This window comes from Callionymus lyra, chromosome 1, assembly GCF_982586985.1.
Source record: "Callionymus lyra chromosome 1, fCalLyr1.hap1.1, whole genome shotgun sequence".
Taxonomy (NCBI): Eukaryota; Metazoa; Chordata; class Actinopteri; order Syngnathiformes; family Callionymidae; genus Callionymus; species Callionymus lyra.
This window is the reverse complement of record NC_141818.1, coordinates 35,973,247-36,034,194: the sequence shown is the minus strand read 5'-3', so window position 1 is coordinate 36,034,194 and position 60,948 is coordinate 35,973,247. Positions and strand designations below refer to the sequence as shown.

At 38.1% G+C, this 60,948-nt stretch overlaps 4 protein-coding genes across 6 annotated transcripts; 1 reads left to right on the top strand and 3 right to left on the bottom strand.

The window, feature by feature from the left end:
* Positions 1-1,016: 1,016 nt before the first annotated feature.
* LOC148089268 (keratin, type I cytoskeletal 13-like) lies at positions 1,017-3,364 on the top strand. The gene is made up of 8 exons (XM_087805018.1): positions 1,017-1,528; positions 1,654-1,736; positions 1,802-1,958; positions 2,025-2,186; positions 2,255-2,380; positions 2,765-2,985; positions 3,074-3,087; positions 3,164-3,364. The coding sequence occupies exons 1-8, from the start codon at positions 1,076-1,078 to the stop codon at positions 3,205-3,207; spliced, it is 1,260 nt and encodes a 419-aa protein (XP_087661144.1). The 5' UTR covers positions 1,017-1,075; the 3' UTR covers positions 3,208-3,364.
* An 8,213-nt stretch (positions 3,365-11,577) lies between these two features.
* On the bottom strand, positions 11,578-19,254 carry LOC148089267 (stromal membrane-associated protein 1-like). Of its 2 annotated transcripts, none has more exons than XM_087804968.1 (10): positions 18,986-19,254; positions 18,565-18,698; positions 16,672-16,757; positions 15,674-15,749; positions 15,463-15,525; positions 15,306-15,387; positions 14,692-14,819; positions 13,865-14,069; positions 13,461-13,774; positions 11,578-12,184 (listed from the first exon to the last, which is right to left on the bottom strand). In XM_087804968.1, exons 1-10 carry the CDS (start codon positions 19,101-19,103, stop codon positions 12,050-12,052), a joined length of 1,341 nt encoding a protein of 446 aa, XP_087661094.1. In that variant the 5' UTR covers positions 19,104-19,254; the 3' UTR covers positions 11,578-12,049. The 2 variants fall into 2 exon arrangements, with proteins under 2 accessions (XP_087661094.1, XP_087661103.1); XM_087804977.1 differs by having other exon boundaries at positions 15,312-15,387.
* Positions 19,255-19,610: 356 nt separating this feature from the next.
* Positions 19,611-22,158, bottom strand: cenpk (centromere protein K). Of its 2 annotated transcripts, none has more exons than XM_087783414.1 (10): positions 22,120-22,158; positions 21,915-22,004; positions 21,792-21,845; positions 21,480-21,552; positions 21,341-21,387; positions 21,160-21,242; positions 20,989-21,087; positions 20,777-20,909; positions 20,663-20,716; positions 19,611-20,408 (listed from the first exon to the last, which is right to left on the bottom strand). In XM_087783414.1, the coding sequence occupies exons 1-10, from the start codon at positions 22,123-22,125 to the stop codon at positions 20,253-20,255; spliced, it is 795 nt and encodes a 264-aa protein (XP_087639540.1). In that variant the 5' UTR covers positions 22,126-22,158; the 3' UTR covers positions 19,611-20,252. The 2 variants fall into 2 exon arrangements, with proteins under 2 accessions (XP_087639540.1, XP_087639548.1); XM_087783422.1 differs by having other exon boundaries at positions 21,480-21,543.
* Positions 22,159-27,001: 4,843 nt separating this feature from the next.
* Positions 27,002-29,229, bottom strand: lbx1b (ladybird homeobox 1b). The gene is made up of 2 exons (XM_087783401.1): positions 28,439-29,229; positions 27,002-27,511 (listed from the first exon to the last, which is right to left on the bottom strand). Exons 1-2 carry the CDS (start codon positions 28,764-28,766, stop codon positions 27,039-27,041), a joined length of 801 nt encoding a protein of 266 aa, XP_087639527.1. The 5' UTR covers positions 28,767-29,229; the 3' UTR covers positions 27,002-27,038.
* Between the last annotated feature and the right edge of the window lie 31,719 nt (positions 29,230-60,948).

Here is a 60,948-nt window from a genome sequence, read left to right as displayed (position 1 = left end):
ATGTTTACCCTTTTAAATACTTTTTTTTAAGACACTAAAGGCACCAGCTTTGTAGAATATACTTTAGTTTTTAACGTTTATCACTGTCTTTTTCTCCTTCTAAAATATTATTCTGAGATATTCAGATGTTGAAAGGTTTTTTTTTTTTTTTGGAAAATAAGAGAATTTGTAATGGCAGACCACATTCCTCAGAAGTGAAGTCATGGACAAACCCAGTTAATTTGATAGTGACTCCCCCAATATGTCCTCCAGTTGACACCAGATGCTGGACTCTGAGTCCAGCAGAGAGATACAAAGAATATACACACAAATGAAGTTGCACAAACACGAGGTTTTGCACACACTAAATTTTGCACACACCTCTTAAACGAATACATATATTCACAGTGTTAAATCTCTTCTGCAGACGGTATTACACACACACATACACACACAGGATACAGAAGTTGAGGGGATGTTTCGTTTGATATGGTGAACAATGGGGTGCTCACAAAATCCTCAGACGTCATTGATTGTGTCTAACACAATGAAGTTTGTTGTTTAAGGCTACAAAGTCCTCATGTGTCAATCATTAAAGGATCCATTTAATTACCATATAATGCCGTCTGACTGAGCCGGATTAAAATATGATTACTATATTTAAGGCGTGTTTTTGTTCACAGAACACTTCAGTAAGTCTTGTGTTACGTAAACTTTGGAAGTGATATTTGAGCTCTGTTGATGCAAATATTGACTCATGGCGCGATGCTAAACTAAGAGAAGCTTTAAAGCAAGAGAACCCATCGGCCGAGCTAAACACAGTTGAGAACCAACACGAGTGACACAAGCAGTGACAAAATGACTCACTGGAAAGAAAGCAAATTGAAGCCTGCCTGAGAGAGTGCATGACTATTTGACCAAGCCCCACAGCACACTGAGGAGGACTCCCTCCCCCTCTTCCCTCTCCACATCCCTCCTCCCGTCCAGGTCCGCCCCAGGACCGGCACTATATCAGGATCCTGCCTCCTACTACCAAACTCCACTCCTGTTCAGAAAAACGATCCTCCTGCCTTCTCTGCTCTCTGGATCCGCAGCCATGTCTTACTACAGCAACCAGGGCCCAGCCATGATCACCCGGTCCACCAGAAGCTTCACATCAAGCTCGGCTCCCAAGGCCCACAGCGTGTCTGGATATGGCCTGAGGGGGGCCCCTCGTATATCCTCTGCTTCTTACCGCACCGTGTCCTCTGGATATGGTGGTGGTTCTGGCATGGGAAGCGGTAGTAGCCTAAGCTATGGTGGTGGATTCGGCAGCGGCGGGTTCGACCTGTCTGGTGCTGTTGACAAACAAAACATCAGCCAGAACGAGAAGGCAACCATGCAGAACCTGAACAGCCGTCTTGGATCCTACCTGGAGAAGGTGCGCAGTCTGGAAGCGGCCAATAGCAAGCTGGAGATTCAGATCAGAGAGTTCTATGAGCAGAAGGGCCCGGCAGCAGACAGGGACTACAGCAACTACTGGGCCATTATCAACGACCTGAAGGACAAGGTATGTTAACTAAATTTTCTACTTGCTGTTAATTATTATCACAGAAGGTTAGCAGCTTGAACTGAGATGTAATAATTGACCAACCCTGGTGCAGTTTAATAAACTCTTGAAATCTGTAACCTCAGATCAACCAGGCCACCATCAACAACGCAAACATCCTGCTCCAGATTGATAACTCCAAGCTGGCAGCTGACGACTTCAAGACCAAGTAGGCTCAACTTCTCACCTTTGCGAAGAACGTCACTGACAATGTTGCTACTTTTCATCCATCAGATTCGATCATGAGCTTATGATGCGACAGTCTGTCGAGGCCGACATCGCCAACCTGCGCCGCCTCCTGGACCAGACCACTCTCACTAAAGCCGACCTGGAGATGCAGATTGAAGGCCTGCAAGATGAGCTGGCGTACCTGAAGAAGAACCACGCAGAGGTGAGGAGCATCACTCTCAGATGAACTGTATATGTTATTAACTGTGATTGTGTAATTATCGTGCAGGAACTGGCAGCGATGCGCTCACAGCTCACCGGCCAGGTCAACGTTGAGGTTGACGCCGCTCCCCAAACAGACCTTAACAGAGTTCTTGAGGACATCCGTTCTCAGTACGAGTCCATTACAGACAAACACCGCCGTGACCAGGAGGCCTGGTTTAACGACAAGGTAAAAAAAATCATCATCTCCTAAATTCAAAATTCAATATTCTAATGGCGTTTATGATTCCTGTGCAGTCGTCTTCACTGAACAAGGAAGTCGCCATCAGCACAGAGACCATCCAGACGTCCAAGACAGAGATCAATGACCTGCGGCGCACACTGCAAGGCCTGGAAATCGAGCTGCAGTCCCAGCTGAGCATGGTGAGATGAAACTGTCCTTATACGAGCACAAACCTCAAACTCTTATCAGGACAAATAGAGAGCTGCGAAGGCATAGTGTGGGGGAGGTACAGATAAGAGAGGACGGGAGGATTTCACAGTCATCTGTTTAAATCATGGGAGACTTAAAGGAGCAAGATGGAATGTTGAGCTGGAACTGCGGAAACAATGTTGCCCAGCTGCACACGATCAGTCAGCAGAAAGATCAAGAAAACAGATGCACCAACTGTTGCTTGGATGGACTGTAGCTGAAGCTGCTATAGAAGTATTTTGTTCCTGCCAGAGGTGAAAGGTTAACAAGTAAATGTTTTGATGCTGAAAGTTCTCGGGAGGTTAATCCCCTGTTTCTTTGGTGTCCACCAACAGAAAGGTGCACTCGAGAACACACTGGCAGAAACAGAGGGCCGCTACAGTGCCATGCTCGCCGGCTACCAGAACACAATCAACATGCTGGAACAAGAACTGGCCAACGTGCGCGCTAGCATTGATCAGCAAGGCCAGGACTACAGGATGCTGCTGGACATCAAGACCAGACTGGAACAGGAGATCGCCACCTACAGGAGTCTGCTGGAAACAGAGGAGTCCAGGTATACCCACGTTCAAATGCTTCTTTCAAACCGAGTCATGCCTTGTATTCACTTTTGTTTCCCTTCTCCTTTCTGACCTCGCCTTTAGACCCTACCCCTCAGGTATGTGATGCTCCTCCACGTGCTCTAGTTATCACCACAGTGCAGGACATGAACGCTTCTCCCTTCACGCCAACAGGAGGCTCTAAGACCACCGTCACCACTGTGCGCTCATCCAGCTAAGAGGTGCTACTGGCAGGACAAGCTGTTCTCACACCCTCAGACACTAAAAGAAAGGCTGTTACAGTGAAACACAAAAGAAACAAATCTAAAGTTTGACATGATGCCTGTGTGTGTGCGGACACTGTCTGAAAAATAAAAACTGCTGGTGAAACTTAAAGTTGTGTTTTTGTGACTCTCTTAAGAATAAAAGTGATTCCGTTTCCATGAGGTCACTGTGTTTATGCAGTTTCCAAGGCAATCGCTAACATTCCTGGAGGTGGGATACGGGGGGTTGGGAAACATGTCTTACATAAGGGCGTGTTTTTTTTTTCTCCAGGAAAAGGTTGAACAATGGTGTGCAAGTCCAGTGTGGAAAGATTGAAGGGTTAAGAGGAAAAGGAAGGTTTGGGGGTGGGGGGGTGGGGGCACACAGGACATGTCACTTCATAGCGATAACACCTTTAAGAAATGTAATGACCAAAAGTTTGGCCAGACATCAGGCACACCCATAAGGTTGACTAATCCTTGCTCTGGAGAGTTTTTTTCACAGCTGCCTTCACTAGAAGAAGAAACCAGAACACACGGACCAACACGACGCAACATGGGAACAAAGAGAACGTTGTTCTGTATCACTGCTGCACGTTTGAAACACATTATGCCTCTTGAGTGATGGTAAACAACAAGAGTGGCCTCACTCCGTGTGTGGGTGTGTGAGTAAAGAATGAAGGGAGTTTTTACTGAAATAGTAGCGTCGTGAAAATGCTTAACTGCTCCATATTTGGTCTCATTCGGTGCACCTCACCCTCCTATAATGATAGCTTTGGAGAACTGGTTCCTAAGCTTCCCTGCGGATCAACCAAACAACCTAACAAAGGCCGAGATCCCACCACTACCTCACCTCCTCTCAAATGTTAGCACTCTGGGAAGCTCTTTCAATAACTGACTGATCCAGGAAACACTGGGACGCAACTGGTGTGGATACGACTGATGAGGCTTTTTATTTCTTTAAATATCATCACTCAAAAATCAACAATTATCTATGTTCTTTGCAAGACTGTTCACATTATTGTTCTGCATCTTTTTACATTTCTTAATCCTCCATCTTGTGTTTCTTTACACGGGTTGTTGGGCAAGGGGCCAAATGGTTCCTTGAGACTGAGAAGAATTGTTTTGTTTTTTAAAGTTACAACTTTCTGTTGCTTTATTTAAACAATCCAACTTTTTATTTTTATTTCACGACTATTCTATTCTATTATACTAGTGACTATTTTAATTGACATTTTACTGAAGACTTTCCTTTGGTGTTTATAATCCTCATCATAATTATTATTATTATTGAATTTTTGGGTTATATTATATCATTATTTTACTTACACATAAACCATTTCATGTTTTTATACATACATATATTTCAAGGAATGTAAACCATTATACATCTGTTCGTTTCTGCATGAATCAATGTTTTCTGCATGTGTATTTATTTATTTTATGTACATATTTCCCAAAGGAGATCTCCAGAGGAATTAATAAAGTCTATCTAATCTACTTTTTTTAATTAGATTTCCTAATTTTTGCTAATGGAATCAAAAAACATTAACATTTGATTGTTTCTGATTGCAGTCGAGTGACTTCCGTCCCTAGTACCTTTAGCAGGTTGTTTTCTTCAGGTAAAAAGAAAAGACGAAACAATTGTGGACACATTTTTTTTTAGATTATTTTAAAATAATTTAATCTACATTATATTAAATTTGCTCTTCAAAGAAAGTGTGATTATCATTTATTTTTTGTTGTATGAGGCACATTGGAAGGTTTACACATCTGCAGCTTTTCTTTTTTATAAACTATGATCATAAAATATAAACAAGCAAACTCTAATTTAAAATGTTGTGAGGCTATAAATAAAAAGACAGTTGGCAGCTGAGGCTACAACGCCACAGAACTGGCAACAGTTCTGCTTTTTTTGTTAAGTTTCCTGGTTCTGGAAACGAGCCACTTGAAGAGACGCCTGAGGCTAGAACTCAAATTAAAAGCAACTTGCAGCCTTTCACAAAGCAGTAATGAGACTAAATCAAAACATGACATTTTTATGGCATGTGCACACTCATGGTGTCTAAATTCATCACTGTCAATCATGTTGTTAGTTAAAGCCGTGAGAGCTCTTTCTGAAAACTTAATCCTCGTACAAGTGGAGAGATGACATTTAAAAGCACTTGTTAAACCTGTGTCTGATGGCCCTGTGATTGACATCTGCTATTTATTTTTCTAGTTCATAATGTATGTCTTATAGTCAACCTACGGAGTCGAGGTGCGTTTACACCAAACGCGAAACAGGTTGCGCGACATGCCCCGTACGTTTTTTGGGTGTCATCCAATGAAAGTAGAGGTGGTTAGGATCAAAAGTTAGATGGATGTCAAAATGGCATCGAAAGAGGCAGCTTTGTATCCCTTTTGAATTATTTGGATGTAGAAGAAAAACTAAATATTTGGACAACACCATCTCCTGGTCGAATAGAAACCTTCATAGATGATAAGTTAACAGGCCGAAGATCCATTTTTCAACTTAATTTTACAAATCCCATCATCCCATATTGAAAGGCGAGTTTGTCACACGTCTACATTGACTGTACATGCAAACCAGTCGCTTTGAACACATCAGGTTTGGTCCGAACGCACCGTACTTTACCATATTCAAAGCAAATACATTGACTTGCCTGTCCCCGTTCGGCTTCTGACACAGTCCTGTCAAAGCTGAGTGTGTATCTGCTCGATGACTTGTTCATTTTCCATGACGTGATCTTAACAAGGGAGTGAGAAGTCTTCCTCGAGAGATCGTCACATTCCCTGAATCTATCTTTGACCGGCCTTCATGGTGCATCGCTGTGATGGACTAAACGTTGGTCTCGGTCCATGTTTAAAAATGAATGGAAAACAGTGTAAATGAGGAGCTAAGGATCTAAAAGTCTATACATGGTCATGTTTTAAAAATGAAAAATGAAACTGCCACTATTTTCTTTCCTAGACTAGGCCACATTCAGAACACTGACCTCCATGTTTGGTGTCAAAATACACCAACTAGTTTTTCACCCTGTTGTTGACATTTGCAATATTAGCTTGTTGGAAACTGCGGAAACAGTCAAGTGGCGTTCACAAAAATAATCCAGTTAGAGCCAAACTTGTGTCGTGACTACTTTTCCAGTTCGAGTTAGATATAGATATAAACATAGATATAGATATAGACAGTTCTACCCCCCCCCCCCCCCCCAAAAAAAACAAACAAACAAATAGAATTCTTAGCAACAAAAAAAATCCTCAAATATCAGAAAGTTTATCAAGGCTCTGAAGGAGTCACCATTCACTCGTGAGGCTTCTTACAATACCCAATAAAATATATGCTTAAAAGGTCAAGATAACACCAAAACAAACACAAGAGTCTCAGAGAATCAAGGAAAAGCCTGCACGAATAAAAATGTCTTAAGATGTTTCATGAAGGAGTCAGTAGATCATCAAACACAGAGGGAGAGGAAGATCGTTCCAAAGCTTAGGAGCAACAGCCTGGAAGGATTTCTCTCCTCCGGTCCTGAACCATGTTCTAGGAACCATAAGTAGATTCTGATCCACAGACCTCAGAGCCCGAGCTGGGGTGTAAAGGTGGATCAGATCACTGATGTAAGGAGGAGCCTGACCATGAATAGCTCTGAAAGTAAGAACCAGAATTTTAAAATAAACTTAAAAGACACTGGCAGCCAGTAAAGAGAGTTAAGGATCGGAGAAATGTGAGTTCTTCTACTAGAGCGGGTAAGAATTCTTGCTGCAGAGTTTTGTATTAACTGCAGGCGAGACAGCTCCTTCTTGTTAAGACATGAAAACAAACTGTTGCAATAGTCCAGACGGGAAGACACAAACGCATGGATTATAAGATCCAGATCGTGCTGTGACACCATTTTTAGAGATTAGAGATTTTTCTCACTTGAAGGAAACAGTTTCTGGTCAGTTTTCTGCAGTGATGAACTAGAGACATGTCTTTCCTTCTGTCGTGACTAAAGTGGCAACATTTTAGTCAAATCTTTCACCTGCGTACTTGATAAGGAATTAGCAAACTAAAAATTGAAATCATTTGGTTCTGTTCCGTAACACCATCTGGATTCAGGAAGCTTTTGAATGACAGTTATTTGTAAGGCTTCTAACTAATGCTGCTCCACCCAGAACAAACAAACAAAAACCAACAGAAAGCTTGACTGTATTGAACACAAGTCTCTGTGTGACCACCCTGTTTAGTGATCAAGTCACTAAAATTACTGTGCTTTCAACGTTGAAGATTATTAGTCTTTTTTTCCATGAGGCAACACAATTTCTGAAATATTAATGTTGGTTTAGTTGAGTCATGCTGTGTTTTTTCAAGTAATATGAGATTCTTGGGGGTGGTATGTGTTGTCCCAGTGCTTCTATTGTTAGTAGATTATTCTATTATATTAAGTTGAATCAAACAGTTGACAAAATAAATTATTGAAATAACCAGGAGAATGCCAGATAATTAAAAGCTCTGCTGGCAACAGATTAGTCCAGCGCTGATATCAGCAGGAATGTTGATGTCTTGGAGGTCAAAAACCGCCTGAAGAGAGGGGGCATTCTCTGGGGAACATTCAGCCTCTATGTTGGAGCAGTGTTATGTTTGACACACACTGAGAGGAATGCCGAACCTCTTTGCTAAAGGGCTTGGTCGAAGGACGGCATTGAACTTTACTGAGGAGTGTAAAACACATTTGATTTGAAGGAAACACAGACCAATCTTTTAAGATATGGAATCCAGTCTTGTCTTTTGTGGAGAAAAATATTTGTGGGAGGTCGTTCAGAAATGTACTGCTCAAGATAAGAGTTATAAAAAAGTTCGTCTTCACAGTTCAGCAGGGGCCCCCCGCTGTTGAGTCCACTCTGGTCACGGACTGAACTGGTTCAACAGGATTAGGAACCCCACCCTCTCACAATAACAGAGAGAACTTGCAGACCAGGTCAGGCAGCCTCGGGCAGAGCATCTGCTGAACAAACAATACTTCTGCCGCCTTCAAGATCATAAGAACAATGATGCAGCCTCTCATGGGTTTGGTCTGCCTGACGGTCGGGGTCCAGATGTTGAGAACATTTGCTTGTTCAAGCCAAAAGGGAGGAAAACGATCACAACCACTCAGAGGCAGCGTGAAGCACATTTTCCTGCTCCTGACTGTAAACACAAAGATGACTGTGATTTTCCAAAAAGGTTTGTGCCCATGTGCTTATATAACACCAAATAAAGAGCACAATACAGTAGCGTTTTGTATCCAATGCCAATGCTCAGTTGTGTCGGCTCCAAGACTAGATGAAGAAAAGGGCCAACATGTTCTTTGAAAAGTGAAACTGGATATAAATCCTTCGACTTTAAGAACAGGCTCGGGAAGGCAGTGCAGCTGGTTTCTATTACGGAACTGAATTATGCACAAACTCGTTTAGAAACTATATTTGCATTTGCATTGCATCTGTTTATTATGATGAGAGTTCCTCTGACAAGTATTGTTACCCTGAAGGTATTAAAAAAGAGATGCGGAATCTAGCTGAGTACATTCCCGATGAGATGACGGCGCAGGGCAGAGTATTTTGGTTTAAGGATGGTTTAAGGAGCGTGCGGCACAGCCAGGTTGCATGAGGCACAGACACATAGCGTAAGGTACAGACAGGTAGTGTGTGGCACAGACAGGTAGTTTGCAAAGATGGTTAGAGTGAGGCACGGAGATGTAGCATGAGGCACCGACAGGTGTCATGAGTCACAGACAGGTAGCGTGAGGCATCAAGAGGTAGCGTGCGGCACAGACAGGTAGTTTGCAAAGACAGGTTGCGTGAGGCACAGAAAGGTAGTGTGTGGCACTGACAGTTTGCAAAGACAGGTAGTGTGAGGCACAGACAGGTAGCGTAAGGCACACACAAGTAGTGTGTGGCACAGACAGGTAGTTTGCAAAGACAGGTAGCGTGTGGCACAGAAAGATAGTGTGTGGCACAAGACAGTTTGCACAGACAGGTAGCGTAAGGCACACACAAGTAGTGTGTGGCACAGACAGGTAGTTTGCAAAGACAGGTAGCGTGAGGCACAGAGAGGTAGTGTGTGGCACAGACAATTAGTTTGCAAAGACAGGTAGTGTGAGGCACAGAAAGGTAGTGTGTGGCACAGACAATTAGTTTGCAAAGTCAAGTATTGTGAGGCACGGACAGGTAGTGTGTGGCACAGACAATTAGTTTGCAAAGACAGGTAGTGTGAGGCACAGAAAGGTAGTGTGTGGCACAGACAATTAGTTTGCAAAGACAAGTAGTGTGAGGCACGGACAGGTAGCGTGAGGCACAGACAGGTAGCGTGAGGCACAGACAGGTAGCATAAGGCACTACAGACAAGTAGTGTGTGGCACAGACAGCTAGTTTGCAAAGACAGGTAGTGTGAGGCACGGACAGGTGGCGTGAGGCACAGACAGGTAGTTTGCAAAGACAGGTAGTGTGAGGCACGGACAGGTGGCGTGAGGCACAGGCAGGTAGCGTAAGGCACAGACAAGTAGTGTGTGGCACAGACAGGTAGTTTGCAAAGCCAGGTAGCATGAGGCAAATATGGCAACTGCACGGCATAGTTTTCTGATGACCAGCGCTTCCTGTGGTTCCTTCCGCTTGTGCTTTCTGCAGTGGACCTTGGGCTAACCACTCAGTTCATTGCCCCAACCATCTTTTGATGTGTTGCCCATGTGGTTGCAGCTTGGGGTTGGAGGTTGGCGCTGGTGCTCCTGTGTATTGACCTCAGAAATAAAGGTCACATGATACCCGGTTACTGACAACAGATGACTTTCCAGCACATGACTAGATTATAATTTAGTAAAAATGAAAGTAAAATCTCATGAAACAAGTCCTTAAATATTGTGCAACCTTGCCTATTTCTAGAAAATAGTACAAGCTGTACTTTACAATAATTTAAAAACCAGTTAACTTGACATAATTTAACACACATTGCTAGGTATTTATCTTGTATTGGAATTATCATCAGAGACACACAAAGATGATTTTTATTAACTTTACAAACAAATCATGTCACTACATTCAATGATGTACACTAATATAGCTGTGTTAGCCCAAGGGTGTGTATTAGCATCAGCCAAACACACGCAAGCAAATTAACTTTAAGTTTGTTTAAATAGAGGAGATCAATTCTTCAGTCACATGAGCACAGTCAGAAGGCATGATTGAGAAAACTTTCAAATAAAGTGTAGACCTGGTTTGCATAAGTTCTAACAACTTACTTTAAAGTTAAGCGTATTGATTTTTTGAGACACATTTTGACTTTTTTGTTTTGTATTCAGAGGAGCTTGAATCCGTTAACAAGCTTGTTTGAGTCACCCAAACATCACATGCCTCACTCGTCTACACGAAGCGTGTCATGAGCTCGATATTAATCGTTAATATTCGCCATCATACTTGAACCTCCATGCCTTTTCGAACAACAAACATACAACAAAAACGCAAAAAAATGTCTTTTCAACCATTGATCAGAAGAAAGCGAGTGTGAAGATGATGCTGGTTGGATTAAAAAAAAGTTATTTAAAGTGCAGACAAGCCACAGAAGAAATTAAACGACATTCTATGGATCCCTTAGTCCGCAGGTTGGCTTTGGAAATCTAGTTTAAAGTTTTACAAATTATTATTATATAACTTTTTTTCTATTATGTGGTGAAAGTCAGTTTCAATGATAAAGGTTTCAATACTACTATATAATATATAATATATATATATATATATTTAATATTATTTTGCGGAATAAGTTTTACTTACAGTTCCAGTTTATTTTTTAGAAGAATGTCTCATAAAAATGTAATATTATACGTTTCTTTATTCGCTATAGTGGCTCTATAGTAACTAATTCCAGGTTACTGTGACGAATTTAGAGGAATAAGGATCGAGTCAGAATTCATGATCGACTGCTAAAAAATAAAAATAAAAAAAGACAACTCCCTTTTCTAATGACTAAAGCAACACTGCCATCTAGTGTTATTCTGAGCCCATAGAAAATTTAACTTGAGACTAGAAAAACGCAGTTTTGATTAAGTAAACTCTTGTGATCAACGACATTATGCTGCCACCTTCCGGTCAATCTTGATAACTGCCGTTAATATCATATTTTTCGGTCGCTGGTTCGATTTCATCTACATGAAGCTTCCCTGTTGTAGTAAAGAATGCTTTTTATACTGAAAAACAAAACAAAGTATTTAACTTTATTCTTCTTAGGACAAATCTCATTGAATAAATTGACAATTTTTTTTAATGTTTCATAAAAAGAGCAGTCGTACACATTTGATCCAAGGCAAATCCAACTCAAGATTAAACAGAGAAGCAGAGTAAGATTATTTAATATCACTTTATTAGAGGAACCACAGGGACTTTAAAAGAAGGTTATACAGCGCTGTACATCTGGGAGCAGAACACTTGATTGTCATGTTCCCTCCATTTAAATACATTTTATTTTTAAATGTTCTACAACTTTATAATGATACAGTGGTACAATAAAAGCTTGTGTAACTGGTCCTGCAGCTTTCCCCCCTCCCCCGATATGTCAATCTTGTTGGGACTTTTAACTCCTTGTAATCTTTCCAAAAAAGGAAAATAAAAGTTGGGGGAAAAAGTTCTTTGACTCCCAAGTCACTCACAGGTTAGAGAAGAAGAGAGAGACAGAAAAGGGGGAAACATACAATTGTCATGGTCTGAAGGCTGATCCTTGACGAAGATGGACACCAGTCTGTTGTCGAGTGCCGAGCAGCACGGGATATATGTATAATGCACTTTCTGCTTCGTCCACTAGAGTTCCGAGGCTTTACTTCCACAGCTGTGTGCTCAACGTCTGACCAGATCCTGGAGCTGCCCAGCCGCCCATGGCTGCCGGAGGCTGAGCGTACGCCATCTGACCGCCTGCTCCGTTCAGAGCCAGCCCTGACATCTGCTGGTTCATCTGAGGTGAGAGAGAAACATCACTTAGCACATTTCAAATAATAAAAACTGGACAGGGCAGAGAAATGGAGGGTCTGAACAGACATTCGAGAGTGCGGCACTGACATTCAACCGCGTGGCACCGACTTCTGAGAGTGCGGCACCGACATTCGACAGCGTGGCACCGACTTCTGAGAGTGCGGCACCGAGGCACCGACTTCTGAGAGTGCGGCACCGACATTCGACAGCGTGGCACCGACTTCTGAGAGTGCGGCACCGACATTCGACAGCGTGGCACCGACTTCTGAGAGTGCGGCACCGACATTCGACAGCGTGGCACCGACTTCTGAGAGTGCGGCACCGACATTCGACAGCGTGGCACCGACTTCTGAGAGTGCGGCACCGACATTCGACAGCGTGGCACCGACTTCTGAGAGTGCGGCACCGACATTCGACAGCGTGGCACCGACTTCTGAGAGTGCGGCACCGACATTCGACAGCGTGGCACCGACTTCTGAGAGTGCGGCACCGACATTCGACAGCGTGGCACCGACTTCTGAGAGTGCGGCACCAACATTCGACAGTGGGGCACGGACATCTGAGAGTGCGGCAGCGACATTCGACAGTTGGTCACCGACATCTGAGAGTGCGGCACCGACATTCGACAGTTGGTCACCGACATCTGAGAGTGCGGCACCAACATTCGACAGTGGGGCACGGACATCTGAGAGTGCGGCACAGACATTCGGGCACCGACATCCGACAGAGAGGCACGGACATCTGAGAGTGCGGCACCGACATTCGGGCACCGACATCCGACAGTGCGGCACCGACATCTGAGAGTGCGGCACCGACATCTGAGGGCGCGGCACCGACATCTAAGAGTGTGGCACCGACATAGTGGCACCGAAATTCGAGAGAATGGCACCGATGCCTGTGGGCATCAGGGAGTGTGTGGCGCAGATGACAAGCAGCATAGACGTCGAAAAGCTGCAGACACTTTGAAGGAGCGACAGTCTTGTAGTCGGCGTAACAGCAGCCAACAGTCTTCAATCAGCAGCTGGTAAGAGTTGCTCGAGTTACAGAATCATGTCGAGCACACACAGGACACATTGAGAGTTCCACAGAGAAATTGACCCCACAGTCATAAGTTACAAAAGTAGAAGTCTGGGTTTAGTTAAAAGTCTGATCTCAAGTACCTTGACTTTATTTATTTTCATCGTTCAAATGCCCACCGTGCTTGAACCTTCCTGACCTTCAGGAAGCTCTTTGAGAATTGTAGCGGGTGATTGACATACCTGACCCATGTTCCACTGAGGTTGCTGCCCCGGCTGAATGGCATACATTCCTTGAGCAGGCACCATGCCAGAGGGCATAGCGCCCCCCTGAGGCGCCATCATTCTCGGGGCCATTCCCATCATGCCGCCAGCGGGTGCATTTCCCATGAAGCCGTTGGGCATCGTCATTCCGACCATCATTCCTGGACTCGGCCCCATCATGGCACCCATGACCGTTGTAGGGGGCATAGCTGTGCCCATGCCCGGGAAGGCCTGGTAACCAGCTGCTGCCTGGACTGGAAACTGCATCTGAGCTGGTCCCATAAACATGCCGGCTGAAGAGAGAAACCCAAAACGGCGGGTATAGAATTTGAAAGAAAATCGCTGACGGGCTTGATTTTGCGAATCGGTGTTCAAGATCTTACCAGCTGGAGCCTGCTGTGACATGCTGCTGGTCCCATATAGTGAGAGGATGGAGTCCTTTGACATCGGCTTCTTTGCGCTGTCGTCGGTCTTCGCTGCACTGCTGGCTTCACTGAACAAGTCTAGTTCTCCAGACCCTGATGCTGAACTGACAGGTGCTGCTGCTGGAGCCGAGGCTTGTGCACTTGCTGAATTACTGGAACTCACCTGACATGGACGAGAAAGGAAAGAGCGTCAATAGATGGTCATTTATAATCACTAAAAACACCAAGGTTAAAAAACAGGGAGGAAATTAGAAGTTTGGATATTGCTGAATAAGTGCATGACACCATAACATTCATGATTCTGTTCTGTTTTTTGTTGTGAAAGATAACATTTGAATAAAAGTAAAAAATTCTAAAGTCGTAAAACCTCAACAAACCCAGTTGACCTCGGTATAACTATAACATTTTTAAATTTTAAAGCAACATTTAGACATTTTCTCTGCTTTATTTGTTTCGATAGTTGTTATTTTAGTGTCACAGACCGTGTTTCCAGATGAAAAAACTTTTCTGCACACATGGAAAAAATAAAAATGGTGAAACATAAAGCTCCGTCCTAACACTAGGGGGAGCCAGAATCCATATTTTCAATCTAACATATTGCGGCTTTTTTGGTTTTCGTCATGTTTAATCAGGATTTGCATCTTCATTATACGTAGAATGTTCATAAGGTATGTTCATGTTTAGCACTTATAATAAAAAAAGAAATTGGGACAATAAGGCCTTAAAAATGGTGCATGTTGTACAAAAAATACGGCAACCCGTCTAAAAAATAAAGCCTTGTTTACCTGAGGGAACTGAGTTGCTGGTGTGGATGAAGGAAGTGGGTTTGAAACCATTGGTCCGAATATATCCAGGTCATTGTTGCTCTGACTTGTGCTCATGCTACCATTGTTGTTCGACGCTGCTGGTACATCTGGAACGACAGCAAAAGTGTGAAGAACACATAAGGGTGTTGAACAAAACTGAAAATAATAAGAGTAGACGGTAAAGTGGCTACATTTTTCTTATCTGTAAAAGGAATGATTCATGCTTTAATATGAATTACAATAAAGATGTACCAATTTATTCTCACAGCAGGGTTGATGCAAAATAAAAACACTATTAAAGGAAGGGTAGGCATTTCCAAAAAAAAGTTCTTATTGCTTAAATTCTCCTTCACATTTCAGTGCTGCCAATTCAAAGTGATATGTCAATCAGTCATTTTCCCCGCCCTCTCCCTGCACTTTAAAGGGGCCATAAGAAAAGTTCCATAAACCCTGTAAAGGTTTGGTGGTGTGTTTTTGGTGCCATGGGTGGGTGTGGAACTTTTGAATTAAAAATGAATCCGTCTCAACGTTATGAAGAACATCTACCCCACCTTTAAATAGCTCTAATGCATTTGAATGACGAGTGCGTTGACACTCACCAAGTCCTAGTAGGTTAACAGAAGGTTCTGTGGTCTTTGCTGGGCTTATTTTTGGGACTGGCCTCGACTCCTCATTCTTGGAAAAAGACAAACCAAACACGTTCTTTTCATCAAATCCAACCATGACCTCCTGAGGATGCGAGCGTGATACCTTAGTGTAAGATGAAACCTTGCTCCCCCGATCAGACTCCTTCTCCTTCTTATTGTCTTTAGGCTGGGAAGACAAAGAATGAAGAGTGAACAGCAGGTAAACACAAATTCTCCGAAACTGGTTTTCTATAGAGTTGTGCAATTCATTTAAATAAACAAGCTCGAATGACGGCAAACAGTTTCCAAAGTACACAGCGATCGACATAACTTACACTTGCGCCGTTTGTCATGTTCTTGCTGTAGTATTTCTTCTTCTCGTATTTATCCCTGATGAAGAATTCCACAGCTCTGAGGTCTGAGTTAAAGGACCCAACGTGGATGATTGCGTCACTTTTTAACCTCTAAATATCATAGACTCTTTTCATTTACAAGATGCTGAATGAGACTTGTTGGTGAGCTTGTTCCATATAGATATTTACAGATGCATGGATACTTTATGGAATCTTTAATGTCAGGACGGTATTTATTTGGAAATATAAGAATTCTATTTCTGACCTAATAGTTTATTTTCTGGGGCATAAATGTAGAAATGCTAAAGACAAATAAAGTTATATTTTTCAATTTCAAAAGACCAAAAAACTGACAAAAAGTTAAAAAAAAAGATTTCCAATTACTTCAATCGTAAACAGCTTTTCAAGTTTGGCAATTCTAACAGAACTAGATCAAAACAGAGCATCAAATGCAACACTGAATTTAGTGTAAATATATAACTACAGGCCTTTTAAAATGTATGATTATGAAATATCTTTTGATATGTGACTGAGCGGTTTGTAGAATTAGCCTGTGACTTTGTTAGCGTTGCCGTGGCTAATTTCACGTAGCAACAGTAGCATGTGTGGACTTATGACCAGTCTTTATCTGGTGTTTGTTTTTATTGCGCCCCTTTCAACACCCACAGAAACACCAGTTCTACAAGCTCTAGACAAGCTGCGAACAGAAAATACAAAAAGATAGCAGATATCTTTGCAGATCAACACATGAAAGGATTAGGATTTAAAATAACCTGTATTACTGTTGATATGTCATTATTAGTGTTTTGTATTATACTTAAAAGATTACCTGAAGAACAAGTGATGTCAAAGTTTTTAGACATACCCACGGGAAATGCAGCTAGATTGATTGATAACAGCAGCAGCGTAATATATACGAACCCTTGAGCAATGATATTCAGACGTTTTAGGAATTAAAAACAGGTGATCATGAAGGATACTGGTCTGTTTGAGGTCTTCTGAAGCTCTCTGGAAGGTTGGCTTCATAAAGTTTTCTGGCTCTGGTGTTGCCCATGTCCTGTACGCTCTGAGGAAACAAACGCACACAAAAATAGTAAAAGTCAACAAACTACTCAAGCTTTGACAACAGAAATATTTTTGTGCAAAACTTCTTTGCAATCGGATATCAATTCTTCGTATTTTTGGACATTTCTCTTGTTGTAGTAAATCATCTTGACCTATATTCGTTAAAAATTCTGGATTTATTTACAGGCCAAGTCCGGACGGGGCCAGATCTATTGTGCAAGTGAAAACTTAACACGACACCATCTATGTGCACACATACAAGGGCGGGGAAATATATAGATATCATTGGCGGAAACAATCAAGTTTCGTGAATGTTCTAGCAGCGCCTGAGCCCACCTGGTTATTCTTACACTTACAATAATTAAGATTTTTTTTTTTTTTGAAGGGATTACTATTTACCAATAGTTTTAGTGACCACTTAATTCTTAACTATACATTTAATTTAAATACAATAAGGTAGAACAGTCGTCAATACATAAAGAAGTGTGTATTGTGTAAAGTACAGTGGTTGATGTAAAGAGTGCATCCAATTATGTTCTGTGTTTAAATTTCAAGTTAATCCGCAGTTTAAATAAATAATCCATTCGTTACGATGCGGACAAAGATAATGAGCTTTGTTGTTACTCACTGGGGCTTAATACAATATACATGAATATGCAGTATCGTTAGCAGTAAACAAAATCGCCTTGGAAGGTGAACCGCTGAGGCACAACTGTAGATGTTTTATATGCAGTGAAATTGCTCTTATTATTAAAGAATTAAACAAATACATAGATAAATACATTGCTTTTGTTTTAGGCCAACATAGATATGAAAAATTATTATATAAGTTCCGAAGAAAGTCCCTTGTGGACCGACGAAATCTATCTTTAACTCAACTTAAGTTGTGCCTTCAGCACCACCTTTGACAATACTGTATCTAACTGCCCCCTTGCTTTAAAAGAAACAACCAACAACTATGTTTAAAAAGCAATTTTTAATACACGTGCAATAGATCTGATTGGCCAAACAGGAAGTGCTGAAGGTCAGGTGAACGTGAAGCACACCTGGCTGATCTTGCAAGCACAATCATGGCGTTGTCTTTAGTTTGTTGTCGTTGTTGTCGTGTATATGAATGCATAGTCAAATTTAGCTATGAAACATTTTTTAATGTAATGAAAAAGACATAAAAAGCTGCAAAGTATAGCATAGTCAGTAGCCCCGGCTCATTTTGAAAGCCGGCTTAATTCTGTATTTACAGCAGAACTGGTTCAACTTTTGGCCTCTTACTTTGCACAGCATTAGTCAGACAACTTATGGTTCTGCAGCCAACAAAGCTCTTCACCTCAACTAAAAGATAAATAATACAATATCCTTCCTCAAGGTTAGATCTTATGTGTCAAAGAGCTGAGTCATTTTATGCGGACCCTCAGAGGCTTGTCTCAAATCAAAGTGGATTAAATATGTACCATGTCTTTAATAGGACAGACAATTTGTACGGCAACAATGACATAAATAATTCGAATAAGAGTAAAAAATAATGTCTTCGATAAGGGAGTAGAGAGAAAAAACACAGTGATGATTGATACATCAAGATACATGGCAATTGAACTATTACTTCCTGTCGCATTACCTACAATTTGAGATTGTATTTGAGTTTAACACCCTTAATACAGATGACACATTTATTTAATAACCCTTAAATGTTGTATTGTAAAACGTGACCCTGAATTTGTTATGTTATTAAATCATTTCTTCCTCTTTTGAAAAACACAATTTAAAGTAACATATTTATGTCAAAAAATGAAGGGATGGCTTCGGGGAAGTACCTGGATTTGTTCTGAGGTCCACTGATCCAGGTTGACAGACTTGACCCTGGATATGTGGACCCCCAGGTTCCTGTGGATGCCAGCACACCGGATGCAAATAAATACTCCCAGATTCCAGGATGCCCATCTTGGACCTGCACAAAAACACACAACAGAAGACATCTTTTGGTGAGTCAGTGTCGGCAGGTGTGGTTTTCTGTATGTGACACCATAGGCTCGGGGAACCAGGTGAACGAGGCGACAGGAAACGAGACTCCTCTCGAGGGTTTAGAGAAGTTAGCTTCGCTAGTTAGCCACTTAGTTTAGCTCCAAGATGTCAGCTGACTGGATCGAACCCTCACAGTTAGCTTCACACGTCGCTGCTCTGACGTAACGAATCGAGGCGTAAAAGTATTAAAAAAAGGAAGTAGAAATGTAACACCTTTCGCCTCGCAGTCGGCGCAGTACTTGTTGTCGTCTTCTCGCAGCATTTTGGACAGGATGGCCTGGTGCTGCTCGTTCAGCTTCTGAGCCTTTTCTCTCTCCGAGCGGGTCGTCATGTCGGCGCCGTGAGCTGCTCTTCTCTGGTCCTAGAACTTGTTTGTCTTATCCGTCGATGGTCGTGCCGGATTTGGCATAAAATAACATATCAATCGGGCAAGAAGCCTCCGAGAGCGATGAGGGGGAGATAAAAAAAACCCGGAACCGGAATCTCGACTCCGCCCACTGGACAGACGAGTAGTGACGCGGCGGACAGACCGGATTGGAGAACCGCTCTGACGTCATATGACGCGCAACACTTTTCTGAATCAAGTTTTGAGTCATTTTTTTCTCGCAACATCTATGAGCAACAAATTGAGTGAAGATGTTGCAACGGTCCGCCCAAATAACTGGAAATCCTTTTTTTTTGCCATTTTAATTTTTTTAATTCAACTTTACTGTCAAATGTATTAAAACCCAAATGGGCGCAAAATGTTACCAAACGGTCTCCCGACACCTTTATTCTTAATCATTGTTAATCAAAGTAAGTAAGTAATTTCTATTTATATAGCGCTTTTCCAGACCAGGGTCACAAAGCTCTTAAACAATCAAAACAATATTCAATAAAGTATATACTTTTAAGGTCAAGATAAAACTGATAACACAACAGGAGTTCCAGAAAATCAAGGATAAGCCTGAACAAATAAAAACGTCTTAAGATGTTTCTTAAAGGAGTCAGTAGATCCATCAAGCGCAAAGAGAGAGGAAGATCGTTCCAAAGCTTAGGAGCAACAGCCTGAAAGGATTTTTTCTCCTGTAGAATTAAAAAAAAAAACTGAAACGATTAATATAAAATTTGAGCCAGAATTCCAAGGTGTCCCTTGAGCAATTTCAAAAGTATAAAAAACAAAACAACATCCAACAAAGATTTCCCAGTGGGTCTCACCCCTGTATTAACCTGCCATGCATCATTGAACATGCAGAAATACACATTAAATCATTTAAATAAATATGTTGTTTTGCTAAATAGTATCCGAAACATAGAAATTCTGCGATGCAACACCTGCCAAAGGAATCTGCTCTCACTGGTTTAATGCAATAGTTAGTGATAGCTATTTTATGAACTTATCACATTTATGAATAGATGAAATAACGGAGAACTTTACAAAAGGTTTTTTTTTAACTTGTAATGAAAAGACACAATGACAAACAAAGAAAAAAACTACACTTCAGTAAAAGCTTTCCAAGCGAATCTTGAGGTTGTTCTCCTGGTGTCGGACAGCTATTCCGTGACGGAGCAGCATCTCCACGTACGGCGGCCAGAATGTTGAATCCAAAGTGACATAGGGGTCGTGTGGCGTGTTCTGGAACTTGTTGATCAACAGCTGTAAAGAAAGAAACAAAAAATAAGGTTGGAAGGACAAAAAAGTATTCATGAACGTCATTGTGTTTAGCAAGATAAGAAAAAAGGAAGGCGTGAAGGAAAGATCGTGAAGCTGAAAATCCAATTTCAATTACTTCTATCCAGAATCAGTTAAAAAACAATGGCAACATATTTTTCACACACACAAGTCTGGTGCACAAAGAAATGATGGATTAGACGTCACCAGTCATGATCATCATTGTTTATCACATGTACCTGCAGAATATCATCAAGGGATATCAAGTCCTCTTCTTCTTCTTCTGCTGCCATCTGCAAGAACAAATCAAGTTACCTTGAAGTCAGTATTATGGAGTAAAGGGAGATGAGCACCTTCTTCTTCTTGGAGCTGGATTCACTCTGAGGAAGGGGGACATGGTTCCTCAGAACTTCTCCAAGACAGTCCAACAACTGCTTTTGGTAGTCAGTCATCTTCTTTATTTTGTCCCGCATGTCCCGCATTAAACTAACAAAAAGGGGTTAAAACAATTAAGAAAGGTAGGAGAGGAATATCTTTTGTATCATTACAGAAGATTCTGTCTGACCTGTGCACCGACTGTTTCTCTCTCTCCATTTGAAGTCGACTAAAGTGATCAGTGACTGCTTCCACGACCTGTTTCTTCTCATTCAGCCATTTGCTTTCCCTTAAAACAAAAGGAAATTCAGGTAAAACATTTATTCAAAGCGTAAATCTACCCCATCGTACCAAAACCTACACTTCTTTAGTTTCTGTCAATTTGTCTCGCTTGGCTTCACAACAAGCCGCCACCATCTCGAGGTCGGAACACAGTTTCAACATCTGTTGTAAAAATCAATAAATAAATACCACACTTGAGGGATCAATAATATTCTCATCACACTTTATGTCTTATTTCATGACGTTGTATGACGACTAACCTCTTCTTTTCCTGCTTTGAGTAGCACTTCTGGGTTTGTTGCCAACACTGAAAGGGTCCAAACAATTACGATGCAAGTAAATTATACGCCTATTTATTATGAGAGGAAAACAAGTCTCGAACGTGTTTAAAAGACTCACATTTCGGCTCCTCTTTCATCCACTTGTTCATTTCAGCCTCTGTTGCCATCAGTCTGTTGACTGACTGCAAAGACTTGAATTAAACATTTTGAACAAATTGAGACACAATTATTGCTATGTTACCACCAGTGTTAAAGGCAATGACTACATTCAATTTGTAAATAAATAATGCTACGTTGTACTTTTGCTTCAAAAAGACTTGGTTCTTGTTGTTTTTTTAAATTGATGAATTCAATAATTGAATGTTAACTTTACATAACCACCATACAAATTAATGCTTTCTTCATTAAATACATAAAAAAAGCTTCTTACCGATTCACGAGGAGTATCCCAGTCCGCCTCGGTGAGTATGATCTCATTCTGGAGCTGGAACAGACAACAAATTACACAAACAAATCATGAACAGATACATAAATAAATGGGGGAAAATATTACCTTTTCTAACTCTGCAAACTGACGCTCGCACTGACCTAGAAGCTCCATCTGAGCAGCCTCTGATAGCGGCTCAGTCTCCCCGTCCTCAGCCTGCAGACACAGACGTTAAGAGGGACACATTAATAAAAGATGGAGGTTTAAAAAAAGGTAAGTTGTCAGTATTCACGTTGTAAATTGTTAGTGATTCAGACAAACTCGGCCTCACCATCATCGCAGCAGTGAAACGACAACAACTCGCTTTCAAAATAGCGCCAACACGTTACGTCACTTCCTGTTTCGGGTATAGTGTTGAAGAGCACTACTGTTGCGCTGAACTGCGCAGCGAGGAACCAAAAATATTATAAAAAATAAATGAAAATAATAATTGAAAAAAAGCAAAAGATATCCAATATGTTTTTCTTTTTTGTTTTAAGGCAAAAAACGATAAACTCAATACGATTTAAAAAAAAATCCAAAACAACAATTGTTTACTTGTCCAAAGAACTATCCTTATGCTTTCATCCCCAAAAAGGTTGCTCTATTTAAATTAACTTATATCCATAGACTTAACATATATATAATTAATTGTCAATAAACTACTACGATATCTATGTTTATTTTATTAATCGTGTATATGGAACAATATGAGACAAGGTATGTTTTATTTCTGTCTTCTTCTTTAATATTTAAAGTGTTTTTTTGAAATTATAATGCGTTTTTTTATTCGTGGCGTGAGATTGGTAAAGAATCTCAGTCGTTACCCATAATACATACAAACTGCAGTTCTCAGAATCACCAGCAGAGTCTGCTGTTTCCCACCAATGTATGTAGTGAGACTCCGGCGACTCAGCTTTTGGTTTTAAAGGAGGATGGAAGCTGAAAAAATGGTATTTAATATTTGAAATTATAATTAAATAAATAGTACTAAAATCAATAAGGAATTAAACAATAATAATACTTGAACCTAGTAACCACAGTAATAATAATACTACTGTTACTAATGTTGTTGTTTCCATCCACTATTAGAGCAAATTTGTGGTTTTCCATGAAAATCTGGAGACATCCATTTCCAGCCATATACATTAAATATGATTGAATAATCCAGCAGCAACTCTTGTTTACCTTTAATTCCCTTCCTTGCTCTTCTGTTGCCCTGTAATCAGGTTGATCTATTATTTAGTGCTAGAAAAAATATAATAATTAGCAATTAAATCCAAATAGTCAGACAGCCTCTCGCTGAGAGTGTGATTTTAATCTAGTGGACTTGTAGCTGCAACTGTCTGAGACAATATATTTAGTGGTGTTATATTTCCTCTTCTATGTTTTCACCCCCTCAACATCTCTAAATCACACAGCCCTGATTATTTGAATGATCAACTAGAATTTGATTAATATGCAAATTTCCAGACAAACTGTTCCATTTGAGCCTTCAGCGCAGCCTAATTAATCAACAGTTAAAGGAAATTAATACATACATCAATTCTGTCAGGAACATGCTTAGTTCAATCGCCCGTAAAATTGAAGTTTGAAGTATTAACTGGCTCCACAGGAAGGTTATGATTAAAACTCTTCTATTCGGCTCCATTTAGATATATGGAGTCATTTAACTGCAGGCAAATATAGAGTCACTCACATAGCTCTTTATATTCATTACGTAACGTCGTAAATAGAAAAGAAGAAGGAAAATAAAATCAGTTAGGAACAGATTTTTTTTTTAAAGTCCAAAACAAGACGCCGAATCATCGATTAATTTAATTTATAGGTACACTTTTTTTTTTTAGATTTTTTTTATGAATAAGAATATAAAACTGGAGCGTTGTTTTCCCTGGATCAGTGTGTGGCTCATGGATTTGCACCTGAGACCTCCCCTCACCGATCAAAGTACAGCAGAATAACACGGTGGAGAGGAGCGTATGGGGAGGAGATGACACACAGAGGGGGACCCGTCCATTGTTTCAGTTGGGACTCATGCATCAAACTTCAATTTTCCGGACGATTGAAGTAGTGATTTTTTCCCCCATCTTGAAGTGAAATACTGAAATACACTTAAGACCTCCAGATTAATTACCATCGAGGGCTCCCTCAGTCTGGAGTATTAGTTATCAGTGGGCAGCTCGACCGGCGCTCGTAAAATAAACAAGTGAAATCCATAAAGGTATCCTGCCTTAACACTCCCCTTTATATGCGACACACACACTCACTCCGCACACACACCAACAAACAATGTTCCACAAGTACAATATCGAATCGTATGTATTTAATGATTTCATTTGATTTTATTTGTTTACATGTCATCATGGCGTTTATTTTTAGACGTGTCTGTCATCTAAATATTATAAACAGAAAGTATTATCTCTTAATCAGAATTTAATTTTTCACGATTTATTTTTAGTTTTCCTTGTTTTTTTTTTTTTTATTAAGAATTGTTATTTGTATAATTAGTTAATATAACATTCAGTTTTAAACCAAACTGTAAATAGTATTATAGTAAAAATAGTAAATTATTGTTTAATTTCTCAATAAATTAATATTACCAATAGAAATAATAATAATAATATCTGAGAATAATAAAACCGTTTTTTCTACATATTTTAATATGAATATAAATGCTATTAAAATGGGTCATGAATAGATACTAAAAACAAAACAAAAAGATCGACTTGATCCGTCCAGTAAGTTGTACATTTTTATTAAACGTTATTGCGGTATGTGCATTCTATTATTTTTGTTGTTTCGATGTCGCTTATAATATTTCACATCAATGGAATACAAATGCATCTGAAAAGATCCATCTCAAATTTCTTGAAGACCACACATCACGAACGACTTGTCAAAGAAAAACGTAAATATCCTGTTTTTCTTTCCCGAATCTTTGTCCAAATGAACTGACTTTTGAGTTTCGTGGCGACATAAGTTAACTTAAAAAAACAACAACTTGCTAACAGTATGTGGAAGTCTTGTCGTGTTTATTTGAAATAATAATAACGAGGATTTCTGCTCGAGTGTCACAACAACCCGGAGCTAATTGAAAACCGCCTTGAGGTCTTAACTGCGTTGCCATCTTTTTACTCAACTTTCTCCGGGATAAAGGATGAAAGCGACATAAAAGAAGCAACACAACAAGACAGCTCCACTTATCATCCCTGCGAACAAAGAAGGTTAAACGGGACTTGGAGGCTTTTCAGTTCCTGTTCTGGACACTCTTTTTCTCACATCACCATGTTTTCAGCTTCATTAAACTCTTTAAAGACAAAAGACCCTGAGAGGGGAAAAAAAGGGGGTCCGATGAGAAGAAAACCAACAAAAGGACTCCCTAACCAGACTTCTGGCATAAATGTCACAGTCCAAACTCTTTATGGGCTCGCCTACTTAACATTAAAAACCCCTCCAACAAAAATCCATTTCTTGTTCAGAGAAGGTTTCTTGGACAAAAGTCAAGCATATTATTCCAGCGCTAAAAAGCGGAGGGAGACAAGCGAGTCACAAAAAAGGGGCAGTTTCATTGTAATTCATTGACTTGTTCAAAACGCCAGGCCAAGAAAAGATCTGGACATTAATAGCCGCAGATGCCCTCATGAAGGGAGAGTCTATGTTGCCATTATGGGCTTTGTTCGCGCTCACTTAAACTGTTTCAAGGGAGGGTTAACTCAATCCATCAATACGTCTCAAATTGTGAGGAAATTTCCAAAACCATATGGCCTCCAAACGTTTGCGTCCTTTTTATGCGGTGGGTCACACTTGTCTCAGTATTGGACCCCGCGGGGGTTCGGCCCTGTTTCTTTGTGACTCTTCCCATCAGGCATCGCTGCTCATTTGTCCGCACTTTTCATGCTTTGCGCACGAAATTACGAGCCAGTCCCGCAGAACAAAACAGCCCCTTATAAAGGCACAGAGAACTGGCCCAAAACTCTGGGTTTTTGTGCCATCCTCGCCTGTTTTTTCTTCTTCCCCGGGACCAGATTTGTGTTTCTCACATAAATTTTTGCCAAGAATGGAGAAACACGTCTGAGGGTCAAGAAGGCACGATACGCATTTGTGGGGGGCGGCGTGAAGGGGGGATGTGAAGTTTCCAACCACAATATGTTGCGAGTAATTCTCGTAGAGAAGGAGACAAAGAGTCAAATACTTTTGGGATTATAATAATAAATAGCGGGAGAGACCACAGCGTGTGTTACAGTGCTGAGCTGCAGGTGCATCACACACACACACACACACAGGCAGAAACACACACACGTTAAAAAAAATTACCGATTTAACCTCCTGGCACAAATAAAAAAAAAACGTCATCGTTTTTATTATTATTGTTTAATTTATTTGTAATATTGTAAACCCTGGTCACTGGATTTTATTCGTCCCTTTATTATTTATTATTACTATAATGAACAAGAAAAATCTCCACAACCACACACTGGGAAAATAGAAAAATCTAAAGGATGCGACAGCTCCGTTGCTATAGAAACACGGCCATCTCTACCTGCAACGTAAACGCGTCTATTTTTATAATTCAAATTTGCAAACCAGAACTTTTCAGAAAGCATTTTTTTTATTCCCATTATATACATTACAGTCTGTGCATTGGTTCTCAAATAATGTCCTGATTTTAGAAAGGCACTTACAGGTGTAGAAAATATAACAAACTGTAAATCTATTATTGTTTCCAAACGATATATCTAAATTATCTAAAAAATAAAATAAAATAAAAAAAATAAAAGAGGAAAGAAATCACCGCAATATTAATGTCGTTACCGTAAAACACCTTCAACATGCGCAGCAGCAAACAAACGATGAAGAGGAGGCAGTGACGAATTTGGCTCAAAGGAAAGGAAATACAATTAAATTAAAATAGAAAAATAAATAATCACAAAGCAAATCATGCACTTTCATGCAGAGACTGGTGTTGGAGTATAGCCAGGTGTGTGTGTGAGTGTGTGTGAGGGAGGGAGAGTGTGTGTGTACAAAAATAAGAATATTGCTTTGATTGAGCGGATGGATAAAGTCAAACTCCACTGCATATTCCTGGTGGTTTGTACATGCTCCACGGATATAAAAGTCAATACATTTTGGTACATGTTCTGATAGTAAGTTACAAGTCCAACATTATCTTTCTTTATAATAAATCGTCTCTCGGTTTCAGTTTGTGCTCCATCAGTCGTCCACGTCGATCTCCTCGTCCTCGTCCTCGGAACACTCCTTGCTCGTCGTGTGGTCGGAGAACGGGGACATGGGTGAGGTCCTGAGCTCCTGCTGACCCCCCCGGGTGCAGGGAGACTCTGGTCGCGGGTGGCCCAGCGTGCCGTTGGCGCATTTCTCCAGATCGGCCAATTTGGCGAGCTTGTCCAGCGGCACCTGACCGACGGCTTTGGCCGACTCCACGTCCGCCTTCATCTCCTCCAGGTCGCGCTTTAGCTTGGCCCTGCGGTTCTGGAACCACGTGATGACCTGAGCGTTCGTCAGGCCCAGCTGCTGCGCGATCTGGTCCCGGTCCGCCGGGGACAGGTACTTCTGGTAGAGGAAGCGCTTCTCCAGCTCGTAGATCTGGTGGTTGGTGAAGGCAGTTCTGGACTTCCGACGCTTCTTCGGGGTCGTTCTCTGGCCGAACAAAGTCATCCCATCCCGGCCTGCGAGAGGAAAGACACACGAATCAGAATAGAATCCAGAAAATATAAATTTATATCCAGCATTATCTATGATTGATTTAGGTTCCCTTCAAATATTGACAGAAAATAATACATTACATTTGCAAACTAACGGTGCAGAATACACTATATTTCACTGATATAAACACTGAATAATCGCCCATTATTTTTATTTGCCAAAAATATAATTTACGATGAAATCTTGTTTTATTTTGACAGCAAGGGTAAATAAGAGTGTTAAAAAATCGTGTGTGTGAACAAAAGAAAAAAAAAGAACAAAAAGGTTTTTTCCTCTCATAAAGTATATTAAATAATTATTCATCTGCAGGTTTCGAAATGTCTTGTGCATATCCGATTTTTAATGGCTCGGTTGTAAAATCTGCAAAACTACTAATACATTTTATACACACATTTGCAATTTTGTGTTTCATATTTATGATATAATGAAATATAAAACGCTATTTTCTTTTTTTATAAATACATTTAACTGCCTCAAAATGCAAGCGATTATCTATACGGGGATTTAAATTAAATATAAAATATTAATTTCAGACTGGATTTAAATTAAATTCATTAAGATTAAAGAAATTATTTATGTGTCACATTCTTTAAATGAATTAATAGTTTTCCATGTTTTCTCCCAGCAAATAAAAATCATTGTGTTGTTGTTTTTATAGAGGAATAGAGGAAACTTCACTGATATATATACAGTTAAAAGAGCTTTCCAAATATTTTAAGTGAAATATAACGTCACCTCTTTGCCAATTCGATTTAAAAAAAAAGGAGAAAATGCTGAATAATTCAGATTACATATGGCACAACACTGCACTGCTCAAAAGCAGACGTCATCTTAAGCTGTAATAGAACGACTGGCTGATGTTTTGGGGCCTCAAGGATCCGCGTGTTTACCTTCGGCCGCCTGCAGCACGCTGACCTCCAGCCCCTTGAACGTCTTGCTGGCCAGCTCCTCCAGCGCGCACAGCGGCGACGTCTGCGTGAGCAGCGGTCTGCTGCTGAGCGGGAGGCCGGACGCCCGGTGCTTCTCCGTGGACGAGATGAGGTGCGCGGTGCCGCAGATGGTGTAACTTCTCTTCACCGACGGCTTGTTGAGGATGTCCTCGATGCTGAAGGGGGTCAGCGGCTTGTTGGAGTTGGCCGGCGGCGGCAGGTGGTCGAGCGGACTTCGCCTCCTGTTCTCCGCCGCGTCGCACTTGGCCACTTCTTTGGATGTCATCATGGTTCGCTCCTTTTTCTTCTTCTTCTATCTTGTCTCTTATAGAAACCGCGTGGAAACGATTCACATACCAGTAAAAGGAAAAAACACTGGAGATGCAGCTTCGATGAAGAAAAAAAAAAATCTCCCCCCTTAAAAAAAAACAGTCCGCAGGAGTGAAGCGCCTCCGTGAAAATGGCGAGATCCAAAAGAGTTGACGATCACTAACAAGTTCTCATTGATCGGGAGCTAATCAATTATTTCCAGTGGCACTTTCGCCCTCTCCCCGTCTCACTCTTTTGACTATGTTGCAGTCCAGTGCGGCTCTTTTTGCGACTGGGGGGGTGTCCCATTAATTAGGACGCATGGCTGGGAGGAGGAGGAGCCCGCCGGAATTATAATGCGTCTTATCATCTTTGCTCTAATTTAGTCGAGAGCCGAGGAGCCACAGTAGGTGCGAGGACTAAACGAGGAGGGAGGAGGGAGGAGAGAGAGGGAGAGAGAGGGAGATCACACGCATATTTAAGCTCTTTTACGCACCGAGCAAACTTCATCTTCAAGCTGCTCAGTTAAGTCCAGAGGAGCGAGTGTGGATCCCGGATGATGAGAGGAAAGGTTCTCTCACTCCATCCCAGTCCAGCATCTCTGGGAGATTCTTTTGTTCGGTTGAAGGTGAAGCGGAGCTGCCGTAGATCAGCTCTGATGGTTCCTCCTGTGGGGCCATAACTCAGCGGCTGCTCTTATATCAACCCACAAAAGACTACCCCAAAAAAAAAAAAAAAAAAAAAAATCCTTCAGGTTCGACGAGGTGATTTAGAAGAGACGACGAGAGCTTTTTTTCTTGACGGATATCTGGTCGTGTAAGAGCGAGGAATATTTGACAGGGATTTTTGCTCCAACCATGTGTTTTTAACGCTTCAATTTGAATTGTTTTTAAATGACAAAATCAGCTTGATTCGATACATTTCGAAATATTAACTTTAGTTCAATGCAGATTAATATTATTTTAAACGAATATTAAAGCTGTTGTCATAAATAATTTAATGAATCGAAAAAAATAAAAATAAAACTGCTGTAATAAATAGAAACAAATATTTGCGTACACGTACTACTCATATTACAAATAAAATTACAATTATTATTATTACTTTTATTATCAATACAGGTGGGTCATTTTAAAGCAGCGGCAACAACAATTACAAAATTAATACAACAATAATTTTGATAATAACAATAATGTTTACCTTTTTTTTGTCTACATTTTAAAATACTATTTATATAAATGCTATTTAAAGAAATAAGGTATACATTGTAAACAAAATAAAAGGGTGGCAAAAAAGCAAAATACAAATATATGTAATATAATATAATATAATATCATAAAATATAATATAATATAATATAATATAATATAATATAATATAATATAATTTTTTGTATCTATTTATTTCATTTTATATACTTATTATATATCGAAATGTTGTCTTAAATGTACTAAAAACGAGGAACACTACAAGATACCATTTTTAAATGTTTTTACGTAATATATATATATATATATATATATATATATATATATATATATATATATATATATATATATATATATATATTTATATATTGTTTTGTGAAGAGCCCTGAATTTAGTTTGGACATGAATGAAATCATTAAATACATATCAAGTTTTACCATCATTAGAATTTCACGATTTTTTGTTTTTACTGATTCTGCAAATACTTTAGTCTAATGCGGTTAAATTTGATCATTGTTGTACTTTGAAAGTTATATTTGACATGGGAGTGAGGTCGGCCTTTTTACTGCTTTAATTTGACAAGTTATTTTAAACTTGTCATGAGGGTTGACCACATCAACCAAAGACCCTCAGCCAATTGTTGCTCAGTTAATTCAAATACGACATCAGCATCAACCTGTCACATTCATGCACTTCCAGAACCATTTTCTTTCTCCAAGCAGGTGTTGATTTAGTCGCTCCACTCTGTTAGTGCCACTGCAGGAAGTGTGAGTGACCTCACGCAGGAGACTCTGGCGGCGGCCACCACGATTAGACAGCTGCAGGCGAGGACGTCCACATTGTAGCCATTTTGTGAGACCCAAAAGATGGGTGTCATGTCTGCCCTCTCCCAAAGGCCTGTTACTCCGCATGACACCAGATATAGATACAGAGACGGAGGGAGAGGGCTTTGTATAAATCACAGGTCATTACCAGAGGTCAGTGTCGGAGGTGCACCATTGGATGAAGGCGCAGCAAAGGCGGATCTGATTGGACGAGAGCGGATTTATCTCCTGCTAGGATCTCTGGAGAGGCGGCCATATTTTATCTGGCTCGAGATGTAATAACAGGGTCCTGACAAATCCCTGACGGCCCACCTCGCTGCTGCAGAATCATAATCACTGAAGTGACCTGCTCCCTGTTTTTATCCAGGTCTGGAATATTGTTTTGGTTCTTCCTCTGACCTCTGAGTGTCAGACACATTCATTCTTTTTTTTTTCTAATTTGTTTTTATTTGCATTTGTTGGTTCCTGAACATTTATATCTAACGACACATTTTATTTTTTTGTTTCATTTAAAATGTTGATTATAATTAATGAATCAATTTCGAGCCATGTATTGATATGGATTTATTCTTCTTTACTCGTCTTGAGCCTTTGTTGTTTAAATAAACACAATATTTATTTACTCATTAAACTAAAAAAGAAGATGTTTTCTTTTGAAATTCGAGCACAAATCTATTTTAAATTATAACCAGAATCCATGCACTGATGCTCACATTTATTAGCATTTTGTTAACAACATTTTCAAAATAAAATAAAATAGATGCATTAACAAATGTTTTATCTATTGACCGAGTTACTTCGTTAACTTTTGTAAAAATGAAAATGTGGCACACAAATGTTGTTTTCTTTAGCTGCTGCTGACACATGCTAAGTGAACATACGTGCAGGTCAATTTAGGAAGCTTCATTTTATCTGCATGCAACTTATCCAAAGGTTATTATTTTTAAATAAAAATATTAAAATTAAATAAAAATAGGTATGAATTATCATCAAACTGCTAAAACGGAGGGAAACTCACTTATTATTGAATACATTTTCTGTTGTGATGCTAGTGCTAGCAACCGTTAGCATTTTTTTAAAATATATTTGTCAATCAATGAATCTATTTTATTTTATTTTATTTTATTTTATTTTATTTTATTTTATTTTATTTTATTTTATTGTATTTTATTTTATTTTATTTTATTTTATTTTATTTTATTTTATTTTATTTTATTATCATAATAAATGATTGTTTTTCTTCGAGTCTTACTTTGGGCATTCCGGTTTCTTCTCACAGCCAAAAAACCTACAAAAGTTGATTGACCATTGTTGCTTCTCACCCTGGGTAGCTGGGATCGACCTCTTACTAAAAGTAATTTAAATTTCAAAATGGTCTAAAATGAGTTTGAGCCTGGATAGACATTGAAATGACTTACTTTCTTACTTACATAACATGTTTTTTTTTATCAATTTAATAAACTCACTATATTAATGACAGTCATTTCCAGGACGTAAATGAACAGAGTGCTGGTGGATTAAACTGGGATGGTATGCCAACTGCGAGCAAAAACAGGTGCACCGTCTCCCAAAAAAAACCCAGCCAGACATAAGTTCTCCCCTGGGGGGAACATAATGTAGTCTTGCCTTTAAGAAAAACCTTTTCAAAGAGCTGCAGACCAACAAAACACCGCCCGGACTCAAACTATCTCAACAGTTTTCAGGCAGATCGAGCGCCGAGCCCTTCTGACGACCATAAAATCTGGACCTGAACCGTGCGGTCTGTTCCTCTCTGCCAGTGACAGACGGTGGAACCACCCCCTCATCATCCTGGTGTGGTTTGGGGCCTGTAAACTTGTAGTCTGAACACAAGTATTCCTAATTTACAGGAGCAGCACGTGTGAGGCCAACTCCCAAATATCGTCTGCGCGATTCCAGCATCCTCTCTGATAAATCCAGTTAAAATATATCCCGCAGCATCCCAATGTTCTTCTCATCTGCACTTTGTCATAAAGCACGCTCGGATGCTGAGGGACTGTTATTTGAGATGACCACGGCTCTAAAGCTTATTCACTGCCGGTGCGAATAAAAACTGCCGGAGGAGAACAGAGCAGAATTATGACAGCAATCCTTTTGTTTTTCAGCCCTCTTGGCTTTATTCCACTCTCGCTTCTTTAATTGAGGTGGATTGGTAAGTCGATGTTTGCTTGTGTATATGAGAGCGGAAATCTTTGTGACTTACTTGTGCTGCCAGGATAGACGCGGAAAACAATTCTTTATTAGTTTCCGTGAAGAAAAGTAGAAACATAATAACAGAGTGGTACAGATTTTAAAAGGAGGGATGAGTAGACCTACAGGCTACGTTTATTCATTTCTTTCCTTCTGCTTATTTTAGTTCTACGTGGTCACAGTTTGTTGCAGTCCTCTACTCATTCACACTGTGCCTCAAGCTGGATTCGAACCTACAACCTTCTACTTAAAAAAAAACATCAAAGTGATGCTAGCTAGTCCCAAGAATGCAGGATTGTGTGAGAACTGGACGAGCCAGATGTATTATAGGTTCTCCAAAGCTCAATAGTTCTTCCAAATAAAAAATAAAAAAATAAGAAGAAATCGGGGAGAATTAATTTAAAAAATGTTTTTTTTTTCATTTTTGTCGATGCCTTGGTAAATGAATAAAATCCTTAGTCTAGTGTTTAACTTTGTACATAAAAATGTACATTTAAAGCTCTGCCAAATATATTCAAAGCAGGAGTGGGTAAATAAAAAATTTAATGGATAAGTGTTGAACGTTACCATGACGACTGTGAGGTCGAGCCAAAAGAAAAACAGAGAAAAAAGTATTTATTTTCATTATATTTTGAGGGATATAAACCACTTGAGTTAACACAAAAACAAAGGCAAAGGTGAGAAAAGATAGTTAGAGAACAAACAACTAGAAGAAGAAACTAGTTGTAGACACTAATATACACTAAATAATATATCAATAAGTTTCAATTACTCATCATGTACTACTTGTGGTAAACATATATTCTCCAGAAATAATACTGCCATGTTGATAAATGTGTTTTTTTGTTTTTGGGTTTATAATTCGGTACATATTTGGAACTTTATATGTTCTTTTTAACAGTATTTCCCAATTTATTTGGATTGTGATCAGAAATTGAATTTTATTTCTAAATGAGTCGTACGAACTCATTTGGTAATTCATTTCGTAAAAAACTTCATTTTTACTTGATGTTGTAACCAAGTACTATTTGTGCGCTGCTTAGTTTAATGTGAACAAATTTAAATTTAAATAAATAAATCAAAAATTAAATAAATTAAAATGAGTTGAACAACAAATAAAAGAAAGAAAGAATATCCAACAAACAATAAAACATAAAGCAAAACAATAAAAAGCTAAACAGACCAAAAAAATGTGATTATTAAAAGATTATTATTATTAAAAGACATAATTACAATAAAATGACAAACAGATACTTTCAGAGTTTCCTTAAGTTTTGATTCTCGCTGTCAATCAAACATGTCATGTAGATTCTTACATTTCTATGAAAAATGTTTGCGCTTATTTAGCATTATTAAGCTAACAAGAGTGTATACCTTTTAAATCCAACACAAGAAAAAACCCACAATATTGGTTGTAAATGATCAATAATAATCGATAATAGGATGTCAATCATTGTTTTGTTCTACGTATTTGGATGGATTTTACAGTTCAGAATCTACTTTAGACGGTTATATGTCAATTAGTTCTTGAATGAATCGACGATTAAATAAAGTTATATACACTCTAAGGTGATCCACAAGTTAGTCATTTTTATTTTCTTTTAAAGATAATATTAATTATGAATTCATCTAATCCAGAGTTCGGTTCGAAAAAATACAACAACAACAACAACAACAACAACCTCTTGATGATTTATTTGCCAAAATACATTTTTCCCCAATTTGGCCACATGGGAACCAAAGCTGACAGGTCAGCTGTTCCTTCTGCGAGGAGCGGAATGTTTCTCCCTTTCTTTCTTTCACCCTCTCCCTCGTTTCCTCTGTTTTCATTCACCTCTCTTTTCTTGTTTGCGTCCAACTGTCAGCCCCGCACACACCCGAACAAACGCCGTCTCTGAAGGATGGCCTCTGTCTTTCAATTAGCCCGCGATGGCCCTCTTACAAGGCTGGCGTCTGGCGAGTCGGGCCCGCAGCAGATGCTGCCGTGGATCAGCCGTTCATCTGCAGCCTGCAGACTTTATTGAATCGTCATTAGGGCGGAGCCCAGTATTCATGGCAGGATCTCGCCTTTGTGTGGGAGGGGATGCTGCTGCTCCTCTCGCTCTCTTTTGTAAGAGTTCAGAAGTGAAGATTAGGAGATGATGAATGGCTCCTCGACTGTCAGGTCAGAGATGTTTACAAACACAGTTTTTTAATCTGTTTTATGATTTACTACAAAGAGGATTTCCCCATCAGTTGTACTGCACTAGTAAACACTAGACAAGTATTGTGTGTCTATCTTGACTGAGAAATCTATTTTATTGATTCAATAGTTTTGACCATTTCATAGATTTGTTACCTTTTTGTTTCAACTTTTTTTTTAATATAAATAACAGAACATGTAAATTAGTTGAGGGGAGCTTTATTTTTTTCTTATTCTATTAAATAAATAAAATGAGTTGAACAACAAATAAAAGAAAGAAAGAAGAGCCAACAAAAAACAGAACATGAAGCAAAACAATAGAAAGCTAAACAGACCAAAAAAATGGGATTATTAAAAGATTATTATTATTAAAAGACATAATTAAAATAAAAACACATACAAACAGATACTTTCAGGGTTTCCTTAAGTTTTGATTCTCGCTGTCCATCAAACATGTCATGTAGATTCTTACATTTCTATGAAAAATGTTTGCGCTTATTTAGCATTATTAAGCTAACAAGAGCGTATCACTTTTGAAGTCCAACACGAGCAAAATTCCCCACAATTTTGGTTGTAAATGATCAATAATAATCCAGTTCAGAATCTACTTTAAAAGGTTAAGTGTCAATTAGTTCTTTAATGAATCGACGAGGGGAGCTTTATTTTTTCTTATAAACCCCCCCATTATTAAGTTAAAATCCGTCCATTTTTGTTCTTCATTGTATTTTGGTGAACCATAGACAATTAAGAGAACTCGATCTGCCGCTGAATGTTTTTGATCTGTGGGAGGAAAACCGGAGTTTCCGGAGTAAACCCCTTATTTATCTCTAAATGCGTGCATCATCTCAGCTGTTATGACTGTCCCATAAAGTTTCCCTTTCACTCTTCTCGCTACTCTTCTGTCATAAATGTCCGTCATCCGTTCCTCCCTGCCTGCACTCTCTTCTTCACCTCCGTCGATCTTTTTCCATCACTCAAAAATAAGCTGATCTAGACACAAAACTGTCGTTGTTTCCATCGTGTAATTCGCCTAACCCCTGATTGCTCCTAAACGATCAGGTGCGTCACAGCCTACTGCCATCGGTTTGCGTTTTTTTTTATCTTTTTGTGTTGGAATGTTTAAAAGTTTAGAAAAAGTGAAAGTGAGAAAGAGGTAATGACAAATGACAGGCCTACTTGGTAAGAAGCTAGCAGGCTAACACTGTGTGTCGATGCGTCAAGAAGATAGAATTAAATAGTACGTTATGCATCGTTGAGACTTTCTAAAAAAAAAAAATCAATTACGGCAGCTTAAACAGTTAAAGAAGACACATTATTCTGCAGTCATAGACCATAAAGTGGTTAATGTAGCAGTAAGTTTGGCAGACACTTCCATTTAAACCAACATATCCTGGATTAGCCTAATTTCTATTCATACAAACTTAAAAAACAAAAAACTTATTTAACAAATATTATCACGATAAAGGTTGGGAAGGTGTCCTTCAAAACGTTATGAGAATCTGTAGTTAATGGAAAAGTAAAAACTGATGTCATTATTTATTATGTAGACTTATTTAATTCCAGTTCCTCTTGATCTCTGTTCTTTATCTTATCTTAAACACTGGCATCCTTATTGGTCACCATATCAAACATGAACATTTATCTACTTTGATTTTTGAGCCAACCGTCTGGCGGGCCACCTAAAAGGACTTGGCGGGCCGGGTTTGGCCCCCGGGCCATGGTGGTTTTGAGAAGTAAAACTCTACAAAACTACAGGAATTTATCTTAAAATCTATTTTGTTGTCATATTTTTAATGGGCTATCACTGCTATATATATTTTTTTTTTTGGGATATATATTGATCACTATTAAACCGGGGCGTACATGGAGCAGGAGGAGAAACCGGGGGGGCCCCTGTGATGTGGAGGGGAGCCACGAGCCAGCCTGCTGCGTCGGTGTATGATTTGTCGACTCACAGTATGCTGTTGATGAAGCACCTGGCAACCCTGCGCGCAGGAATATGGTGGCTGCCACGACCAAACCCCGACACACACACAACCATATGCCGCCATTGTCATTCCAATCGGTTTTTGGACAACATTCACTTTAGTCTCTTTTCAGCCAACACTATCAATACAAACCCCATGTGGAGGGGCCCGGGTCAAGAGGGAGGCTCACTACAAAGTGGCTGCTGACACACAGGGGACACACACACACACACACACACTCACATCAACACACACACAGATATATACTGCCCTCTCTGCCGAGATCCTCCTCCTTCTTTTCTCTGGAACCCCCGTAGGCTGCACTGAGGAAATGTGAATTAGCTTTATCAATGCAGGGGTTAACATTGCGCAAAGACGAAGTTGACCTCTCGTTGTATTCTTGGTTTGATGTCTTTCTCAGGGCCAAACGCTTATGAATAAAAATGGCGAGGGGAGAGGTTGACAAAGGGATTTGTCTGACTAATGCCAAAGGAAGGGCCCTGAGGGAGAGCCTGGTTAAACCCAACACCGCTGAATCCCCCCCGCAGTATGATCAATCATGGCGGGGCTCACACGGCGCGCTTATTGTTTTTGCCATAATTGTGTCACGATTGCTTTCATTTGTCTCTAATGAAAAGCATCTGCATCCATCATGCTAATGTAGTGACAACATAAATATTACACATGGTGACCTTCGGCACTTTCTTAAATACAAGACTCTTGGAATGGCTGGAACTTGTGCGAAGATTCAGTAGCTGTGAGAGAATCAGATCATCATGTTTGAATAAGATTCTGTCGTTAGCTTGAAGAGTCGCTGGAATCAGATTATAATGTTTAAATAAGATTCTGTTATTAGCTAGCTTTAAGATTTGTTAGCTAGCTGTAAGAGTCAATAGAGTCAGATCAAAATGTTTAAATAAGATTCTGTTATTAGCTAGCTTTAAGATTTGTTAGCTAGCTGTAAGAGTCAATAGAATCAGATCAAAATGTTTAAATAATATTCTGTTATTGGCTAGCTTTAATACTCAGTTGTTATCTAGCTAGAAGAGTAGCTAGAATCAAATAATAATATTGTTTAAATAATATTCTGTTATTAGCTAGCTTAAAGACTCAGTTGTTAGCTAGCTAGAAGAGTCGCTAGAATAAGATCATAACAATATTTAAATAAGATTATGTTATTAGCTAGCTTAAAGACTCAGTTGTTAGCTAGCTAGAAGAGTTGCTAGAATCAGATCATATCAATATTTAAATAAGATTCTGTTATTAGCTAGCTTTAAGACTCAGTTGTTAGCTAGCTAGAAGAGTTGCTAGAATCAGATCATAACAATATTTAAATAAGATTCTGTTATTAGCTAGCTTTAAGACTCAGTTGTTAGCTAGCTAGAAGAGTCGCTAGAATCAGATCATAACAATATTTAAATAATATTCTGTTAATAGCTAGCTTAAAGACTCAGTTGTTAGTTCGCTAGAAGAGTCGCTATAATCAGATCATGAGAATGTTTAAATGAGATTCGGTTATTAGCTTGAAGATTCGCTGGAATCCGATCATAACAATAAATGTATAAGATTCTGTTGTTAGCTAGATTGAAGAACAGTATTGGGACTAACTCGTTATTAAGTAATGCGTTACAGTAACCATGTTAGTTTTTGTGGTAACAAGTGCTTTAGCTACTTTTCAAAAACGTTTATAGTTAATCAGAAAAGACAATTACTTTTTATAAATTCTATTTGACGACAAGACACAAATGACACTTTTTTGAGTAGTATTTATTGTGAGTCTGATTACTTCACAGTTATTTATTTCATTCATCATTTATTTAAGTTTTAATATAGAGTTTTTCAGTCAAAAAGGAAAAAAAGGTGGCTTTTGTTCAAGTTTACAAGGGGAACTAAATGGGCAAAGGGCGGCCTGTTGAGACCTTCTAAAGATAAGTAAAACTGAGTTACTTTAAAAATAACTAACTGTAACTAAATTTCTATTTTAGGGTAACTTACAGAACACTGTTGAAGAGTCACCAAAATTAAACTCTTTACCACTAGTACTTCTACTACTTTAGATATTGATAAGATTACTACAACAATCATCATCTTCTGCTATTAGCACTACTCTTACTGCTGATGAGTATTTTGTTCTATAAATCAAAATACTATGATTAGAACTACAACTACTAATGTTTTAACGACTACTAGAACTTATATAACTGGTACTATTAGTAGTATATGTTTTAGTCGTAGCAACTGTAGTAGTAGTATTAGTATCACAACTTACACAATAATACAAATACAATTACTACCAATACTACTTTTACTCCTTTTGAGTAAAATAGTATTTTTCTATAACTAATAATACTATGATTGCAACATATGTTTCTACTACTTCTACTGCAATGTATACTACTAGTACTACTATTAGTATAGTAGTATATTGTTGTAGTAGAATTAGTAGTAGTAGCAGCTATAAATAATTATATGACTGCAACTACTATTTCTACTACTACTACTACAACGTATACTACTTGTACTACTACTAGTTGTATTACTACTATTAGTATATGTTGTTGAGTAGAAGTATTAGTAGTAGAAGTAGAAGAAGCAGCTGTAAATAATAAAATTACTGCAACTACTATTTTTACTACTACTACTACTACTACTACAACGTATACTGCTAGTACTTGGAGTAGAAGAAGTTTTAGCAGCAGATGTTGCAGTAGGATGTAATAATAATACTACAACTTACATTTCAAACACCCCTTTTTCACTGTCGCAGAGTTTTTCTGATATTTTTTTTTGCAGCTATTATTCCTATTTCTACTACCACTACTACAACTGCTTATACTACTACTACTTCTACTGCTACTTCTACTAATAATCCTTCCATTATATAAATGGCATTATGTCTGTATCGACTACTTTGATTTGTACTAAAAACTACTTGTACTCCTACTACTGACACAAGTAACTGATTATGAACTATGATTGCAACTACCAAAACAAATACTACAGCTACTTCAGGTTATGCTACTACAAGTATTACAGCTGCTACTATTAGCAAAAATCCTAATACAACTGCTTCTTCTTCAATTACTACCTTTAAAACTACCGCCACAACAACTACAACTGCAAGAGCCTTTGACGGTATTTGTACTATGTCTAAAAGCAACAACGATTCAATGAAAGCGACGAATCTACAGTGATTATTGTAGTAACTTGTGGTAACTATCGAGGAAGTACTGGAAAGACGGACAGACAGCATGAGGCTCAATTAAGAAAGACAAATACCACAAGTCCAGACACACAAACACACTTCACACAATTTGTCTCACTTCACATTAGCAGCGTGCAGATTAATAACAGTCACTCATTTAAGATTCTAAGATATAAGTTATTAATTCATTGAGTTACGGGATGATTGGAGAGATAAACAATATCTGCATATGAGCAGCTACATTATTCATAGAACCTGCATTATGCATGTTCAGACGCTTGTTAAAAACGCTCTTAAACTGAGGGTATATTATTTATCCGGGCTGAAGAGGAGACAAAATAAAGGTATCGACTGTACCTTGAATGATGATCACCTCTGCTGCGGTAACTTCACTAAAAAAAATGCCCTTTAGCATGGAAATGAATTTGTCTGACTCACTTCCCCCCGAATCAGCACTAATTTTACAGCCAATTTCAAACGGGATTTGATCAAATCCTCCATAACAGTCGTGCCAGTAATAACCTCTGGTGATAACATAAACAACTGGAAACCTGGGGCGAGAGGGCCGAGGAAAGGTCCTCAACCTTTCACCTCTTTGTAATTGAAAAACATGTCCGTGCCGCCCGCAACAACGGCCATCGCTCAGTGAAACGACCGCACCGTTGGGGAATTTCAAAAGGCTACAGTGACATTAAACGGACGTCAATAGGCAGAAGTGAGAAGCTCGTTTTGCGCCCGTTCAAAATAAGCCCTTTTAGAACTTTCGGCTACAGAAGTCGTTTTAGCACGGAAACAAATTAAAGACTGCACACTCCCACTCACACACGCATTACATGCTCCACAGGGCCTGAGCCCGTCTTTATGAGTTTATTAAAAGCGTCTTGTTTCATATCATGCTCTCGCAGCAAAGAGCCATATATATCACAGTGTTATTGTAGGTAATTAAGTCCAAAACTTGCAGTGCAACAGCGCCTGTTGTGCATAAGCAAAATTGACCATTTTAATTGCAAAAGAAATATTTGCCATGACTTCAGCGAGCGCAGAAGATAAAACTACTATTTAAATATTGAGAGTGGACGGGGAGCCAGAAGCAATTATGCAGATATTCATCAAGTTAAGAAGCCACTCTAAAGATTACACACATAGAAAAACTTAAAATAAATAAGAAAAATCATGTTTATTTTTCCACTTATACATGCAGCAGATGCTTTTTTTTAAAAACTTATATTTGTTAAAAAAAATGAACCATTTCCTGCTTCAGAGTTATGCTCTTAATCTCTCAATGATGTGTTTTAATTGAGAATTTTAGACGCCTCCTTAATGATTAAATGGAAATATGCAATAAAAAAGTTTGAAAAAAAGGAACATTTTCTGTAATTAAAAAATAGTAATTTGTTTAAATATGCAGTGTTTAAGTGAAAGTGATGCTCCTAGAAAAAACTAAATACATACGATATTATATATAATAAAAATAAACTGGAAAGAGTTTAAATGAAAGTTTATGAATGAAGAAATCAGTCAAAAATGTCAATCATGAATATGGATCATGCAGCGTGCAGGTGGCTAAAGTTGTCCAAAAGGAAAACAAATACACACCGAGAACAACAAAAATGCTTTGAAATAAAAAGGGAGCTTTCTTGATCAGGCGAAAAATGAGGTACTCAAGTGCGGGACAGGAAGACGGACCTTCATAATAAAAGAGACAATTGGATTGACTAATTGTTGGCTCAGCATAATTTTTAATCAAATATTCCTATTCAATTAAATTAGAAAAAAAATTTGATGTAGAATTTTTGGACGAAGTACAAATGATCAGGCACTGAACTTAACCCTTGAGCAGTGAATAAAAACCCAGGAACTAAAATGCACTGCAACAGCTAAAGCTTCATTTTGGAAAAACTTTGTGCATAATTTATTAATATATATATATATATATATATATATACCTTTTTATTGGTCGTCTTGTGAGCCATTCCTTTTGCTTGAAAAATATGAATATATGAAAAAATATTTTTTAATTAAGATTTTTGGGTTTTGTTTACTGATTTTAAATTATTTATTAAAAATAAATGTGTATGAAATTTGATAAAATATAGGTTTCTATACTCTAGCACACACAAACACACAGACATACAGTATATATATATATATATATATAATGTATGTCTGTGTCTTTGTGTGTTCTAGAGTATAGAAACCTATATTTTATCAAATTTCATATATATATATATATATATATATATATAAAGGTATATATATACAGGTATATATATACCTTTTTATTGGTCGTTTTGTGAGCCATTCCTTTTGCTTGAAATTAATGGAAAAAATATTTTTTAATGAATATTTTTGGGTTTTGTTTACTGATTTTAAAATATTTATTAAAAATAAATGGGTATGAAATTTGATAAAATATAGGTATACTATACTGTAGCACACACAAACACACACACATACAGTATATATATATATATATATATATATATATATATATTGCCTCATAGGAAACCCACCATCAGTAGAACGGTAGAACGGCTCTATTATACAACATTAAAGTTTATGAACATATACAAGTGGCACAAGACCACTTTAATCGTTCTGCTGTAGAGTTAACAAACCTTAACTCAAACAAGGTGGACCTGAGAAAGTGATGCATGCCGAGGACTTCTTCAATTTACAACCGTGAAAAGAAGAAACCTCCTCATCCATCCATCAATCTCTGTTGTTGTTTTTTTTTATCTGGGTCTCTTTACTTTCTTCTTGATCTCAGGGCTTTCCGAGTCCTTCCACGTCAACCCCAATAAGCCGTCCCTCCTCCCGAGGAGCAGACGAAGTGTGGCCCGGAGGAGGACGGCTGCCATTCATCCAGATCTGAGCCTGTTCCTGCCGTTTAAACCCGAGCAGCCTCGACTAATGCCCCTGCCTCGCGTCCGTGTCGTGCTGCTTTATAGGCTTTGTTCCAGTCGTCTCCTTTATTTCCCTCCCTATCAATCTTTTTCATATTTTTCACCTCCTTATAGTTCTTCATCCACCCTTTTTTCCCCCCTTTTTTTTTTTCGCCGTACAATTCCCTTCCCTCCTTAGCAATCCCTTTCTTTAAAGGAAGGGGCCCTCGGTTCGAGGAGTGGGTGGCGCTGAGCCGAGGAGGACACACTCCACTTAGATAAATATCCCCATCGCTCTGAGCAGAGCCAGGGAGATTTATTCATCCGCCGAGCTGGCAGAAAATTGACTTGTTTCATGGGGGCAGGCTAGTGACGCATTGCCACGAGAGGCAGGGAGGGAGGGAGGGATAAAGGATGATAAAGGTACATGGAGGGCGAGAGAAGAGAGAGGGATTCAGGGGAGGTAAAAAAAAAAAGCGATAAAGAGAGATGAGAGAGAGCGACGTCCCTCCTCCTTGTACGAGAGGATAAAGCCAGTGGGCTGGTGAAACGGTGATGAGGGAAAATGGTACACTTGACATTTATATAAGAGGATATTGATGAAGCAGAGACAATCGCAGACTCAATCCACTCCTCTTCTTTTTTTTTCCCCCTCCTCCTCCTCCTCTCTTCTCACTCTGGACTGACACCCATCGGTGGCTACCATCCTGGTGGAGGGCCACGACCTCGGCCGCCCGATGGATCACCTTGATCACTCCTTCCTTCACACCTCTCTCTCTCTCCGCTGCATCAACAGTCTTCCGTGCTAACGCAGCAAATACTGCACAGGATAATGCCGCCTCCCCTCGGCTTTTTCCAGAGAGGTGTAGCGCGGAGGTGTGTGTTTTAGCCTTGTTTGTGTGGCTGTGTGCGAGTGAATGTGTTCTGGGAGCGATGGGGCGTGGATGGATTTCTGCTTGTATCAGCACCTGGGCTGCAGTGAGAAGGAGAGAGAGAGAGAGAGAGAGAGGGATGGGGGAACTGGGAGTCTGAAAGTGTGTGTTTGTGTGTGTGTGTGTGTGTGTGTGCGGGGTGGGGGGCGGCGGGATTATAATTTAGTCGCACTAAAGCTCAAGGCTCATGTCAACCTTGGATAGAGACCCCATGATGGTAATTTGAAATGGGAATTAAGACACCAATCAATGGTTATGCTTATGCTGAATCAGTGGTTTATTAGCAGACGAGCAGTCAATCACCTCAACGTGTGTGTGTGTGTGTGTGTGTGTGTGTTTGAGTGTGTGTGTGTGTGTGTGTGTGTGTGATGAAGACGTCAAACATTTACCTCTAAGGCCTTTAAGTAGCATCAATGCCTGACCAAAAAAAAACAACAATTGTTGAAGCAAATCTTTGCATTTTATTGGTTTTGTAATTGAATAAATCATTTTGAAACTGTAAATAAAATATTTTATTTGTAATTAACAGCTCGCATGGGTGAGAACAAAGAGAGCAAATACACAAAGATTATAAACACAAATAAACACCTCCATTTGCTTGTTAAGAGAAAAAAAAAAGATATTCATAGCATTGTTCACGCTCATCTTCTTCAATAAAAAATGATTTTTAAAACTCAAGTTTGTCAATAGTATTTAGTACAAATTCAATCGAAAGTCATTGGTCGAAAATTGTTTATGTTTTCCAGAAAGTATAATTACCATGTTTTCCATACAGAAAGGTATAATTATTGCCGAGGACGGAAGACGAAGGCGGTTGCCAGGGATCGTAGACTTGTTTCTTGTTGCTGTCGCTCTGATCTGGTTCAGTGAGAAAGTAAGTCGTTTTTATTTGTAAGTGCCTTTTCACAGGCCAGGGTCACAAAGTACAAGGAGGAGCTGTATAGTGTCAAAAATATTTAGCTTGTACTTTTGCAAATTTGGCTTTTATTCAGTAAAAAGAAATACTGTATGGTTAGAACATACAAGAAAATGAACCAGCAGTCCAAAGACAAAATATAGTTAATACCCTTGAATGAATGAATGAACCTATTAATTTCAAACTTTGTCAAACAAAAAGATTGTAAATTATTTGAACATACAAAATAATAAAACAGAGCAGAATAATAAAAACATAACAAAACCCTTGAGTTCGAAAAAGGAGTAGGAGTTAATTTCTTACCCCTTTAAAAAAATGTTTTTGTTTGTGGCACATTGCCACATATTATTACACATATCTATACAATAAATACATATATATTAATATATAAACACTAAAACATAATGTTTTAAGTATGATAAGCATATGGTAAATAGGTATGAATACACTTGATATACATAATATACGTTACTGTCATAGTTGGATCTTACATGTCCTCTTCCAAATACGTGTTTATATAAATGTTTTACCTAATTTTAAACACATTTATATTTTACTTTGTTTTATTTCTGTCTCCAGACTGTTTCACAAAGTCACTCCACAGCTCAATTTGAACATGATTTTCATATTTAATCGAGCCTGAGGCTTCTTAAAGTTAAGTTCTCCCCTTAGATTATATCTCCCCTCCCTTTCAATGAACATTTCCAGTTTGTTTCTTGGCAATTGATTATTTCTTGCTTTGTACATTATTTATATTTGACCAGATCTGTACATTTTAACATGTGTGATTTTATGAAAATCAGGGTTGTGTGATCTTGCTAATTGTTTTAATTGTGATAATAATAGTGAATAATGCAGATTATGCCTTGATTTTAAGTCAAGAATATGTTTGATTTTTCCACAGAATTGCAGTGCTCTATGACAGGTTTGCATGTATGTAATTCACATGTGGTTTCCAGCAAATCCTAGAGTCCCAGGAATTTAATTTGATGTACTCTTTCTATTGTAGTGTTTTTTCTATTATCTGTTTCATTACAATCCTTTTTTCTGCATCCTGGACAGCATGACCTATGTTTTGTTTAAATTCAATGATAATTTGTTTTTGTCCTTTATTTCTGTTATGATCGTCTCTAAAGTCTGCTGCACATTTTCAGAAAATAGTACGTTAGTGTCGTCTGCAAACAGAATACATTTGAATATACAATACAATATGAATAGCTTTGGACCCAATATTGACCCCTGTGGTACTCCACATGTAATGTTCGTCAGCTCAGATATTGATCACACTATCTTATTGAATAAAATATTGCTATCAATGGTATCAAATTATTTTTTTAGGTCCACAAATAATCCAATAGCTAATTATCTATTGTCTATACAATTTCCTCCATTAATTCTATTAGCGCCAATGATGTCTGTTCTCAATCTGTGAGAAGTTTATATTTCTTTATGAATTTTTCCATCCGACTGCGAAAAGTTTTTCAAGTCTTTTGCATTGTATTTTGCTTTTTTGCATGTCCTAGATTAGCAAAAAGGCTAAGCTAGCAGCTTTTAATTTAAATGTAGCCTCTGCCTCTTTTTCTACATATTTATTAAGAAATATGCTTCTCTTAATGAAAGAAAAGCTTCATTTATGTACATAAAATTTTTTGTTTTGTTTGTTTTCATTGATGTAAATACACTGTTGCGATAAAGACCATATGCTAAGTCTAAGTCCAGATCTACTTTTATACACATCTGTATTTTAAAAGAGGATTCAATGTGGACTTTTTTATCGATATATTTGTCAAACGTTTCCATTTGAATTCATCAATGACAAAGTCAAGTCAAATGAATGAAAGAGTTGCCGGTGAAACTTCACAGTCGAGGGGGTGAAAATTAGCCAAAACCTGGAAACCTCATGTTCCTCCACCGCAGGTTAACGACAGACTTTGAGCAGATTGATCATCTTGGGAGTCGAGTTGCCGACTTTTGACACGGCCCGACCCCGATCCCGGCGGTGCAACGTCACGGCGGATTTTACAAAGCGACAACTTTTGAGATGAAATGATCACATAACGGCTCTCTTCCCGCCCGAGAAGTACCGCGGCTGAGTTATGTGACATGTGTTCGTCATCCGTCAGGGACGAACAGGCCAGTAAATATGTCGCCGGTTAAGCGTTTGTTCTGTCACTTCCGGAGAAAATGTTTGATATTCAAGGAATGAAAAAAGATCTTCATTGCTTACATTCAAGATAGAAGTTTACATTATTTAAGAAAAAGCTACAAAACATGACTGAACAGGAAAGTTTGGTTGTTTTTTAATATTTTTAAAATATTTTTTAATTGAATTGTGTCAGTGAAAACCATTAAATCAGTGCAGACCTCCACCAAGCAGCTGCATTTCATTCATCCTTCACCTAATGTTAATACCCTGCATTTATTCTGTATTCTTTACAATAGATAACTTTTTTAAGCTTTTGAAAAACCGTTCATATCCTTGATACACATTTTACAAACACGCTCAATGAGACAGAAAGTGGCTGCTTATTTTAATATCTGAGGTCAACCAACCTGGAGGATTTGGTGGAAACACAAAAAACTGATTATACAGAACCATTAATAAAACTATACATGTAACAGGAAAAACTACTCGAGAGAATATTTGTAATCAGTCTTGGATAATTGTTGAATATATTGTGCAACATGAGACGCTAATCTCATAGTTTTGGAATTAAAAACATTGGAATCAATTGAACCAAAAACTGCTATTTTTCAAAAAATAATTGTTGAAATTTAATTCAGTGGTCATTATAAGGGATGGGTATAGATTTTGTTGCATTGTTTTGGTTTGATTTCCCTGGATTAAATCAAATATTTACGCAAAATTAGCAAAGCGTGCTCACACTCAGACTTCAATGCAGTCTGTTACGATGGAAACAATCCTCTCTGTTTACATCGAGGACAAATTTCTTCAGGGACGCAGGGAATTGTTGGTTAGAGGGTCAAACAAACGGTCTTATAGTGTTTATACCAACCCAAAAAATACCAACAGACGGAGGGAAAATATACAGCACTGTCCATTTTTGTTATGAGAACGACAAACTCGCACCTCGAGGGACCAGGAGTTATCGTTTAGGTTTAATTTGAAAGTGGTTCTCATTCAACTGTGCGATTACTTAACTCTTGTGTTATCTCAGGGTCAAGGTGACCTGGATGCTTGAAAACAAATGTGTTTGTGATACCCCTTGTGTTGTCTCTGGGTCAAGGTAACAACACACAACTGTTTCCAGGCCTCTGGGTCACCTTGACCCCGGGATAACACAAGGATAAATCGGCCAAAAACTTGAAAAATGTGACCACATTTGTATTGGTTAAGATTTGTGTTACTTACTGTGTTTCTGTATAGTAGTGATGAAGTGTCACGAAGGCTTATCTTTACTTTCAGAGCCAGACTTTACTGTATATTATTGAGTTTTGAGCAACTATTGTAATGAATCACATTATTTTTTAGGCCGTCTGTGCCTCAAACACAGCTCAGGGAATGTCGACACTGCTGCGTCTTATAAAGCGTCTTTGCATTGATCAACTTAATTATTTTAATTATTAGACTTGCATGAAACTATCAAGTTAACAGAAATATTTATTTTAGTAAATGAAGAGAAAAAGAAATCTGGGTTGTTGTTGCAAACATCCTAGTTTTCCTGAGACAAAAAAAGAAAATATTTGAAAGAAAAGCAGTAACTAGGATGAAAAAAGAAAATATTTGAAAGAAAGGTAGTAACTAGGATGAAAAAAAAAGTAAATATTTGAAAGAAAGGTAGTTACTAGGATGAACAAATAGAATATATTTGAAAGAAAAGTAATAACTAGGATGAAAAAAAAGAAAAGTATTAACTAGGATGAAAAAAAGAAAATATTTGAAAAGAAAAGTATTTACTAGGATGAAAAAAAGAAAATATTTGAAAGAAAAGTAGTAACTATGATGAAAAAAAAGTAAATATTTGAAAGAAAAGTATTTACTAGGATGAAAAAAAGAAAATATTTGAAAGAAAAGTAGTAACTATGATGAAAAAAAAGTAAATATTTGGAAGAAAAGTATTTACTAGGATGAAAAAAAGAAAATATTTGAAAAGAAAAGTATTTACTAGGATGAAAAAAAGAAAATATTTGAAAAGAAAAGTATTTACTAGGATGAAAAAAAGAAAATATTTGAAAGAAAAGTATTCACTAGGATGAAAAAAAGAAAATATTTGAAAGAAAAGTAGTAACTATGATGAAAAAAAAGTAAATATTTGGAAGAAAAGTATTTACTAGGATGAAAAAAAGAAAATATTTGAAAAGAAAAGTATTTACTAGGATGAAAAAAAGAAAATATTTGAAAAGAAAAGTATTTACTAGGATGAAAAAAAGAAAATATTTGAAAGAAAAGTATTCACTAGGATGAAAAAAAGAAAATATTTAAAAAAAGAAAAGTATTTACTAGGATGAAAAAAAGAAAATATTAAAAAAAAGAAAAGTAGTAACTAGGATGAAAAAAAGAAAATATTTGAAAAGGAAAGTATTTACTAGGATGAAAAAAAGAAAATATTTAAAAAAAGAAAAGTATTTACTAGGATGAAAAAAAGAAAATATTAAAAAAAAGAAAAGTAGTAACTAGGATGAAAAAAAGAAAATATTTGAAAAGGAAAGTATTTACTAGGATGAAAAAAAGAAAATATTTGAAAAGAAAAGTAGTAACTAGGATGAAAAAAAAGAAAATATTTGAAAGAAAAGTAGTAACTAGGATGAAAAAAAAAAGAAAATATTTGAAAGAAAAGTAGTAACTAGGATGAAAAAAAAAAGAAAATATTTGAAAGAAAAGTAGTAATTAGGATGAAAAAAAGAGAAAATATTTGAAACAAAAGTAGTAACTACGACAAGAAAAAAATATTTGAAACAAAAGTAGTAACTAGGATGAAAAAAAGGAAAATATTTGAAGTAAAAGGTAGTAACTTCATAAGGTTGTTGACAGTTCAAAACATAAACAACACAACTGATCGCATCGTTGAACCTCCGATATCGTTGTGTCTCGACCGTGTCTCTGTGTGAAAAACCAAAATGCGAGCGTTTGTAATGGTTGCCTCACACTTGGCGAATGTGAGTGGCAGCCGGGCCGCAGAGCCGGCGTGACCGCTTCCCTCTGGACTGTAACTCAATCAGAGGTCCAGGCGTGACACCGTAACCTTGTGTGGCAGGAAGCGTCCGAGCTCCAGCGCTGGACTAATGCCTCCACTAACGGCCGTGACCACGGCGGGCTCATACCCCCCGACCAACAAAGCCACTCTGCTGCCTGTTCATTACCAATGAGAGATAAGCCCGCTGTTGACGTGATCCACCACAAAATGTGTTCCAGGGCCCACAAGTTCACAGGTTACCGGCTCTCAGGTTGCAGGTTCATCAGTGGAATTAATGATGCATCAGTGGCAGCTGGATTAAGAGAGTATCTGCTTTCTGCGCAGGCATGTTTCAGCACAAACCCCCGTGGAAACTACGTGGACTTAACCACGATTATTTCTAAACGGGCCGCCAGGCTGCTCCGGTCGCTGGGCCCGAACATGAGCTCCCGCGGGTGGGTTTCTTCTCAGGGTAAGAGGTGTCCCGAGGTCAGGTGCGGAACACATGTAGATGTTTGGATAAGCCGATCGAATGATCTGATTCTGGGAAGTTGTGTTTCATCAGCTGCTTCACAGGAACCAACTGTGTTTGTGGAAACACCTGCACAGTCTGAAATATGTGTTGACATGTTGGACTTTCTACGTTTAACTGCTCTGGGGGTTTATTTTTTTTTTTATAAATATGAGCCATTTATTCCTTATATTTCAACTATATAGTGCAAAATATTACTATTCGCTTCCTTTTAACTGTAATTATAATTGTAATTTTCTTGAATATTTCCACGTATTTCTTCAGTTTTAAATACTTAAGTGTCACTGATACACTTATTTATTGATATTTTACATCAAAAACATTCTTCATGTTGTCCTCCTACATGTTTTAACCCCTTTTTTTATTTATACTCTTTAGCGCAACCTCCTACCTCGGTAGTGACCGGGACTAGTGGTTAAGGGTTGTAAAATAATCAAGAAAATAAAGAGATCAAAGTCATAAAGTAGCTTTTTTGTAAAACAAAAAAAGGAAAAGTGGCGAAAAATACAAACAATAAACAATTTAGTTTTTATAATTGTTATTTTTTTATATGTATAAATAGCTTATATAATATAAATGTAAAAACTAAACTAAATATAAAAAAGAAGTTTTCATAATAAAAGGATTAAGAAAAGGTCAAATAATTATTTACATAAATCTTTTTAAGTTTAAAAAAATGGAAATCACGTATAACACAAAACAGTTTCATGAAAAATAAACAGATCATTCTTTGCTCAGCGACACAATGACAACCGTGTGTTGAGAACAACTCATCTAAGTGAGCCCAAAACTTCTTTCAAAATAAAAGCGCAACAAAAAGGGATTTTATATGTTTTTTATTGTTCAAGACTCTGTTAGCATGAAGCTAACCATCCACATCTGAGTCTAGTCTCTTCTCTCACTTCTATGAATCACTAGTAATGAATAACTATTAGAATTGTATCTAAATATCACATTAAAATTTGAATTTCATTAAGGTGAGAGAAATATTGTTGACATAGAAGAAGATAATATTTGTTGCTGTATATTCTCGGCGAAGTCTCATCATTATCATTTAGAAAAGTTTCTTTTATCTATCTAACATGTTGTTAAAGACTTTTTTATGTATCCTTTTTGTGGGTATTGGTTTTATATTTTTTGTAGTTCTTCAAAGTCATGTTTTTCAAATGAAATGTTTATAAAATTGCAAATTATTTATGGCATAATATCCTTTTTTTGTTGTTGCATTTTTAAGTATTTTAAATAGTAAAATATATGAAATATGCAATGTTTTTATTCTTCAGAATCGCTAAAAATCTATTCTTATTATTTTGTTAATTTTAGTTTTTCCCATTATATTAAATTCTTTATTTGTCCCTTCTTTCTTTTGGATTGGTGGCGCCGTATAACATTACTAATGACAAGTAAAGGTTATTTGTAAAGACGTTTCTAGACCAGGGTCACTAAGCTCTTCAACAATCAAAAACAATACACAGTTAAAATCTATACTTTAAAAGATCAAGACACGTAAGAAAAACGCAGGAGTCCCAGAAAACCAGGGAAAAGCACAAATAGAAACATCTTAAGATGTTTCTTGAAGGAGTCAGTAGATCATCAAACACAGAGGGAGAGGAAGATCGTTCCAAAGCTTAGGAGCAACAGCCTGGAAGGATTTCTCTCCTCTGGTCCTGAACCGTGTTCAGGAACCATCAGTAGATTCTGATCCACAGACCTCAGAGCCCGAGATGGGGTGTAAGGCTGGATCAGATCAGTGATGTAAGGAGGAGCCTGACCATGAATAGCTTCCACAGTAAGAACCAGAATTTTAAAGTTTATCCTGAAAGAAACTGGCAGCCAGTGAAGAGATTTAAGGATCGGAGAAATGTGAGTTCTTCTACTAGAGCGGGTCAGAATTCTCTCTGCAGAGTTTTGTATTAACTGCAGGCGAGACAGATCCTTCTTGTTTAGACACCAAAATAAACTGTTACAATAGTCTAAACGAGAAGACACAAATGAATGGATTATAAACTCCAGATTGTGTTGTGATGTAATTTTCTGTCAAGTTTAGAGATTTTTCTCAGTTGAAGGAAACAGTTTCTGGACTGTACTTGTGCAGCCCTGGCTTTATACTTCATCAGAACCTCCCGTCATGTCAGCAGCACCAACAACTCAGAAAAAGAGCTGCATGAAGCTTCATTTAGCCTCGTCACAAACTTGACCCCTTTTGTATTTCTATCCATAATTATTAAGGAAAATAAGCAGATTTACTTGTTGACAGTCCAGAACATTAGCAACACAACTGAACAACAACTGGAATGTTAAACACAACTGTAAAGCGTCAGATGACAGATTAGCTCTAATCTCCGGCTCAGGAGAAGAATGGCGACGACGCAAAGGTTGCGCGTGAAAATAGATAATGAAGCCGTTGTGCGGCTACATCTGGTGGAACAGGTGCAGCGTTTTTCAAACGAGGGCAGCTCGCTCGGGTCGCTCCTGAGTCCTGGATCGTGAGAGGGGACGAGGTCATGCCAATGAGAGGAACACTCGCACCTCGCTCGTAAAAGTCCGGCGCTGCCAGGCGTCCGAAGAAATGTCAGAAATTCACGTTTGCGAGCGAAGCAGAAGTCGAGGGGGGGTAAGGGGGCGCTGCACCGTCGCATGCGATGCCCGAGGCTATTCCAGTCGTTTTCTTGCGGCCGGAGCCGAGGAATGAACACGCAAGACCAGTTTTCGCCGGGATCACGTATATATGAGCGTCGGAGACGTGGACCCGGAGCTGTGCAGGCACGCATGAGCCGGGCTCGGATGTGCACTCTGATACTTGTGTTTACTATCCACGCCGGTGTCAGGGAGCCGGCTTAGCTTGGGGTCAAAGGTCATTGTGGTGGGATTTCATAGCTATCACAGAGATCAGGGCCACTTGTGGAGAGGGAGGGGGGGGGTCGTGGCCTCAGTCAGGTGAAGAACAAACAAAAACCAAACTAAACATTTTCTGTTTAATCAGAAAAAAAAGTGACGTAAATGTTGATGTTTTAGTTCATGACATCACAGAATGATTTGTTTTGCTTTTCTACGTTCTTACAAAACAAGGGAAACCTGCACCAAAGAGATTATTTCACATGACGTTGGATGATAAATAAAAATAAAAATCGCACAAAATACGACTGGGAATTGAACCTGATGAAAGGTCAAGTTTACACAAAGCTGTTTTTTTATATTTATAATCAACATGCACGATTTTCAACGTGCAACTCTAGCAACAGTAGCTTGTTGGAAGTGTTGCCAGATTGGCTTCTTTAAGACAAAGAAGATTTTGTCACCTTGAACATCTCTGCATAAAAGAGGTTAAGTATATGTGTCAACAAAATTCTGATTTGATTTCACATCTTTTTTTAAACATATTTTAGAGATTTTTTTAAAACCTTTTTACATTTTTTGAACTTCAGAAAATCAAATTTTCAGAAATGTGGGTTACATTTATCTGTGTTTACATGATCCGGCCAAACACACACTTTGGTTTTTTCCATTTTAGAGAAGTTTCATTTTGGGGCATTTCTTTCCCTTTTTGAATAAAAATAAAATGTTTTTCCAGATTATTATCCAAATTTTTTTTTTGGGGGGAGGGGGGGGTGTTACATTTATTGTTGTTAACATGGTCCAATCGAAATGTTATCCATTTTCAGAGGCACGCATTTTTGGGGTATTTTTTCGACGTTTTCCCAAAAAAAATCTGTATTTTGAGACTACAGGAAAATTGACTAACTTTGAGTTACAATATTCATGTTTACATCGACCGCCCAAACAAAAAACTTTGTTTTCTCTCAATTTATTTTCTATCATTTTAAGAGACGTTGATTTTTGTCATTTGACCTACTTTTCGGAAAAAAAAATCAGATTATTGGGATTTCAGAACATCACATTTTCAAATTTGGGTAACATTTATTTTCGTTCAATTAATCCACAAGACCTTGAACTTTGGTTTTGCGTGATTTATTTTTATACATTCATTTCAGAGACGTTGATTTTGGGGCATTTTGTTCAGCAGCGGTTCGAGGCCATACAAGTGAATCCAATTCCATAATCCACCACTAACAAGTCGTCGTCTTCATCTCATCACATGATCAACTCGACGAGACACGATCACATACGTCACAGAATCCTTCTGCAAAACCATCAGTAGTCAACCCTGAACCCACAGGAACGTGCAGAACCTTCACTTCCTCTCGCCGTCAGGCGCGCCGGTTAATCTGCGGCGGAGAAACAACTGTTTCCATCACGATGACTGATGTGGAAAAAAAACCAAGCAGCAACTCTTCCTTCACGGCGACGAAACAAAAGTCAAAAAAAGCGACAAAAGTATCCGAAGCTGCTTTGATTCATGAGGAATGACAGCGACGGGCAATCTTCTCAAAAGTTAATATCAGATGATCCGATCGCACTCACTCTCTCATGAAGATTTGCATGTTTGTCTGAGCCGGTAAACATAATTTAATAAAACTACAGATTACGACCACGAGGCCGACGCCAGGAGGAGATTTGTCTTCAGACTCCTCCAACATTAATGTCCCCTGCCACAATTGGAGGCATAAATCTCTTCTTTCCCTCCGTTTTTCGCCTTGAATCATAGCGGGATATTGAATTACTCGCCCGCTCTGCACACGTAGAGGCATTGTGCATTACGTTGAGTGATCAGCTGTCAGCGGCAGTTTAACTTAGAGACATTCAAAGAGTAATACACCAGTTGAGGATAAACTAACCCCCGTCCCCCCCAGAGTAAGCTATGACGCTGTCACCGTGAAAAATATGACGGGGGCGTTTTATATACGACGTGCCGGCATCTGGCGGCACGAGCAGAGGGGGAAAAAAAAGGAAAATACCTGTGACGGATGTTTGCTTCGTGGCTGTTTTCATCCGACGCTTTTCAAGGGTCACCGACGAGCGGCAACCCTCTGGTTAGTGGCATCACATTATACAAAAAAAAAGTATATTGCCTGGAAACAAATGTGTTTGAGGTATCCCTTGTGTTGCATCTGGGGTTGTCGTTTTTGGGTCTCTGGTTCACCTTGACCCAGAGATAACCCAAGGGTTATTTATATTAATTTATTTTAACTTTTCAAATATTCAATGTAGATATTCCACTATATTAAACAAAATACAGCAAGTGTTTATTAGGGTAACTCAGTGTTTAGTAACCTGGGCTGTGATTGGCTCAGCAAATCAATCATTTCAATATTAAGGTAAGGTAGAACTTTATTTATTTAATTGTTTAAGGTTATTATTCAGGTTAAATCCAAATGTTATCAATGCAGCTCATCATCAGCCTGAAGTTAAGCACCAGAATAATGCAGTTAATGTGTTAAAGATTAGGAAATCCAAGGATTGGAAAATATATTTTGTAAGTATTTAAATGTACAAATGGGATAAAATAAATATATTTAGTTTTTTGTTTTTATTCGAATAATACCTGAGGAGGTAAACAGTTTTTTTTTTGGTGTAAATAACACAGCATTTTTATTAAAAAATATATAATAAATATAAATTTGTATTATATATTTCTTATATGCAAGTATGAATAAAAAAAAAACCAGAAAGATATGTTCAGTTATCTTTATTTCTTTTATGAGTATTTATATACAGAATCATCACTATTTTTATTGACATTTTCAGTGCGAAATAGGAATTTATTTTGTTATTGTGTGCAACGTTAAATATGAAATAAAAAAATCATTAACATAAATAAAACACCTATTTACATAGTGTATATTACAAGATTTATACTGTGTTTCTTACATTAATACTTTTTGTTATATAAGGATATAACAAAAAACAAACATTTTTTTTACATTTATTTCTAAATGTGATTGAAAAAAGTTGCCATTTAAACTAAAACTAACTATAAAAATTGGATTTTTAAATTGGTTAAAAAAAAGTATGATGTTAAGAATTCAATATCAACTACGTTACACTGTTATTGTCTGCTTTCCACTCACAATTGTGTCTTTTAACATCTCTGACAAACACAACACACGTCACTCAAACCTCTACTGTGGTGTCCATGTTGGACGTCTTCTCACGTAGAGCATCTTGACGTCGTGTGAGAATTTTGATTCGACCCGATGATGGATCCGAGTGTTTCCTCCTCACCGTATCCACCAGAGCAGCTACAGGCCGTTTCACTCTACAATCTGGGAGCAGCCATTAAAGCCTGGAGCTCGACCAATGAGAGCCAGCCGTCGCTCGCTCGTCCTGGCTGGCACCGAACGCCGACCGATCCATCACGGCGGGTTTGGCGGCTGTGAGACTTGTCATGCTGTACGGTGCCACGGTGCTGCGGGGAGGTCTGTCCGACGCCACGTCCTCGCGAGAGACTCTAGTGTGGAGTGATGGTCCTGCTGGTTCTGGAGCCCAAGTTTGGGTTTTGATGCAGTGTGTCATTATCACACCATTTCCCAAGATTGCTGACTTTCACATCTGTTTTCTTTTTTTACCAAAAAATGTTTGGCTCACATCTGAGCAAAAAAATATTAATTTATTTTATTAATTATCAAAATAGCATAATATAATAACTTATATCAGGTTAGTTGTTGTTTAAGTTATTTGTTAGTTAACAAATAACTAACTTTTATTTATTTATTTCTCTTTGTTCTTGTTCTTATTTTATTTGATTATTTTTTTTATTAAAAATCGCTGTATTTACTGTGGATAATTTGGAAAAAAAAACTATTTAATAAATAAAGTTCTACCTAACCTAACCTAGTTAATTCATTTAATTATTTTATTGTTTTTGTGTTAAATTATTTTTATTTTATTTCTGTATTTATTTGTTGTGGTGTATAGAGATAAATAAAATAAAATAAATGTATATAATGGTGGTGATAAAGTATTAGATATTTGTATCGCATTTGTATTGTTTTCCCCCCTATTTTCTTTTTTAAACTAAGTATCTTCTTTCTTGCTTCACTGTTTGATGTTGTATTTAATAAATTAATTTTCTTTAAAAAAAAAACTGTAATAAAATATATTAAATTGTTTTCGTGTTGAATCTTGTTTTTGCCTAAATTGTATTGCTCGATTGAGCGTCTTTGTGAAATAATGAAATTCTTCAAGGAGTAATGTGTCCTCCTCGATGGTAGGTGGCGCTGTTGGCGCATTTGACAAAGGACATTTAATTCCTTGTGACTGACTACAGGTAGACAACAACAAGTTAAAGTAAGTAAGTAAGTAAGTAGTCTGAAACTATCTCAAATGATCATAGGAAGTGTCCAAAAACTGTTTTGTAAGTTTGAACTCTTTCTTATTTAACCTGTGCTTCAACCAGGCTAGGCTAGCTACATGCTAAACCAGAGATGCTTTTGAAGAAAGCTCGACTAAAGTGTTTTTAAATTTGTCGTACAGTAGTAATGTAGTAATTCTTGTTCGTTCAACTGGCATATACACATGGAATTTTTGTTGGATTTAGCATTTTAAGCTTTTTAGCATTTTCCTAATGTTTTTAAAAGTTTTAATCCTTCAAAAAGTAAAGCTACGTCCCAGTGTCAAGATTTTCTTTTCTTCCAGTAACTCAACTTCAAAAACTTTAAAACGCGTTAATCCTTAATACCCGCTCACATCGTGACGAAAAAACTTTCTCAAACAAATGACTCACAGACGTTAGCGCTCCTCAACTTTCGGGTCACATTACGGAGCACATTAATTGGCTCCGTTGTTCTCCCGCCGCACATTCAGCCGCTAGCGTAGCCGCGGTTAAAAAAAAAAAAAAACATTAAGTCGGCATCCGTCACTCCGGGGCCGGCCGTGAAAAGGTAAAGGCCATAAAAATGCGATATAGCGAAGGGGACGGCCACTGAGCGGGCGTCTGTGGCGGGCGAAGGACATAAACAAGACAGATGCCCGTCCACTTAAATAAAACATAAAAAGAGTGAGCGGGGAGGATAAAACACTCTTTTGTAATGAATAGCGGCGCGGGCTCGGAAAATCAGACTGAAGCGACACAAATGTCAGCGGAGCTCCTGTCGCGCCGAGCGTCACAATGAAGTGGCCGGAGAGCTAATCCATTTCCTGTGAAGGGCGGCGGCGGCGGCGGCGGCGGCGACATCTAGAGAGAGTTAAAGGGGATCCAGTGAGCGGCAAAGCAGTGAGTTATGGCACATTTGGATTCGTCTCTCCCCCGGCACTGGGCCTTTGGAATAATTAGAGCCTAATTCTGTCTAATTAACGGACTCAATTACTCCTGAAGAAAGCTCATCAAAAAGATGGCGGGAAAGCAGGGAGGAGAATGGCAGCATTTTTTCTTTAATTAATGAACTGAGTTGAATAACGGCCACGGAATTAAACATTCCCCCCAATGTGTATGAATTGCAAATTGGGACGCCGTTTCTTTTTTTTTCTTTTTTTTTTTCCACCCCTCGTTCTCCGAGAGACGGGAGCCCAGGGGCTAACGCGGCTGTCAAGTAGCTCTGTAAAAAGTCAAAGCGCCGAGGCAGCACTAACAAATTACTTCAGATTACCATCTTTAGCACATGCCGAGGTCCTAACGAATGGCGATGAATTAATATGCCGTCTGTGTCCTGGCGCTGCCATTGGCTGCGAGTCTGGGGCTGGAGCGACGCGAGACGATAAAGCGAGCACCAGTGTGAACTTTATGGAACACTTTTCTTCGGCTACAATTGGCTGTCTGTCGACATATTTCACCTCCTTGAGATGTTGATACAAGTCTTGTTAAATTACTCAGCGGAGATGATGCTGTGCATACACAAGTGTTTTTTTCATGAGCCGAAAACTTTTTTTTATGTGCTATCAGGGCCATGTGTGTGTGTGTGTGTGTGTGTTGTGTGTGCTGCGCTCAGCAGCTTTTAAGGCCCAAGGGTCGGCTAAGCTAACTGGCTACATCAGCACAACACATTCGCTGAGGTGCAGCAAAACAAACTTGAGCTCCAATATCATCTCACCAACACACCAGTAAACCAGTAGAATTTGAACGTTTCATTCTGGTTTTGATTAAATCATTTTCTTATAGTTATTTAACGACTCTTCACTGTCATTTTTACAGTTAAATATATCATATAAAAGAGTCAAAGCTTGATATTAACAATAATAATCTTTCTTTTAAAATGGCCAACTGTAAATGATCATGATATTTTTTATAATTTTTTGAAAATTGCTGGCTATTTTTAGTAGGAATACCATTTTTTTAAAAAGAAAGAAAAAATTATATTGCTTCTACTGCAACTATTGCTGATTATGACCTTTTTCTTCTCCGCCTATCATGATTTTCACTTCATTTTAATGTAATTTGATTTAATATTACAAGTGCATTTCGAATGACCTATAAAGCTATTTTTTTTGGGTCAATAGAAATCAAGTTTAGCCACTTTTATTCATTTTACAATTTTTTCTCCCCATATTATTTTCCCCATATTTCATATGGTGGAAAATACATTGTAAAATTGTAATTAAAAATTGTAGTTTAATTACATAAACTTTATTTTTCATTTCAATATGCATTTCCCCCAATAAATTCTTCACGCATACTGACAAAAACATCATGTTTAACTGTGCATATATATACATACATACAAAATAATTTAAATTTGTAGCTCAGTAAATCGCCATTTACTTATATCAATATATATCTCTATATATCTATATATAGATATAGATATAGATATAGATATAGATATAGATATATAGATATAGATATAGATATAGATATAGATATAGATATAGATACAGATATAGATATATATAGATATATAGATATAGATATAGATATAGATATAGATATAGATATAGATATAGATATAGATATAGATATAGATATAGATATATAGATATAGATATATAGATATCTATATCTATATCTATATATAGATATATAGAGATATATATTGATATAAGTAAATGGCGATTTACTGAGCTACAAATTTAAATTATTTTGTATGTATGTATATATATGGATAAAGATATATTTATACATATAGATATATCTTTTTTATAAATTATTATTTTTATTTTTGTATCCTTTTATTCTACGGAGACCCCTTAAGTTACATGTAAGAAACAGATCTAGTGAGAACTTTGTGAATTCCTTCAACAATTACGGAATAACTGGTGGTAGCAAATTTAACAAATAATAATAATAGCAAAGCGATTAATGAAAGCAAAGTATTTTTTAGTTTCTTTAACTTCT

Bases quoted from the DNA above. Each gene is read 5' to 3' on its own strand.
- LOC148089267 (XM_087804968.1), bottom strand. From the start codon at position 19,103: ATGACGACCCGCTCGGAGAGAGAAAAGGCTCAGAAGCTGAACGAGCAG. The intron at 14,070-14,691 runs GTAAACAAGGCT...CGTCCATGTCAG, and splicing joins CAGCAACTCAGTTCCCTCAG to GTGAGTTCCAGTAATTCAGC. The intron at 13,775-13,864 runs GTAAGATCTTGA...TTCTCTCTTCAG, and splicing joins GTCACAGCAGGCTCCAGCTG to CCGGCATGTTTATGGGACCA.
- cenpk (XM_087783414.1), bottom strand. The intron at 21,388-21,479 runs GTGAGTCTTTTA...GGACCCTTTCAG, and splicing joins GATGAAAGAGGAGCCGAAAT to TGTTGGCAACAAACCCAGAA. The intron at 20,910-20,988 runs GTCAGACAGAAT...CCTTTTTGTTAG, and splicing joins GAGAAACAGTCGGTGCACAG to TTTAATGCGGGACATGCGGG.
- lbx1b (XM_087783401.1), bottom strand. From the start codon at position 28,766: ATGATGACATCCAAAGAAGTGGCCAAGTGCGACGCGGCGGAGAACAGG. The intron at 27,512-28,438 runs GTAAACACGCGG...TTCCTCTCGCAG, and splicing joins CGTGCTGCAGGCGGCCGAAG to GCCGGGATGGGATGACTTTG.
- LOC148089268 (XM_087805018.1), top strand. From the start codon at position 1,076: ATGTCTTACTACAGCAACCAGGGCCCAGCCATGATCACCCGGTCCACC. The intron at 1,529-1,653 runs GTATGTTAACTA...CTGTAACCTCAG, and splicing joins TCAACGACCTGAAGGACAAG to ATCAACCAGGCCACCATCAA. The intron at 2,381-2,764 runs GTGAGATGAAAC...GTCCACCAACAG, and splicing joins TGCAGTCCCAGCTGAGCATG to AAAGGTGCACTCGAGAACAC.